At 36.9% G+C, this 65,268-nt stretch overlaps 1 protein-coding gene and 1 long non-coding RNA gene across 2 annotated transcripts in view; one reads left to right on the top strand and one right to left on the bottom strand.

Moving 5' to 3' along the window:
* The window catches only part of LOC145819744 (uncharacterized), a 1,844-nt gene extending 1,661 nt beyond the window's left edge, over positions 1-183 (bottom strand). The window contains exon 1 of the long non-coding RNA XR_014360514.1: positions 70-183. This is a non-coding gene — a long non-coding RNA (uncharacterized LOC145819744). The remainder of the gene's footprint in view (positions 1-69) is intronic.
* Positions 184-4,765: 4,582 nt separating this feature from the next.
* On the top strand, positions 4,766-25,184 carry LOC114274994 (protein neprosin-like). Its single transcript, XM_082913207.1, has 7 exons — positions 4,766-4,933; positions 5,072-5,158; positions 8,384-8,650; positions 17,990-18,154; positions 19,133-19,186; positions 19,317-19,463; positions 24,810-25,184. Exons 1-7 carry the CDS (start codon positions 4,766-4,768, stop codon positions 25,182-25,184), a joined length of 1,263 nt encoding a protein of 420 aa, XP_082769333.1.
* Positions 25,185-65,268: the final 40,084 nt, after the last annotated feature.

Genomic DNA, 65,268 nt, shown 5'->3' with positions numbered 1-65,268 from the left:
GAGAGATGAGAGATGAGAACACCGAGAGAGAGAGAGAGCAAGAGAGAGAGAGAGAGAGAGAGAGCTCACTGACGGAGAGAGAGCAGCAGCACACCGATCTGATCTGAGATAGATGAGAGTGAGAGAGAGAGAGAACTCAGTCAGAGATGGGAAAGAGAAGAGAGGGAGAGACACCATCGATATAGAATAGAGACCTGAGATGAGATGAGAGTGAGAGGCGTGAAGGTGAGGCTGCTGGATTAGGTTTACATTTTAGTTTTTATATCATATAAGAAATTATATGGTGTGGGAAGGTATATAGTATAAAAATATAGATTATTTCTAGATGGTCCGGATCGGTTCCAATCCGGAACCGTGAGGTTCAATCCGGAACCGATCCGTGGCCTACGGATTTTGAATTTTCCAATTCGGAACCGAACCACGGATTCAAAAAACCAATCCAAACCTATCGGATTGGACTGGACCGGATCGGATTACGGATTTTACGGATTCCTTGCTCAGCCCTAGTGGGTTGAAAGAAGTCAATAAATGCTAAAGTTGGGTTGGGAGAAGTCAATAAATGCTGAGGTTTTTTTTTTTAAAATCAAAAAATTAGAAAATTAGAATTCGGAGATTGGAGCTCCCACAAGTTTTGGGGTTAAAAACCCCATTTTGCTTAATATATAGTATAGATATAGATCGATAGATAGATATATCTTTTTATTTTTATTTTTATTTTTGTGTGGTTTCTATTCGGGTATTTTTTTTTTCAATTTATTTAAGATGGAGTTGTGGGTATCTTTTTTTTTTAAAATTTAATTTATCTGTGGTTTCCATTTGTTTTTAATTATTATTATTTAGATAAGTTATGATGTGAGTTAGATATGTGATAGACATGTGAGTTTTATTGATTTAAGATTTTTTTTTTTAGTTTTATAGTTTTTTTTTTTGTTATGTTATAATATAATATATAAAATATATGTAGATATCTACAAATTTAATAAAAAAATATTATCTGATTTTTTGGAGAAGAAAAAATGAATACAAGTTTTAATATTTTTTTTTGAAAATTTGTGAGAGAGATTAGGAGGGAGAGATTATAAAATATTTTTGTTATTAAATAAATAAATCTGTCAATTGTTTTTTTTAATCTATTTTGTAAATTAAAAATCAATAATTTTGAAAAATTGATTAATTTGTCTCATTAAGTGAGTTAAAATTTTGATAGATATACATAAAAAAAATACATAATTATATTATTAAATCATAATTCAAATTTAGATGTTATATCTTTTTAAGATCTATAGCTAAATTCTTTTATTTTTTATTTTTTATTTTTGTGTGTAATCATAGTGTATGGGAGAAATTGAAAAGGATGTTGCAATAATTATGAGAGAAGTCAAAAGAGATTGTGGGTTAGGAGAAGTCAATAAATGCCGATTTTTTTTTAAATCAAAAAATTAGAAAATTAGGATTAGGAGATTGGAGCTCCCACTAGCCTGTCACCCGTGCTATGCACGGGATAATTTTAGATATTTATATTTGTTTTAGATTTTTTTTAATATATAAATTATGTTTTTTAAGACTTTTTATAAAAATAATTTAACAATCTTGTCACTAACCATAGTGTATAGGAGAAGTTGAAAAGGGTACTGCAGTAATTATACACGGATTGTATCTATAATTATTTGTATGAGGTAATTTTAAATGCTGATCAGGAGTTTTTGACCAAATCAATAAATTCAGGCATGTGAAAAGACATGTGGATTGAAAAAAGTTAATAAATGCTGATCAGGGAATTTTGACTAAATTCATAAATGCTGAGTTTTTTTTTTAAATAAAAAATTTAAAAAATTCAGATTGGGATATTGAAGCTCCCACATGCCTTGGGATTTAAAAATCCCCTTTTGCTTAATATATAGTACAAACATATCACCCGTGCTATGCACGGATTGTGTTTACAATTATCTATATATGTGAATTGTAATTTTTAAATGTCTTTTTTTTTTAAATGCTTTCTTTTTTTCCTTTTTTATATTATATTAAAGTTTAATATTTTGATAATAATCATATGTGTTAGACTTTTCAAGGAATTAAATGTCTTTTTTTTATTATATTATATTAAAGTTTAATATTTTGATTATAATCATATGTGTTGGACTTTTCAAGAATTTTTTTTTATGCTTGTTCTTAATGCATTAAAGTGTTATTATGGGGGATAATAATCATATGTATTGGGACTTTTCAAGAAATTCATATGTGTTGGATTTCAAAGAATTTTTTTTATGTTTGTTTTTAATACATTAAAGTGTTATTATGAGGGTAGGACTTGGGAGTTGGAAGAATTTAATAAATGCTAATTTTTTTTCTTAAATCAAAAAATCAGAAAAATTAGATTGGGAGATTAGAGCTCTCACAAGGCTTAGGGTTAAAAACCCTTTTTTGGTTAATATATAGTATAGATAATTATCAATATATGTGAATTGCGATTTTTAAATGTCTTTTTTTTTTTTTTAAATGTCTTCTTTTTTTCCTTTTTTATATTATATTAAAGTTTAATATTTTGATAATAATCATATGTGTTGGACTTTTCAAGGAATTAAATGTCTTTTTTTTTATTATATTATATTAATGTTTAATATTTTGATAATAATCATATCTGTTAGGACTTTTCAAGGAATTCATATGTGTTGGATTTCAAAGAATTTTTTTTACTCTTGTTCTTAATGTATTAAAGTGTTATTATGAGGATAAGACTTGGGGGTTGGGAGAAGTTAATAAATGCTAATGTTTTTTTTTTAAATTAAAAAATCAGGAAATTTAGATTGGAAAATTGGAGCTCCCACAAGACTTGGGGTTAAAAACTCTTTTTACTTAATATATACTATAGATATATAGATATACATATGAGAGAAAGTGTTGCCTTAGATATACACGTCACTGATTTAAAAGTGAGTATAATTTTAAATTAGTTGAACCTCATAATTATATAATTGCATTTCTATTTAAATCAATCTTTATCAAGTTAGAGCATCATATATAGTTACTTTAGTAGTACCTAATTTTTTTTATAGATAAATTACATTAATCTTCGTTACAATTTGAGAAAATTACAATTGGTCCCATATTTTTGACATAATTACATTAATCTCTTTTTAAGTATGGTTAAAGTGATCAAAACCAATGCTAATAGTGAGTAGACACTAAACAAACATGATATATATATATATATATATATATATATATATATATATATATATTAATTATTTTAATAGGAAATAGATGATAATATTATTATTTTTGTTCATACAATTAACTAATTATTAATGAAAAAATGATTTAAGTGTTATATGAAAACATTGATGAAGGTCAATATAATTATATTAAAAGTGTGGGGGTTAACTATGTATTTTTCAAATACCTGGGAAGGTGAATGTAATCTACCCTAATTTTTTTTAGGCTTCTTTTGGCTTGCTAAACATAATTGTAGGCCATTTGAAATGCTTGTTTTCTGTCAAAAAAAGAAAATTTTAGTCACTCTAAAAAGTTATTTAACAAGTCAAAGAAATTAGAAACATTCAAAAATATTAAGATTAGTTTAGTTTGATTTTTCAAAAATTATTTTTAGACATGTTTTTTTGTTTATGTTTAGTATTTTTTTTTCTTGTAAAATTTCATCTCTAGTGGTTACTCTTTAATTTGTACTCTCTTGTTCTAAAAAAAAAAAAGATGTGCTATGTTTTTTTTTTTTCCCGCTGATTTTTTGTTCAATAATGACAATAAAATTTTATTTTGGTAGTGTGTTTTTGAGTTATTTCTTTTGTTATACAAACTTTATTGTGAATCAGGGTAAAATTTTACTGTAAAATAAAGTAAAATTTTATTGTAAATCATAGTAACATTTTGCTATGAACCAGAGTAACATGTTATTATCAAATAGAGTAACATATTACTGTTTACATCAATGTTGACGGTAATAATATATATATATATATATATATATATATATATATATATATATATATATTTAAAAATTTCATAGTCAACATAGATCTTGTTTGATAGAATTTAATAAGAGAATTCTAGAAATATTAATTTTATTAAAAAATGACATTTAGATCGAAAGTTATATTATTTTAAAGTTTAATATTTTGATAATAGTGATATTATTTTAAAGTTTAATATATTGGGGGTGTTTGTTTGGGCTATTTTGAGGAAACTTATAACTTTTAACTTTCAAAAAGTCATTTTGGACTGTTTGGTTAAACTTATTTCAAACAGTTTCTGATTCTAACAACTTATTTTAACTCAAAAAAACTGATTCTGAAAAGCTGCTCACCCCTTATTTCTGATTATCAACTTCTATTGTTGACATGTTAATTTACAGTTATACTCTTAGATTTTTTTATTTTTTATTTTTTTAAAAATAGAAAAAGACCCAAATAAACTATAGATTATTATTATTATTTTTATGAGAAATGTAGACAAGTAGTGAATAATAAAAAATAAAAGTTAATTGAATAAGTTACTTTACAGCTTATTTAACAAACACTACTCAGCAACTTGAATTTATAATCCAATAATTACACCGAACAGATTAACAGCTTCTGATTAAAGTCATAATTTATAATCTATTAAGGTATAATCTATAATTTGTTTTAATAGTTACACCAAATGGGGCCATTGTTGATTGCTATTTATAGAGGAATTCATGTTTGGGTACGAACTTGTAGGATAAGAAGTAGCAGAGTCAGTGTTGAGAGAGAGTTGTATTGTTTTCATCATCATGATCACTTATGGTGTTTTTGTGGTGGTGCGGCGGTGGTTATTGGTGCTTATAGTAGTGCTGCTGCCACTGTGTTATGGTGGCATAGTAAGCATTTCTGGTCATAAACTTGATGATGTTTACATGCAGTTGATGCAGTTGAACAAGCCTGCTCTTAAATCCATCAAGGTCCTCTCTCCAACACCCTTTTCTTCTCTCTCTCTCTCTCTCTCTCTCTCTCTTTCATGTTTTTGTATGTATGTATGTATGTATGTATGTACTGATTTTCCATTATTGTTTTGTTGTAAAAAAAAAAAAAAAAAACAGAGTCCAGATGGAGATATAATCGACTGTGTCCATATCTCTCATCAGCCAGCGTTTGACCATCCTTTACTCAAGAACCACACCATTCAGGTTACCTCTCTCCCTCACTGTGTGTGTGTTGGTTTCTAATGATGTATTAAAAAAAAAAAAAAAATTCACTTTACATCCTGTGGTATTGCTCCAGAACATTTTACCCTTCTGTTTTTTAAAAATATGCAAATGCCTTCAATGTGGTTTTAGACCAAAATGCATAATTAACACTGTTAACAAAAAATGCAAAAGGACTTCTTTATCCTCATTTCTGTAACAGTGTATTTCTCCTTTCTTCTTCTATTAACAAAAAAAAAAAAATACAATCACCACTTATGTATTCAACAGAAGCACCACCATCAATTTTAATGGAAATCTTATTGTACTTTTATATTTAATTGAATCAAAAATATTTCTGCATTGAATTTTAATGGAAGTAGCATCAAAATTTAAACAATAAATATATACATACATACATATAAATATATACATACATATATATCTATTTATGAAAAATAGCAGGGGAAAGATTTATTGTTGGTAGTGGTGAAGGTTTTATTTGTTATTGGGTATTTGTGAATTAATGAAGCTGCAAATCAGTGGAGGGGAGATCCTGTTTAATTGAATCTTTAAATCTGTCCAATCTCTTTCTAGAATATGTGCAATATTACTTCTCAATTACCACCATTACCTCAATATTGCAACTGCCCGCGTCTTCATTCTATTGATGCAAATAAACAAAAAATCGATATGAACAAATCATGGATTTGGGATGGAGATAGTTGGCAGTGATTAGTGTGAGAAAATGGTTGGATGTGAGAGAGGGAGCGGGCTGGGGAAGAGGGAAGTGGATGGAGGAATTGAGGGCATGTTTGATTGGATGGATTAAAGTATGAGATTGAGATTATTAATTATCCTATATTTGTTTTAACATTTTGGTTTAGGATTATTAATCCAATGGATAATTAATCCAACAAATTTGTAGGATTATTAGTAATGGGGTAGGGGTAGAATTATTAATCCAATGGATAATTTATCCTATTAATTCAATTGGATAATGAATACCACACTAATTTTGATAGTATTATTAATACCTCATTATTAGTCTTGTGGATCAAACATAACCTGAGTGTATTAGGGTTTGGGTTTGAGTTTTGAAGTAGGGAGAAGATGAAGAAAATGAAGAAAGGACAAATTTGAACTTTTATAATAGAATTTGACATTGCTTTTTGTATCCGCTCTCAAAGTTGGCACGCGTTCTGTAAATTATGTCAAGTTTGATAGAATAAATAATGGTAGGGAAGTTAATTGGAAGATGATCAAAGTCACATGGGTCTTTCCATCTATTTTTAAATGATAGGGGGTGTGCTTTGAAGTCAAACGGGTAAAATGAATTTTGGCTAAAAACAAAAAACTTACGGCTGTGGTAAAGTCGGTTGTTAAGTACAAGCAATAGTACTACATTTATCATTTTTTTTTATCAATAATATAAGGAATTTAAAAAAAATATATATTAGGTAGAAAAGCACATCTATAAATCATAATATTTCAAATATGACATCTCACCAATTTTAAATTTATACCATTCATCTCATATTCAAGATAAAATTCAAAACACAATTTCATGGTGCATAACATTTTTCCCTTAATACCACGTTTAGTGTATCATGTCATATGTAAACAGTGTATTAGAGAAAATTATGAGTAGTGGGACTCATTACATCAATAATAATAAGTTGACATACTCAAGGGCGGAGCTACACTCAGACTTCCAAAAAGGCTTAGTAATACATGTATTTGGATTATAAAAATTGAATCCAGTGAAACAAAAAAATTAATTTTGGGGTTTACATTAGAGGTAAAAATAGCAATCAAATTTATACAAATTTTTCAGTCTTTTAGAAAGAAAATATCATACCAACTAAGTAGATTTTATAAAAAAAAAAATTCTAATTTATGTGTCATGCAATAATGAATTTTAAAAACCGAAGCATAATCTAAATTAATTATATTATAAGTCCACATCGGTGAGTAAAAAATATATGAGTTTTATTGACTATTTTATTGAAGCTATGCTATTAATGTCCCAATATTTTGTTTTTGGTTGCAATTTGATTAGTTTGAATTAATTTTGTCAATATGATGGTAGATATATAAAATTTCGGAATTATAACAATGTACCCCTCTAAAAAAACGCACATCATAAAAAAAGTTAAAATTTTTGTGGTGAAAGGTGTATTTTTTGTGATAAAAGTTATATTTTTTTGTGAATAACAAAATGTTATAATTTTTGTATATAAGGTGCGTACCACATATGCACTACTTTTATATGCACAAAATAACCTTTCGTGTTAAATTTATATGGTCTCGTACAAATTTTAATGTTGGGTGCACGTGATAACTTGTGTGGAACTAAAAAATTGACATGATTTTAATAACATGCCAAATGACCCATTCATTCAAACTTGGGCATATGAGGAAATATAAAAAAGTGATACATAGCATAAGTGAAGGAGAAGATATATGTAACTTTTTTTTTTTTAATCAGTAAGATATGCACAATATTATCTATATTTGTGGAGAAATTATTTATTATGTGACTCGAATTTGCACTAGCAAGGCAGCTCAACTTATTGTGGTGGTATCAAGTGAAATTTTAAATGGAGGCAATCTGATATTTATTTAAATTTAAATGAAATTAATTAAATTTTCTAATAGTAAATTTTTTTATATAAACTTAATTTTTATTGTTTTTGAAAGATGCTAAATTACCAATAAAGTTTTTACAATAAAAGTTTTCTAACATATTTTTTCAATTGATAATATGTTTAGCCCACTTAATAAATAAGTTCTTACAATCAACTTTAGAGAGAGGATGTTAGGTTTCTAACACATGACAATTTTTGGGGCTAAAATATAAATTTCATTTTATCTACAATATTTTAGTACATATGTCTTTTATATATTTGATTTAAGTACAAATATGGAATGATTTGAGCACATGAGACCTTTTCAACTTTATTTTTAAACTCGAAGAAATAAAAAAAATATAAAAAGATTCGCTCATTAGACCTTTTGTTAAAAACTTGAGAACTTTTTAACTGCCTAATGGATGGACCACCTCACCAATTCAGACACTTACTACAAGTCTTACAATTAGAGTTAAAATTTACCCATTTTTAACATTTTTGTTTCTCAAATCTGTTCCAGATACTAACTACAAGAGCCTTACTGTTTGGGCTAAAGCTTACCCATTTCTAATGGAGTGTTTTGTGCCAATAATAGATGAGGCCAAGTTATCACCCAGAAGGGCTATTTGAAGAGAACAAGCAATCCATTCCAAACTCCAATGAAGGAATATCAAAGTCAATTACTCAGCTATGGCACTTAAATGGAAGGTGCCCAGAAGAAACTATTCCCATTAGAAGAACAAAAATGAAGGAAATACTCAGAGCAAGCTCTATCAAGAGTTTTGGAAAGAAGCAGCATGGAACCATCCCTAAACCAACAATGTTTACGGAACCTGAACCCATCAATCTAAGTGGTCACGAGGTACAACCACTACCATATACAGTCTTTGTGCATCCATATATGTATGCATGCAGTTAAATATGATAAACAAATGAGAGAATGAGTGAATATATATTAAATTAAATAATATACATATTAATATAAGGTCCTTTATATAGTGGGTAGTTCCTCCGAAATCCAGTGAACAACAATGATTACTTAGTATTAGCTTGCGAATTTGTGGCACCGTAGTAGAATCATTACCAATGCCATGCTGTGTGGTGATGGAGGGAGTAAGGTGCAAATCACTTATGGTGATTCACAAAAACAAATACAAGAGAGAGGATTTATAATCAAAGCAAATTTATTTCACTTATATATTTGAGAATACAATGGAGAGGAGATACATACTCTTACTCTCTAACTCTCTTCTTTTTCCCACACTCTGATCTCTACGATACATAGGCTATTTATAGATAAATTAAACAATGTAAAACCATTAAATGCAAATACAACTAAGACTATAAATTTCAAACAGTTGTAGCCATAGTTGAACCCTTGATTTCAGCTTCCGTGGTCCTACTCTTAGCTTGGCCGGTGGAATAAGAAAATTCTCATTTAGGTTGGCAGTGAATCAAGATTACCTCACAACATGTGGGACAAGCCGTAAGTATGGTAATACAAATAACTTATCTATAGTAATAGAATGGAATTGAATCTAACTAAATCAAATCCTCTATAAATGGAATTATATATATAATATAGTATACATATATTAATATCTAATATATATATATAGAATATATTCTAACATTCCCTTTCAAACTCAAGGTGGTTGAGTAGACAACAACTTGAGTTTGGAAAATAAAGCATGAAAACATCAAGGTGGATGCGTTTTGGTGAAGATATCAGCAGTTTAATCAATAGAAGAAGCAGAACGAAGGCAAATAGTACCACGAACAACATACTCACGAATAAAGTGACAATCGATCTGAATGTGTTTGGTACCATCATGAAACACATTATTGTGAGTAGGGCTGTTCATGGGTCAAGTCGAACCGGGTTTACAAAAAATGGTCACCCGACTCGACCATATCGGATAAAAAAAAGCTCACCCTTTATCAACTAATGTATGCGTCGAAATTGTAGAACTCAATTTGATTAGTTTCGTGGTCGGATCGGACGAAACCGAACTATATCAAACAAGCAAAAGAAAAAAAAAAAAAGAAGCAAAATACAATTGTAGATCTAACTTTGGCCACTATGTATTGTATGATCCCAAAATATTGGTTTTCCAGTTTTCCAGTTTTCCATTCCATTTTAAACCTTAGTATATACATACATCTATATATATATATATATATATATATTTACATACATAGATCTTTGAGAAGAGTAGAGGAAATAAACCATAAAAAAAAAAAAGAATGACAAAGACTTGTATTATATAGATTTGTGATCGATAATATTTACATACAATAGTTTCCATTACTTACTTCTTTTTTTCAGCGGCTACCACTGCTCCTTCTTGCAACAATATCTTTTTCCCTTGTGCCCAGTAGCCATAGATGTAGATTAGAATTACGATCTCCATGCGTAAGAGGGTATGAGACGGAGAGAGTAGAGAGAAATTTAGAGTTCTAGAGTTCAAATGTCATGATTCATTTGGGTATTTGAGAGAGAAATGGAAGAACAATTAGTGATAAATTGAATAGATAAATAAAGAGAGAGAGAGAGAGAGAGAGAGAGAGAGAGAGAGAGAGAGAGAGAGGTGCAATTGGGTTTTTGAGAGGGATAGTGGAAGAATCAATGATGAATTGAATAGAAGGAGACAGTGTGTAAGCGGTGTATTGAATTGAATAGAGAAAGAGAAAAGAAATGAGATGGTAATGTTGAATACGGAGAGCATAACACTAACATAATGAGTTAGTGTAATCAATTTCTTGGGAAGATAAAGGTTAAAGTCTTGAAAAGATAAGAGTCCTCATACTAACCTATCAAATGGGAACACACAGATAGATATAAATATAAAATATAAACAAATTACGATCCTATCGGGTTAACCAATTTCGATTTTGCTAAAATCGGCACTCGACCAAATCTCAACAACATTTGAAAAGTCCAAACTGCAGTTCAAGGACTCGAAATCGTCTGTTCTATGTTCTGATTGGTCGATTTGGTTCAAATTGGTTGGCTAATCTTTTATTTGAACACCCCTAGTTGTGAGCAATTTGAATCGCACCTCGGTTATCACAACAAAAGACAGTAGTGAAGGAATGAATAATTCCCAAATCGTTAAGTAACCAGCGAAGCCGTAATAATTCTTGCGTAGTATCCTCAAGGATATGATATTCTGCCTTAATATTATATCTAGAAACAACTGTTTGCTTCTTGCTGCGCTCGAAAATAAAGGAATTACCAAGAAAGAAACAATATCCAGTGGTAGAGCAACGATTAATAAGATCACCTGTCCAATCGATATCAAAATATAGGCATGTAGCCCCAAGATAGAATGAGTAGAATAATGAAGTCCACGAAATAAAGTACCTTTTACGTATCAAAGGATACGAAGGACAATAGCATAATGAGTGAAGTGTGAAAATGCCAAAAACTAACTGACAAGAGTGACAACTAAATGCCGATAAAGTGTAGCATTAGAGAAAGGAATGTTGTCTAGATGAGTGAAACAAGCATTTGTCTCAAGAGTTATGTAGGTAATCTTGCTATCAGTGTGACCAGCATGGGGGTGTAGATTAGAGACATACTTTGCTTGAAAGACATAATAGCCACTAGAGTCAAAAGAGATTTCAAGACCTAAAAAATAGCTGAGAGGCCTTAGATCATTCATCTTAAAATGACTTACGAGAGAGTCCTTTAACTCAACTACACCATCAACATAAATAATAAGAAGAGTGGTGCCATGATCAGTCTTGCGAATGAAAATAGTAGAATCATATGGACTAGAAGCAAAGCCACTGTGCAATAGTGCTACTAAACTTGGAAAACCAAGTGCGATGAGCTTTCTTGAGACCATAGAGTGTACGCCAAAGTTTACAGACCTTTTGAGAAGGATGATGGCTGGGAGGAGGTTGCAAATATACTTCTTTAATGAGATCCCCTTTGAGAAAGGCATTTTTGGCATCCATTTGATATAGGCCCCACTTGTGGACAACACCAATGGCAATGAGACTACGAACAGAGGTAAGGTACGCAATAGGAGGAAATGTCTCCTCATAATCAATGCCATACTCTTGAGTGAAGCCTCGACCAACTAAGTGTGCTTTTGTACTGTTCAATAGTGCCATTAGAACGAGTTTTGATCTTATAGACTGTCGACATCCCATTTGTGACTGCCCTTAAGACTTGGGCGCTTCAGTCTAAGCACTCAATGATAAAACGTTACGCTGTTCAAATTCTTCAAATCTTTAGCAAAAGGAATTCACTTTTGAGCTTCAAAACCGGAACCTTATATCCCTTTTTGGACCAAAACCATTTTTCTTCTAGCCTGGCTAGCCAAAGAGTAGCAGGCCAACAGATGGCCGGTAGGCCACTTTCATAAGGCCGGCCAGACCTCCTTATGGTCGGCTAGCCATGTTCAGCGCAGCAGATATTTTATAACTGTCAGCTACGTCCATGCACAAGCTCCAAGCCAATTGTCATTTTTTAGATATTTTCGACGTAAAACTCCGAAATTCTATAAATACAACACCTGCCCTCAGTGTTTGGGATGAAGAAACTTAGTGAACAAACATTTTCCAAAGATATTTAAACCTTCTCTACCCTCTTGATATATAAACACCATAGATACACCATTGAAGGTTGAATTTGAAACTTTTGGTGGAGCTTTGAGATTGATTTCAGATTCTTGATAGTATTTGGATTGAAGTTTGTGAACCAAGAAACTCCTCCTCTTCTCTAAAGGTTGATCTTTCAACTCCTTTCATTACCTATTCTTTTTTTCTTTTTAATTTCTTGTTCTTCATTTTAATACTGATTTTCAGAGTATTTTAGGCTTAAGAATATGATTTAAACCTTGTTGAAGGTGGAAGGTTTAGCCACCCTTCCATAGGCTTATGCCCTAGTATTGCTCTCTTGTTGTTCTTCATGTTCTTGCTTCTTTTCTTTCAATTTCAGCACTGTTTTAGGTAGTTTTTGATTGAATATCAACTTTATATATGTGTTTAAAGCTTATATAGATAGTTTGACTCTTGTCTTATATCTCTGTTCTTTTAAGATGTTGTAAAGCTCTCTTCTAGTTCCATCTTTGTAGCATGGAAATGGATGTTCTATCCATATTCCATGAGTAGGAAGATGAGCTTACAACCATCTCTTTATGGATTTCATTTCATTTTGCTTAGTCTTGTTTTAATCTTGCTTTGAAGCTATATGAGTTCTCTTTCATCGGAGTCATTAGAGGCTCTCTTCTAGTTCCTTTTGAAGCATGGAAATGGATTTTAATCCATCTTCCATGAGTAGGAAGAAGAGCCTCTTTGTTTATTTCAATGATGTAATCTCTTGTATATAAGTTTCTTGTATATAAGCTTAGCTTTCAAAAATGGCTTTCTCGAAACCTATTCTCTCTAAACTTGAGTACTCACTTACTCTTGTTTGAGATTCAGTAGGTTTTAGCCATTTCTTTGATTGCTTTTTTCTTAGATTAGCCTTAGTTTTGTATCCATCAATGTCCGTCCCATTGCTTCACTAATTATCATCTAAATACCTTTGGGATATTTGATGATTTGTGAAGCAAACCTGCTCTCTCCTTGAGAATTTTCATGACAGGGGAGAGCAAGAAGGATGAACATCCCTTGGAAGCCTCTATTTTTGCTCTGTTTCAGTTCTGTTGCAGTAGGTCCTTCTTTAGAAGCAGTGGCCGGCCAGCCACTCCTTCATCCATAGCCATTTATTTTTTGTATTAATTAGTTCATTCATTTGATATTTTGTATTAACTAGTTCATTCATTTGTATTGTAATAATTAGTTAGTTTATATGGGTTTGAAATAATTAGTTAATTAGGGCATTCAGACCCTCTCGTAAGAGGGAAAATTTGTAACCTCTGATGTATGTCTTCCAACCCCTATTTCTTTCTCCTTTTTATTTACATGCTTACTGTGGTTGTCTAGCATCATGTTTTCCTTTATCATTTCCATGATCCAGTTTCGCATGCATAAAAGTTCAGCTCATCATACTTGACATCATCATTTCTTACTCGCTTATGTGCTCTACCGCATGCTTTTGAGTTGATCCACATGTCATGCTAATAGCCAAATCTATTAGTTGCATTTTTTATGCTTTGTATTAGTCTTAGGATCATGTATTTCCCTAACTATCTTCTTGTTCTTTGGCTTGACTTGGATATTTTGGGTGAGCAATTTTTGCTTTAGCATAACATGTACGTGTGTTTATGTTACCATGCCAAAACATAACTACCATGAGGCTACGTGCTTAAATGAAATAACTCTATGAATGCTTGTGGATGGAGGCTATTTTGCTTAAGTTAGAATAAACTTTGAACATTGTATATACAAACTCATTTTTCCTTTGAGTTGCGTATTTCAAGCTCTTTCAAAAGATTGCATGAAATCAAAGCATTCCAAAGTAAGTGACGTAGTCTATACTTGCTTGCCTCACGTAGTAATGTTAGCATATTAATAATCAGAACATGAGCATATAATGTTAATAAAAATCACATCATGATATAGTAAAGGCCATCTTTTATTGGGTGAATAGGGTGCTAAATTCATGACATTCCCCTCTAATACCTAAGTTCCCGAACCAAGATAACTTTGGTTATTACGGACAAGTGGCCTTTGGCACGAGTTACGGGTTTTCTAATTCTCCCAAAAAATATTAGGTAGCAACTCTAAAATCTGGCAATACAGTCCATTTTTGACATTTCTTGTGGATAGTAAATTTTTCTAGGATTGGCCAGATTTGAACTTTTGTTTTCTTTATTTCACATTGCACTTGTGAAACCAGGTTCAAGACCACGGGAGTCTGAACTGTAGGGAATCGCATCCGAGGAGGCTAAACCCGTCCAAGGAGCGCGAAAAATTAGCTATCGTTTCTGGCAACTTTGCTGGGGAGAAAAAGAGAACTTGACTTGAACTTTATGATGTGAGATTTCATTAACATATATATGTTCATTGCATTGCATTTGCATTGGTGCTTATAAGTCACAGTGTTTTTCATCTGCTATTCCTAGACGGCTTGCTGGAGGCTTGCCTAAAAAACTTGGCCGGTCGTGGTCTCTGCTATGTTGGAAACACAACCCTCGGATATGGATTATTGTCATACCGTTTGATCCTCCTTTCACTTCTCAGTGTTAGGTGTGAGAGGTATATTAGCTAATCTTGTTGAGGTACCCTTTTGACCAATCGGCCTAGTGCATATAGTTAGCCCTAGTGACTTCTCAAAAATAGGACATGATACTCTCTTATTTGTTAGGATGTTGTGATGCCGCTTGTTTGAAATAGTGAAACTCTAGATCATTCCCAAGCTAGGACAGAGTAGAGGCACGATTGGTGTAGACTATCATGGCAGAAGATGGGGGAACTATGTAAGCGCTCAGACCATATAAATGACGAACAAACAAGGACATCTTCCCGGATTGAGATTGGGTAAAAGTGGAAGGCAAGGAAATGCTACTGCCAGAGAAGTGAACCATAACCCTCATGCTTTCAGGTTGGGATACGAGCCGACTGAAGAGGATTGGAAGAAGAAAAGAGATAACGTGAGAGAGAGAATTAAGGTGAAAAGTGCCGGGAGGTGGTTTGAAGTAATCCATGAGCCAATTAGAGGGACTCTAAATGGATGCTTTTTCTATCAATGAGAAGACTTCCCCTTCTATAGATTCCCAGAGTCGTAGATCGAACAAGAAACAAGGAAGAGATACTCTGGGTTTGAGATTTTCTTCAATCACCAGTTCTCAGATGATGAGGATGAGTGGATCTATTTGAGTATTGATGTGGGGCAGGAAAGAAGTAGTAGTTCGGAGAGGAGTGAAGAGAAACTCTTGGGGATAACAGTGGTTGACTTCCTGGCAGATTCCAACGCCGGGGTTGAGCCTACTAACTTGGGAGATAATGTTGCCATTTCTGTGATCGAGGATGGACAAACAGTTGATTGCACCAATCTCATTTTGGACATAGCCGAGGCTCCACGATTGGTTTGGTAGTTCATAAGGGGCTCTATTAAAAGTTCTAAATCGGATAATGAGTCTGAGTCTGATTCCACTAAGTCTGTCGAGTCTTAATCGGATTCAAGTTAGTCTATTGAGTCAGAGTCTGGCACTTCTAGGGGTGGTAACTTGGGTGCCAAAGTCCTGTTCTGGTCGTCTTTCAGTTTTTCTTTTGAGTCAATTGTAACCGAGGACCCTGACATTATGAATGAAAGTGCAGTGGACTTTGCTTACTTTTCTGTGCCCTTAGTTTGCTGTACTGACAGTGATTTTCAAAACTTTGATGAAAACGAAAAGGAAGAAATTCCTTGGGCTTTAAAAACTTTATTTGATTGAGAGGAGGAAAGGTGTGCTAGACCCTTACTGGATGAGATTGTGTCAATTAATGTAGGTACTGAGAAAGATCCACCCTTAGTCTAGATTGGTTCCACATTGTCTTTGGAGGAGCGCAAGCGATTAATCACTTTATTAAAGAGATTTCAAAGATGTTTTTATGTGGTCCTACGAAGACATGCCTGGAATCAATCCTGAGATAGTACAGCATAGGATCCCTCTCAACCCCAAGGACCGACCAGTCAAGCAAAAACTCCGCAAGGTTCGTCCAAATTGGGCATTTAAAATCAAAGAGGAATAACCAAACAAATCAACGCAGGGTTCTTACTTGTATCTGAGTATCCGACTTGGTTAGCTAACATTGTTCCAATGCCTAAAAAGGATGGCAGAATTCGGGTTTGTGTTGGTCGGCCAGCCATTTTCTTGGTTGATCGGCCACTTTTTCTGGCCGAGGCATTTTCTTTGCCTTTTTCAGGCATTGTGCATGCCAGTTGTGCCAGCTGGTGAGCACAAACTCTACCCTCCATACACATGTATGGAGGGATTTCATCCATGCACTTAGCTTCCCTTGGAAGCTTGGAATTGGATTTCCTATAAGAGGAGAGCCTCCCCTCCCTTTCTAGAGGTTCAGCCAACTGATATAGAATATATATATCACTCTCTCTTTATATCTCCTCTCTTTATATAGTTGTGTGTGTAATAGTGTTCTAAAGGGTGTTTTGTTCATATTTTGGCACTAAAGCACCTAGTGGTACACTATCCCTTAGTTACTGAGGTGCTAAGGAGTTGTTTTCAGAGTTTTTGAGTTGGTTTTGATCAAAAGGAGGTGTTAGAATTGGTGTTCTTAAAGTGTTCTTCAAGGGTGAGTAACTACTCTTTTATTTTCCATTTTTTCTTAAGCTTTTAGCAATACTTGCATACTGTTTTAAGCTTAGTGTCCAACTGAAAAAAGTTCTGTTTTTATATGCTAAATATGTTTGTTTAAGGTTACTTTTGGGTTGGGGGTTGTCTATCCCCTCTTAGGCCTTGTTTGGCCTTTTTTTGTGACCTTCTTTTTGAGCTTTGAACCCTTTTGGTCTTGACCTTCTCACCACTGAAATCCAAAGGATTTTCAGTGGTAGAAAAGTGGTTTTGAAGTCTTGAATAGGGGAGGGACACCCCCTCCCTTTGTGTCTCATTTGCTTGCATTGTTGGCTCACCATAATAGCATGTTTGCTTAGCTTATGTTGACCTCATTTCAGTGGGTTTTTGGTGTTGTTTTAACATGCCATGACTCTTTTTTGGGTGGGTTTAGTCGGCTCTTACATGCTTCATATACTTGCTTTGCAATCCCCTCATTTGCCTTAACATACACCTTGTGTTTAGACCACCATGTTTACATGTTTTGGCTTAACTTTGAGAAGCTTTTAACTTTGTTTTACCATGCTTGAGGTCTGATTTTGGTTGCTTGGGTCACATATGCCATGCTTTGTATAGCCACCATGCAATCTAGCTTGTTAGTTTTGAGTATTCAAGCCATTAGCATGCTTTATTTCGACCATTTCAGTGATTTGGCATCACTTGTCATGTTATTGTAATTATAATTATAATTGGATTACTGCCATTTTTTGTTTTTTTGTTGAGAAAAGACCGTTAAGTTTTTTGATGACTATATGATCTATCCATGGGACTACAATTTTCCTATTAATATGATTTTCTACATAAGTGATCTATTTGGAGAACTTCACAAGATAAACAGTTTAGATTATTGAGATGAGTTTGTGATTAGTTAAGAAAGTCAACTAGAGAGAATCCCAACCCTTGTGCTTTTTTTTTTTTTTTTTTTTCTATTTATGATTTTTATTTATGTTATTTTGGAGTTGTTTTAGCATGCAATAGGTTTTGTTCAAGGAGACGAGTATTATGGAACAAAGGCAACCATGAATGTTTGGAAACCCATACTCCAGCAATCCAAGGAATTTAGCTTGTCCCAGCTCTGGATCATAGCAGGTTCTTATCCTTCAGATATCAACACTGTTGAAGCTGGTTGGCAGGTACACTTTCACATTAATTTGATTATATTGTAGATTTTCTTGTTATTCTTCCCTTTTGTTTCAATAATGAAAAATGCTACGCATAATCTAAATTATTACTGCATTTCCTCATTTGATTAGCATCCTTACTTTCATCAAAGTCTCATTTTGCACCATTCACTTTTACCAAAGTTCTACTTTTTAGTCTTTATGTTATTTTGGTCTTTATAATTTCAATTAGTTCGATTTTGATGTTACAATTTTGTCTAAATTTTGTCCAATTAATTAAAATTGTTAGTTTTTCTTTTTCTTTTTTTCTTTTTTCAAATGAAAAATCTATACATGAGTGGCACGTACAATGTTTTATAGGCAAAATTATAAATTTATTTAACTTAGTGAGCTAATCTTAACAAACTCAGTGATTATTTTCTTTTAAAAATATTAATTGTCATTATCAATTGAACCAAATTGATACAAAATTTAAAATTAAAGATCAAAATTGACCTAATTGAAATGATAGTGTCCTAAATGACACAAAAGGTAAAATGTAAAAATTATTAATGTAATTTGTCATTTTATTTATGCCCTTAAATAAATGTCAAATGTGACACACATGCCAATTTTCATTCAATGTTTTTTTTGGGTGAATATTTTCATTCAATGTCATTTATATCAAACAGACGAAATGGTTACATTATCATTTGACAGAAAGTGTAAAAACCTAACTATTATAGATAACAGTAATGCCAGATTGACATGTTAATAATGCTAAATATAATTTATCATTTATCATCTTTGCTGCGAGTGATGATCCCTACACACACTGCACACACACACAAAAAATAAAAATAGAATAAAATAAATAAAAAATTTAAAATATTAGTCATACACTTTATTTTTCTTTCCACATTTTTTGTTTTAGTATATTTTCCCTTTGTGTTTCACTTCATCTCATTTATGTCTTCTCTCTATGAAAATAAATAAATAAAAAATAAACAGGTTTTTCCAGATATGTATGGAGATGACAAGCCGAGACTTTTCACATATTGGACTGTGAGTCTTTAATTATTTTAATTTTTTCCCAGTAATGTTTCTTTTTGAGTTTATCTTTTTTCTCCAGGGTAGTGTTAATATATATAAATACACGTGTTTAATGGTGAAATTGGTTAATGTTAAATGACAGAGAGATACATATCAAACCACAGGGTGCTACAACCTGCACTGCTCAGGCTTTATTCAAACCAGCAATAAAATTGCATTGGGGGCCGCCATCTACCCTATTTCTGCTTATGATGCTTCCCAATATCAATGCAACTTACTAGCTTGGAAGGTAACATTTTATACATTAAGACAATGGACTTTCACATTACCTACTTCTTTTTTAGGATAAATTAGTTGGATTTAATTTTCATCAAATCTTATTAAAAATAAGTTTTAGCACAATTGTCGCAAAAAATAATTTTCATGACGACTTTTTACGTATGTTGCTAAAAATTGGCAATTAATGACTTTTTTTAATCACGATTTTTAAAAATTATCGCTAAAACTTACAATTATTGATGTTTTCTATGGTAAAATTTTCAAATTGTCGCTAAAAATTGAAAATAACTAATGTTTTTTGTGACAATTTTTTTAAACTGTCGTTAAAACTTATAACTGATGACTTTTTTGTGACAATTTTCATATTGTCGCTATAAATTAACAATTAGTGACGTTTTTTAAGAATATATAATAAAAAATATCATTAATTATCATAAGACCTATTTGATAATAAATTAATTTAATAAGACTTACACGTAAGTCTATTTTTTTAATTGCTTAAATATTTAAAGTACTCTTATATAAAATAGAGTAAAAACAAATATTCTAATGTTGTTCCACTATAATGATAGCTAAATTTCAAAATAGTAGATTATAGAAAGATTACCACCGTGCTGGTGGCCTCGTGGGGAAAGCATCTCTCCCCATAGGTGTGACCCAGGTTCGATTTCCAGGAGGGGCAAATTCTACTATTTCGTAGTTGGCTCTCTTTAGAGACCCCGCCTGTACTCCCGTCGAAACTGAGGCTCGTCTGTGGTGTGTGGTTGAGTTCTACCCCTTCCTTTGAGTTGGGTTAAATCAGATTGACAATTAGTTACCTCGAGACCTGAATTCATGGATGTAGTGATAACACCTTAAAACATCTTTTTTTTTTTTAGTTTAAAAAAAATAAAATAAAAATAAAATTAAAACAAGAAAAGATTATAGAAAAATTCACAGAATCTTTGACATCACATATGCTCATACCTTCATGATTTATTTTTTATTTTTTTATTTTATTTTTTTACTTTTACTTTTAGGGGGGGATGTTTAAAGTGGTATTATATGAAAATTAAATAAGTCTGGTCACTTGTGTATGAAGCACAGGTGTGAGTGCATTGATATGGTAAATTTAAAAAAAAAAAAAAAAATGTAGCGTATGGGTACGATTTAGTACGTTTGTAAAAAAATATTTATTTTTTATTTGAAGTAAAACAAAAATTAATTAAATGATTTAATTTGCTAAGACCTAACCTACAATTAAGATTTAATGCCTCGGGAAACATTATGGTGCACAACCTTTGATGACTAAAAAGAAAAACGGAGCAGATTAGGAGCTCTAAAAATACAGCACTAATATATCGAATCAGCTGAAAATGTTAAGAAAAAAAAAAAAAAAAACCAACAACAACAGAGACACCCATCACATCATGGAGGGAGCCAACTCATTAATGCTCCCCTAGTGCTCCCGTTTTAGTGCTCCTATGCATTTTTGAAAGAAAAATGAAATAATTTCAATTTTTTGAGTCATAACTAAAAACATGATGTCATAACTAAAAACAATATGAGACGTAGTTAAAGAACTCATGAATCATAACTAAAAAACAAAATTTGTCATAACTAAAGAAGAAAATGACATAATTAGAAGTGCATATGGTGTATCCTTTTTAAAGGATGTAAATTAGAATTTTTCAAAAGTAAAGGTATAAATTAAAATTAAATGTCATTATATTAAATAACTTACAAATCATAGCTTAATTTTAAAATCATGCTAAGCATTAAACTACAAATAAAAAAGAAATCTAATAAAAGGAATTTTATTTCTATAGTAGAAGAAAATATTATTTTGACTGAGGTACGATACGGCTTGAGTATTTATTAGGTACGTCTGTGTACATCAAAAATTAATAACAAAAAATTTTGAGTGCGTGTTTCCTATACCGGGTACGTATGCAAAAGTACCATACTAAGTACACCATACGCCGAGAAGTACCCAATACGGATACAATATGTTTGTCGAAATACCCATATTTCATAGTTTGTGTTGCCTCTAGCTTTGAGTGTTATTTAATTTAAAATACAATTAGGGGCTACATAAAGAAAATAAAATCGCCACGTTGCATATGTTGGCCATCATATTTGTTCATTATTTGCTTCTTACTAGTAGTGTTTAATCTGGTTAAGCCTAACTTCTTCGTGTGGAATATGCAATTAAGGATATTGTTGATGAGTCTATGATGAGTATTATTGTTGTTATTTAGAAGGTCCACAATGGGACTAACAATCACTTTTAATTCGATGCTGCTCAAGTTAAGGTTGACTGTCATGACAAGCCCATCTTGTAAGGCCCAAAATTCAACATGTTTGCTAATGGAAGGACCAATGCATCTGAAAAGCCATCAACACCAAAATCCATTAGGCTGTGTTTAGTTGGAACAATTGAGAGCGAATTTAGAACTGGAACTTGTTGACCAAGCACCACTAGCCCAACTCGGATTTCCCTCTGCAGCCTAATCAATGTTAAGTTTGAGGTGCCTCAATGCTGGTGGTTCTCAACCTACAAGCATGGGGGGAAAAAAGAGGCTTCACCATAGAAAAGCACTCAAAAGGCTTTGGAAATGATGAGGAGGGGAAGTTTCGGTATTTAGGGATTGTTTAGGATGAGAGTTTGGAGTTAAAATAATCAATAAAGACAAAATTAGCTATTTTAGCTAATAAGACAAAATGTCAAATTCAAACTATAATCATTTTTTTTCTCTCTCACAACTATTAAATCAATTTTAAAAAAAGTCCATCATCATTCCAAAAATAACTTTTTAAGTCAGGTTAAAATAGTTAAATAGTCAAAAAGTTAGATTAAAAAAGTTCATTCTAAACGAAGACTTATTAGGGAGGGAAGCCAAATATAGCAATATGTCATCATCGGTGAAATTATCTTTTTGTCGACTAAAATTTTAGTCGTAAAAAGGCTGTTTTAATTGGCAAAGCATTTTGTAACAAAAAATTTTGGTGGTCACTTTAGTCGTTAATACATGGTCAGGGAAAGTAATCTGTGGCTGAAAAAAATTATTAGTTGGCAAAAACAAGTATTTGGCGATTAAACTTTTGGTCATTGGACATATAACTACCGCGACTAAATCATTTAGTAGTTAAAACATTATTATTGAAATGTGAGTAGCAATGTTTTGAATACTGGACCGAACAAGCTAGTTCAAGCTAAATCATTGACCGGCCTAGGATCCTCCATTTTGCCAAATGGCATGTAAATTTGCGAAACTATATTGCTTGGGAAAGTTGAACATAGAACCACGTGGAAGTATGACTAACCACCATGTCACATTCAACTTTTGTTTATATTTGGTATATGCACATATTTTTATTACATTTTCTTTCAAACATTACATATAATTAATATATTTTACAAATAATAAAGATAAATATATTTATTGAATTATAAATTTATCTTAAAATTTAAAAATAATTTAAATAAATGTATCTTAATTCTTATGTTATTATTAAATATTTTTTTGATATATTTATAAAATAATTGTGATGTTACAATTTGATTCCAGTTCGGCTTGACGGTTAAACCAGTGACTCATTTATCCGATCCCTTTTCTAGTTCGCTTACCAGTCTGATTTTTAAAACATTGGTGAGTAGTGAAACATTGACTAGCAAATTTAGTCGCCAAAAGTATTAATTGTTTTTTCTGACCAATCACTTGGTTGCCACATAATACAATAGATATGCGAACCATCAAAACGACGTCATTTTGATATCCGGGACAAAATTCATTAGTTGCTAAAATTATTTTGGTTCCTGCTCTCTTTTGTTTTTTTGTTTTTTTTTTTCACCTTGCCGCTTTTAGTTTTCACGACCCATATTTCAAATTAGTCGCAGAACTCAATATTTCTATGACTAAATCATATTAGTGGTGGAAAATAAAAACTTTTGGCTACTATGTTGTTTTTGGTCGGCAAATATGTGTTTTCCCTACAACAGGTGTTAGTCAGCTATTTGTCCCAGCATGCATCCAACAAACAAAATGATGTTGTTTTGCTAACTGCAACTAAATTTCATTGGTGGCTACAAGTTTAACGTCCCCCGCCCATTTTTTCAACCTCTAGCATCTATTTTTGGGGACTAATATTTCAAATTAGTCGTGGAAAACAACACGTCTGCGACTAAATTACGTTAGTTGGCAAAAGTATAAACTTTTGGTTACTAAATTTTTTTTAGTCGGCAAATGTGATATTATTGCGACTAAAATTTATTTAGTTGGCCAAAGTAGTTGGCAAAAGTATAATTTCTTATAAAAAAAAAATTCAATTAAAATAGTTACTTTCTAAACACTCTCAAAATCTTTGGTAGGTGGAGGGTTGGGTGTAGGGAGGGAAAGGAACCCGCCCCTCTACCTATTTTTTGAGGGTGTTTGGAAAGTGATTATTTTCATTAATTTTTTAATTTTTTTATTATAAAAAATGTATAAAAAAATAGAAACAGTAATTTAATTTAATATTTTAAAATTTTAACGATTTTAACTAAAAAGTCAACACCAAAGGGCCTTTTTTTTATGTCTCTATCTTTGTTTACTATCTTATACACAAGTATATATATTTAGTAGTAGTGATGCACAAAATAACTGCAATAATTACATAAATAGTTGATTTTAAATGTTTGATTTTATTATTTTATTCTTCAAGTTTAAACAAATGATTTTTTTTTTTTTAGACAATTAAAAAGTGATTTTTGTTGAAAAATTTTAAAAATTAAAAAAGCATTACATAATTTCAAAGAAGTGTCAATGCCAAACTAACTTATTCATTTTATAACTCCACTTTTACTTTTTGAAATGTTTTAGGGTAAATTATCAATAGGTTCTAATAATTAGGCTTAATTCCTATCAAATCTTATTGAAAATAAGTCATACCAGAATTGTCACTAAAACTAATGTTTTGTGACTTTTTTTACATGTCACTTAATGTTAACAATTAGTGACTTTTTTTCTGTTATGATTTTTATAAATTGTTGCAAAAATTTACAATTAGTGACATTTTTCTGTGATGAATTTTTCAAACTATTGCTGAAAGTTGAAAATTTGTGACCTTTTTTGTGACGATTTTTTTAAACTATCGCTAAAACTTATAATTCGTGACATTTTTCGTGATATTTTTCAAACTGTTGCTGAAAATTAACAATTAGTGATATATTTTAATAGTGTATAATGAAAAATGTCATTAATGACCTATTGGACAATAAGTCCACATAATAGGACTTACACGTAAGTCTCCTAATATTTTATCGGACTCTATTTTTTTTTTCTCTCTCTTGAACATCGTTTTGATTTTGTTTATAATGGGTGTTGTAATTTGCTAGGACCCAAGAAGTGGTGACTGGTGGTTGCAATATGGGAATGAGCTAGTGGGTTACTGGCCAACCTCCTTGTTTTCATACCTTGCAGACAGTGCTTCACAGATTCAGTGGGGAGGAGAGGTGCTGAACTTCGAGTCAGGTGGGCAACACACCACCACCCAAATGGGGAGTGGTCATTTCCCTGAAGAAGGGTTTGGAAAAGCAAGTTTCATGAAGAACATCCAGATAGTAGATGGTTCCAACCATCTAATAGCTCCTATAGGTGTTGGCACTTTTGCTGAGCAATCCAATTGCTACAATGTTCAAATGGGCAATGATGGTGATTGGGGCAACTACATTTACTATGGTGGTCCTGGTAGAAACCCTAGTTGCCCATGACCAAAGTGGAAAAAATGAAGGAAACTAGAATAGTATAAAGAGTAATTATAGTGACTAAATTTTAATATCATATTTGGAAAACACATGATTTGATGTTTTATATGACATTAATCACATGTCATTTGATTTGATAAGCTCTACTCATGTTGCAACTGATATTTAAATAGAATAAAATTGCAACTAATATAATGTCATTTAAAACGGTTATTTAGATGATATTTAAATATGGTATTCAAATGTGGTTACACTAACATTATTTTAAGGGTAAATTACACTTTTAAATATTGCAATTTGATCAAAATTTTATTTTGATCCTATTGTCTTAATTATAACAATTCGGTTTTTACACTTTAAATACAATTTTAATTTTGTCATTCAGCTCAAATTTGGCATTAAAATTAATGATTTTGTAACACGTTTCAAGCACCTGAGGTGTATAGATAGAAAAATGGGAAAATTACACTAGTAGTCCCTACATTTTACCTCTGATGTCATTTTAGTCCCTTTACTTTTAATTGGCTCAATTTTGACCATTAATTTTAGATTGTGTTAATTTGGTCCAATCGATAATATCATTAGTATTTTTGACAAAAAATAATTACTGAATTAATTGAGCTTAACTCACTAAGTTGAGCAAATCTATTATTTTGCCCTTAAAATCATGACACATGCTGCTTATGTACACATTTTTATTATAAAAACAAAATGCTAACGATTGTATTCAATTGGACTAAATTGAGTAATAAATTCAAGGACAAAATTGAGTCAATTGAAATTACAAGGATTAAAATGACATAAGTATCAAAATATAGAGACTACCAGTATAATTTGCAATAGAAAATTTGGACAGCAAAATTGAAATTAAACTTAAAATGTAGGGATCAAAGTGAAATTTAAGTCAAACTATAAGGGTGAAAATTTTAATTTATCCTTACTATAATATAAAAACATGTGAATGTGAATCTTGTTTGAAGTTTTCACTTTCTTTAGGCTCCCAATATGAGAAGTTGGATGTGGAGAAGTGCTCAAAATTTCTTCAAACTAAAAGAAACATTCACCGTTCGTGCTCTATATGTAATTTCTTTTATGCTTCTCACTTTGGAGTAATACATTCTGAATTAGAATAATTGTTAGGGAATAAGGAAACCCACAAGCGCACAATAATATTGGCTCAATCTATTAGGGAGAAATTTTAGAGTCCACAGACGCCACATCAAGGCCCAACATACATTGTTTAAAACTCATACCCACTTAAAAGTTTAAGCCTATAACTGAAGAGCCTATTTAATGTATATTAAGACCAATCTCTTTTAGTCTTTATCCGAAGTTGAACTCTACCTTCACACATGTTCCAAGAATCTTGCCCTCATGTGAACCAAATATCGACCTCTCCTTACTCTTCTTCGAGTCTTTATCTTTATCCGCAAGTTCATCATAGATAACACGTACTCTCCCTTAATCCTGACCTATAACTCTCCAACATCGAGTCGAACTGAACCTACCCAGTTGCACAAACTCCATCGTGAGCCACCATACTCCATTGAGAGAGCCACCTTGCCGTAGTCCAACCTCCATGTGCACTATAATGCCCCAAAGAAATTAATATAAACAACTCATTACTGTAGCAATCCCGGTTTTGACTCGTCTCTGTGTGGTATTCCGAGCTCGGGTTGGTATGGTTTTGAACAGTGTTACGTATCTTAGTTTACCTGTATTCCCCTTATTTTGGTTATCTGGTTATAGCAGTGTGTTTGGAATAGGTAATATCTCCAAACCTTTAGATGCGGATCCAACCCGAATTGTTCCTTGCAGAGTTGTATCAGAAGTTAATTCTTTCATGTTTTGCCACTTCACTAACTAGGTCGGGGATCGAGCTGCCCGGTCAGCTCGTAGGAGTCCAGGGATCCGTGCCCCTTGGTGGGTTCGGGGTAGTGCCCCGAAGCAAAAATGCAAAATGCATTCAAAGTTGCTTGTCCGCACGAGAGGCGGTTTATGCACTCGAGCGGAGAATGTTTGGTTCCAGAAGTTTGACCTGTCTACAAAAGTATTGGGAAAGTGTATTCAACTCTCGATCGGAGCTTTCCGTGCTTGAGTGGGAGGCTGTGTTTGACGCTCGAGCGGGGCTTTCCGTGCTCGAGCGAGGCTTCGTGAATCTGATATTTCAGATCACTTTTTCAGTTCTCTCTCTCTCTCTCCAAAACTCTCCAGAATTTCAGATCTACAGCTTCTGTCTCTAGAAGTCATCTTCTCTCTTTGATTTCTCCAAATCCATTGGGATTTAGACCTAAGTTCTTCATCAAAGTTGGTTATCATCTCAAAGGTTTCATTGTGTGCGGTGGAGATCAAGTTTAGGCATCGTTGATTTTAGGGTTTCATCTCAAATCTTCTTCAATACTTGAGGTAGGGATTTTCTTAGAGTTATATATATATATTTGCAAGATTTAGATGATTTTCGAAATCATCCTTCGATAGCTTCGAAAATTGATTGTTGATTCAAGAAGTTGATCTATTTTGAAAGTGGGTTTGTCTCTTGTTCTTTTAAAATGATCTTATAGGTTTTGATCTTTGTTGATTGAAGAAAAGATGATTTTTGGAAAGTTTTCATCCAAAATATTTGAGTTGTATAGCTTTGGTGAGAAAACCTAGAAATTGAGGATTTTTAAAAGAAATTGAAAATCCATGAATGATATTGTTATATTTATTTTGTGTTTCAAAATAAATGGATGTTTAGAAAATTTCTCATTTATATTTATATAAATGATGAATTTCAGGGAATAAGAGAATTGTTGTTCATTTTGGAAATTATTGTTCAAAACGTTGAAATAGTCTTAAAATGACTAATTGTTGAGGATACTTGAGAAGAAGGAATTGTGTTATTCCTTGGATGATGAATCTGAATAAAAATATTTATATTCATATTGTGAAATTGGCATATCAATTCATTTGATTATATTAAACTTTGAAAGTTAATTTGAAAACTTGCATTGAGAAAAGAATATTGAGAAATAAGTTTTCATGGAATGGTTTTGGGGTAAATACACTGGTAAGTCTTGATAGGTGGTGTAGATGATATTGAATAAGTTGGCTTGAAAGTCCGGGGTGAAAGACCGAAAACCAGCGCGGATTGGTGTCGAGCTTTCCGGTTAATACCAGTAAAAATGACAATTTGATAGTGTGGACGCACCCTTGAGGGCTTATGCTACCACAGTTCGGACTCATTTGTCACGGTTCTTAATCTGATCTTGCAAAGTGCAATGCAAGACTGATAAATCACCAAAGAGTCCAAATCCGGCAAATCGTTTTTGAAAAATAGATTTTTAAGAAAGAAGTGCCAAACATAGACTGCTTTGCCAGATACAGAGTCGCCACCTAAATATTTATTTTGGGAGAATTTAGGAAACCCTGACTCATTGCCTAAGGCCACGTGTCCGTCATCACCAAAGTTGTTTCGGCTCGGGAACTTGGGTACGATTGGGGAAGGTCATCTATGAGCACCCCCGCTCGCCCGATCCGAAGATCGACCTGTACTAAGCATGATATTTTGTTTTGAAAATATATATGTTCTTATTCCAGTTAATTAGCTAGAATTACTATATGATGCGCACAACACACAAGTATAGACTAGATCGCCTAATTCGGAACAAAGCATCGCATACCCGTTTGTTTGGAAAATGGTTTGAAGTTTGCTACTTGCAAGTAGGCTAAAACACGGATTTCAATGAATTATTCCAATTCAAGTAATCCAACCTTCACCCACAGGCATTCAGGCAGTTTATATCACATAAGCAATTAGCCTCATGGTAAGCTTGCTATCATGACAACACTTACACTCGTGCAAGATGCTAAAGCATAAAATCTTACCTAGTACATCGAGCCAAAACAATAGCTAGTTAGAAATCAATGCATGATCCTAGCTATGTTAAGATGCCTAATGCAACACATGCAAAATGCAACTAGAAATAGGCTCGGCTATTCTATGATGGCATATGAGATGCAACAATTGATACATGTATTCAAGTTGGAATTGAAATACTTATGCAATTAGTATAATGTGCCGAGCCCAGTGCGTGCAACACGAATGAATGATGCAAACATGTATAGCATAAGAATGCTAACTGAAATATGCCCTAAATCTAACCATCGTAAGCGGTTAAATAAAAGGAAGAAAGAAACAATTGGCTCACTCGAAGGAGAGAGTGAAAGAATAATACAAATTAACTAATTAACTAACTAACAAGCTAATTAATTATTACACAACACTTAACTAATTAAACAAATTAACTAAGCTACAAAAACAGTAAAGAGGCCTTGAGAAGAGGGACAAATGCATGCTCGGTCGGTTTTGCTCGGAAATCCGTTGCCATGCCACATGTTGCCTCTGTTTCCACTGTTTTCCTCCTTTGAAGACTGCACAAGTCCCAAGGATGATTCTGAATCACTTTCTAGGTGTTGTGGGATGTCATCGGCCAAGTGTTATAGTCATCGGCCAAGGTAATGGTGCCATCGACCAACAATAAGGCTCTCGGCCAAATATTTGTTGCCGACCGGAATTGAAGATGGTTGGTCAACCATCTTTTCCTGCAGAATGCTGTGTTGTTGCAGCAGAGGACAAACAGAGCATGGCAATGCATTTTCAAGACAATGTGTGCACGACTACCCTCTCTATCATGTCGTGAGCTCAAGGGAGTATAGTCCTCGACCCTCGGACTATCAATCACGCATTTCAATACATGATAGTCAAAGAAGCCAAGTGTGCAACTTCAATATCAAATGAAATGCACACAAAGCACATAAAGGGGCCCCCAACCTCTATCACGGTTTATCAAGAGGCAATGGATGCATGCACAAATGCTATGTAACCTAAGCATGCAAGCAAACTAATGCAACATGAGTATGCAAGCAACAATGCTATACAAGGCAATTAGCATATAACAATATGTAAAGACAAGCATGCAAACAAGCATGTAACTTAACAAGCATGCAAAATGTGACTTAAGCATGCAAATATGAAAGACATGTAACAACATTCAAGCATATAACAATATGTGAGGCAAACATGTAACAATGTGTTGAGCAAATTAAAAAGAGAGAATGCATGCCAAATGCATTACAACTTAAGCATGCAACGACATGTCATGGACCAAGTACACAACAAGGCACAATTAAACTAGCATGCTACAACATGCAATTTACCAAATATGCAACGAGCATGTGACAACATACAAGGCAAGCATGCAACAACATGCGGGGATGGTCTTAAACCAAAATGGACGACTCTCGAATAGGTCCAAATCAATGGCCAAAATGCTATGGAAATGAGGACAAGAACACATACAAACATGCATGCTAATTGGCCTAACACTCCTAACACATAAGCAGAGTGAAGCAACTCTTAAGCACACTTAAAAGAGGATAAACAATGGACATGTAACATACATTGTAAGCTCTGAAATCACGTTGGAAAAGGTGCAAAACCAACTAAACAAAGCAAGTAAAGCATGTAACAAAGCCCAAAACTTGAAATTAGCCAGGGGACTCAAACCAAGGCTACATGAGGCAAGCCCCAAAGGGCCAATGGGACCTGAAATAGCCCCAAGGCAGGTCTAAACAAGACCGAAAACACACTTAGATGGCACCTAAATGGCATAAGCATGGGGGCATACACAATGGCATATTTATGAGGCATAAAACACAAACCCTTTAAAGCATTAAAGGAGCGATAAGTGCAAGTATTCAAGCTTACTATATGGACTGAAATAACATTACAAGTGATGCCAAACCACTGAAATGAGCCAAGTAGAGCATGCTCGAGGATCCAACACTCGAAGCCTACAAGCTAGATTACATGGTAGCTATACAAAGCAAGTCATGGATGACCAAGACAACCAAAATCAGACCTCAAGCATACCAAAACATGGATAAAAGCTTCTTGAAGTCGAGCCAAAATCATGCTAAAAAGACATGTTACAACGTGATGCATGTTAGGCTATTTCATAGAATTACAAGATAAGTATACAAAGCATGCATGGCATGTCTAAACCAAGTCAAAACAGTGCTATATCATGGCAAGACAACCACAAATACCAGCTAAGACATGGTCAACATGAACTTAACAAAGGTGCTCACATATGAGGCAAATATAATAAGTATTGAAGATAACAAGGAGAGGGGATGACCCTCTCCTTCTTAGGACCTTAAAACACCATCCCCACCACTGAAATCCCTCTGGATTTCAGTGGTGGGAAGGCCAATACGAGGTGGTCCCAGAGCTCACAAAAAGGGCACAAACATGAGGCCAAACAAGGCCTAAGAGGGGGTAAACAACCCCAAACACCAAAGTAATCTTAAACAACTATTTTAAGCACTTAAAAATAGAACTTTTATCAGTTATAAGTTAAGCTTAAAAATAGATGCAAGATAGGCTAAAAGCTTAAGCAAGAAAGGGGTATCTAAAGGTAAGAAGCTCACCCTTGTAGAACCTCTTCAAGAACAAAGCTCCAACAGGTTTTCTGAGTTTAAACCAACCCAAGAACACTGAAATCAACCTCCTAGTACCTTAGCAACCAAGGATGGTGTTCTAGTGTGTGTTTGTGTACAATAGTAAGACAATATTACACTTTTGGACACAAAACAAAGCTAAAACAAGAAGAATAGATACAACACTATATCTATCCTCTCAAGAACCAATTTTTTGAACCCTGGAGGAGAGAGGAGGGGCTCCCTCTTTATAGAGGCTCAAATTCTAAAGCTTCCAAGAGAAGCTAAACGAGAGGCAAATCCCTTCATAGACGTGTATAGAGGGGGTTAATTGTGGGTGCCAACTGTGCCAACTGGCACAAAATATCTGCATAAAGCAGATGAACAGGGTTCGGCCAGCAAAAAGGCCGATCGACCAACACAATGGCCGACCGACTAAATATAGTGTCAATCGGCCAACACTCTTGGCCAAAGGAAAGAAAGAGGGGCCGATGGTTTTAAGCCTTAGCCGGTAGGGTGTAGGGATGGCCAAAGAGCCACTTTCTTCCCTTAGAAGCAAAAATACAAGTGTTTGGTCCACAACCAAGCACAAAACAATCAAGTTGAGAGATCTTGAGGCAAGGCGCGTAGCCATGACCTCCGAGAACTCAGAACGAACACGAACATGGATGATCACCGAGTGTTCAAACGATAACGTCCAAGTCTTGAGGACGGTCAAAAATGGGGTGTCTACAGATAGTACTTGTATAGTCTACTTGCAGACACCTACCTAGGGATTACCAGAGTCGTATTTACTGGCCTTGAGATAAAATGTTAAGTTTTGAACATTTGAAATTGCATGACATCATTGAGCATGATGGTTTTCAGAAGATGAAAATGTGATTTACTTTCAAAAAAGGACATAGCATGACACGTACATTTCATCTCTTGAAATTTGTATAAAATATATATACTTTGTTAAGGATTTTCCACTGGGCTTTATGTTCACCTTACGGGATTTTTGTGCAAGAAAAGATGTGGTGATCCCGCCTAACTAACGGCGAGGAAATATGTGTTGAGAGTACAAGGCTCTCATTTTGTTGTAACTCTATTTGTAAGCAAAGGGCTGTATTCGTGTGGGTTTGAATAACCATTTTGTGTAACCAGGCCTAAGCCTTGGAAACTTGTAAACCCTTGGGGGTATCTATTTGTTTATGTTATTTTGATTTGAAGTGAAAGTATTATCGCATGAAGACTGTTTGTATCATGTAATGCAAGTGTGGGGATTTATTTGCAGTTTTACTTTAAAGAACCATGGTTATCGTATTATTATTTGGGTATAAAAATTGGGGCGTTACAATTACCTTCAACAACATAATCTTGTGTTCCAATTTAATGACATCCGATGCTTAATATATACTGAAATAAGGTATCAACATTAACATCGTCATCAAATCTCCAACACTTGTACTCATTAAACAGCCAGAGATTTACAAAAAATCTATTCCACATGCAAGTGTATATTCAACATTTCTAGAATATGAATCTATAACATGTGGCAAAATAAGTCAAGTACAAATTAATGCCCTCAAGGGCTACAAATTCTAAGGCTTAAGCCCGGTTACACAAAAATAGCTTTTCGAACCCATACATGTAAAGCCCTTGGCTTGTCAAAAATAATTACAAACAAAAGGAAAGAGCCTTGTGCTCTCAAAAATATTCCACGCCTCTAACTCGGCGGGATCACCACATCCTTTCCTGCACAAAATTCCATTGGGTGAGCACAAAACTCAGTAAGAAAAATCTTAACAAAGTATATACAATTTATATAGTCTCCTGAGATAAATGTATGTGCCATGTCATGCTCAAAAACATATATCTCAATCTTTTGAAACTTTGTGCACAATGCAATTTGAAAATGTAACAATTTAATAACTTCAATGTAGTTCAAGGGGAGGTAAATAAGACTGAGGTAATCCATAGGTTAGTGTCTGCAAGTAGGCATAATAAGCACTACCAATCTCCATTTTACCGGTTGCTAACCGAAAGACACGTAGTACCTCCTCCGTGTGTTCTTTCACAATGGATACTCTGGCCAACTTAACCAATACCAACTACACCCCTTATCTAGACCTACCAATGTATTTACCCTAAAACATATCAAAATGATCTTGTTTCACAAAACAATTCCTTTCTCTAGGTAATAATTTTCCAATGCAAGGTTCAAAATCAATTTCAATAGCGATTCAATAGAATGACAATGCAAAATATACAAAGCATTTATATAGTTCCATTTTCAATTCCACCACACAATCCTCCATTGTGATTAAATTTTCATATCTTTCATCAATGTAATATCACAATACAATTCTAAGAGATAATATAACAATGTCAACATTCATGTATTCTCCACATGTTAAACATCATTTTCTAAACTTTGTTTCCAAGACAAACCAACAATAAATTTCAAAATCAATAATTCTCATTTCCTCCATGAAATTCCTCATTTGATACAATTATAGATCCCCAATTTTAGGGTTTCCACCAAAATAAGATTTTTTGTTCCATTTTTGAAAAGATTCTTCCTAAACAACACCCACACCACAGAACATAGCTCATATTCTCAAAAGCTTTGGAAAAAATTAGAGAAACTCCACTCATACAATCATCTAGGGTTCAATAACCCAAAATCACGATCAAAATATGAATAAATACTCCAAACAAGTATAAATTTGCAAAAACATATATATAACTCAAAGATTATCCCTACTTTAAGATTTGGAGAAGAAGAAAGAAGAAACCCCCAAATTTGACGGTGTTGAAATCTGATCTCTACTACACCAAATGTAGCCCTTGAAGAGTTCTCCAACTTTAATGAAAGAACTAGGGTCAAAGCTCTAATAGATTTGGAGAAATCAAAGGATTAATGTAATTTGGTGAGAGTAATTATAGAGAGAAGGAAGAGAAAAATGTTTTAGAGAGATAGAGAGATGAGGGAAAAGTGAGGTGGGTGTAGACACCCCATTTTTGACCATCCTCAAGACTTGGACGTCATCGTTTGAACACTCGGTGATCATCCATGTTTGTGTTCGTTTGGAGTTCCCGGAGGCCTCGGCTATGCGCCTTGCCTCAGGATCTCCGAACTCGACCGTTTAGTGTCTGGTTTTGCACCAAACACTGACATCTTGCCTTTGAGAGGCAGGGTAGGGCTTGTAGACCATCCCCACCCACCACCGGCAGTGGCTAGAGGCCACCGGCTGGTTTTTGCTTCCATCGGCACTATTTGTTGCCGGTCAGCACTATTTAGTGCCGGTCGGCACTCCTTTTGGCCAAGATGGCATTTTTGGCCGGCAGACTACTGTGCATCTGCTTTTGCAGATATTTTAAGACAGCTGTCTTGCTTTTTGCTCCCCTCCATACACGTGTATGGAGGGATCTCCCTCTTATGAAGCTTGTCTTGTAAGCTTTACAAGACAAGAAGTTCCATAAAGGGAGGGGCTCTCTCTGGTTGCTAAGGTTAGAGACTTGATATATTTTGAGAGCTTAGACAGCCATTGTTAGGGTTTGAGTTCTAGGGTTAGGGTTAGATATACATCATATCTCTCTTTCCCTCTCTTTTGTGCTCTAGGTGTTTTGTGTCTTACTATTGCACATAAACACCTAGTGTTTCACCTTTGTCTAGCTATTGAGGTTCTAAGGGACTGATTTTAGTACTTTGGTGTTGGATTCAAGCCAAGGAAGGCCATTGGAGTATCATTGTTGAAGAAGGCTTCAAGGGTAAGAATCTCACCCCTTTATTCCCCATTTTTGCACCTTATTTATACCTATCTTAAATTCGTTTTTGAGCTTGGTGTATAATACAAAAAAAGTTCTATTTTTAGACCGTCTTGATTGTTTATTAAGGGTGTTTTGTGATTTGAGGGTGTTTGACCCCTCTTAGGCCTTGAAAGGCCTTATTTTGTGCTATTTTGTGCTAGTTTCGGGACTTTGGTGTTTGGGCCTCTTCACCACTGAAATCTTGAGGGATTTCAGTGGTGGAGATGGTGCCTTGAAGTCTCTAAAGGGAGAGGGCCACCCCCTCTCCTTGTTGTCCTTGAAAAGGGCATGTTTTGGCCTCTAAAGGGAGCCTATGTTTGAGTGTGTGTTGAGCATGTATAGACTGTTTTTTCATGCTTATTTTTCCATAATATAACATGATTTTAAATTGGTTTTGGTACTCCATGCATGCTTAGCATAGTTGCCATGTAATGCCTTGTGATTCCTTAACATGTCTTAGGTCGCGTGCCTTTGTTTCTAGCATGTTTTAGGCTTACATTTGTGAAGATTTTGTGCTTATCTTGACATGTTTTAGGTCTGTCCATAAGTGTTTGGGTTGATTTTGGCATGCATCATATAGCCTCTTTGCATTTTGGCTTGTTGCCCTTAAGTATGTGCATGTATAGCATGACATCTTTGCATTGATTTGGTGTTTTGGAATCATCCACTATGTCATTTCAGTCCTATTTGCATGCCTATATGTTTACCTTGGATGCATCTTTAATGCCTCAAAAGCTTGTGTAGCAATGCTCCTTATTTTGGCACTTGTGCATGCCTCTAAATTCGAGCCACTTAGATGCCATCTAAGTAGTCCTTTAGCCTTGTTTTAACATGCTAAAAACCTGTTTTTAATTGTTTAATGCATGACATGATTGTTGTGATAAATGTGCTTCAAAGCTTCATGACTTGCCTCAAGTATTTGGACCATGCTTGCATGCGTTTGCTTGTCTTGTTTAATGTGATTGGGCATCATTTTATAGCATGATTTTAGAGCTCATGTTGCATGCTAATCGTCCATGAAATCTCTTGTCAAGTATGCTTGAATGTTGCTTGCTTAATGCTTGAGTTTTGGACCATAACATGTGTATGTGTGCATGTGTGTTTAGACTCCATTTTTGGGCATTTTGGCTACTGTTTTGGGCCTTATTAGAGCTGCCCAAATCTTGTATAAGTCCATCTTTACATCCATTTGCATGGTCCCATGTTTGCTTGTATGCTTGCATAAGCTTGTTGCCATGTGATGTTGCATCCTTAGCTTGCATGCTTAGGTTGCATTGCATCTTGCATGCATGCCTTGTTCCTTGACTTGATGATAGGAATTGGGCCTTAGTTTGTTTGATCGGTTTGCATACATTTGAAATCAAAGTTGCATACTTGGTTCTTTGGGCCATCATGCATGGAAATGCGTGATTGGTGGTCTGAGAATCGAGACACATGCCCCTTTGAGTCATTACCATGATAAGGGACATGGTTGGTGCATATATGCCTTGAAATGTGCTGCCATGCTTTGCCTTGCCCTCTGTTGCTGTCATTTGCAGATTCTGCAGGAACACTCTGCCGACCGGCAGTGTAAAGTGCCGACTGGTAATCATTTCCCTGCCGATAGCTTAACTTCGTGCCGGTGGCCACATCCCACTGCCGGTGGCAATTCCATGCAGCCGATGATGTCTCCCAGCATCCAAGGAAGCAGTCCTGAGGTTTTGGCAACCTCCAGAGGAGTGAAGGAAGGAAAACAGAGGCAGTTCATGCATGGCGGCGCATTTCCCGAGGCGATTTACTGTTTTCTTAGTTTAATTAAATTTGCTTAGTTGATTAGGCAATTTGTAATATTTAATTAGCTTGCGTAGTTAATTAATTTGTAATATTTATTTGATCCCTCCGAGTGAGGGCAAATCTGTAATAAGCGTGTGTGGGTGGTGTGTATGTCTTCCAATCCCCACTTCTTTCTTCCCTTTTATTTACCTGCTTATGATGGTAGATTAGGGCATCTTTAAAATTAGCATACCTTATGTTATGCATGCGTGCATCCATACATTTGTATTACATACATTAGGCTCGGTACATCACGCTAACTGCATCTGTACTTCAATTCACAAATTGAATATGTGGTAGTTGATCGCATTTCACATGCCATGTTTAGGGTTAGCTGAGCCTGCCTAGATTGCATTTTTGGATGTGATGCATTAGCCATTTTTAACATGAACTAGGATATGCATGTTTACTAACTAGTTTACTGTTTTGGCACGGAGTACGATGTAAGTATTTATGCTTTAGCATCCCGCATGTGTGTGAGTGTTGCCATAACAGTATGCCTGCCATGCGGCTAAGTGCTTATGTGTTAAAATATTTTAATGCCCGTGGGTGAAGGTTGGACTGCTCGAGTTGGAAAAACTCATTGAAATCCGTGTTTTAGCCTACTTACGAGTAGCAAATTCCAAAGCGTTTTTCAAAACCGAACGGATATGCAATGTTTATTTCCAAATTAGGCAATCTAGTCTATAGTTGTTTGCTGCGCGCATAACATAAGTAATTCTAGGCTAATAAATGGAATAAGAACACGTAATGTTTTCAAAATCGGATATCATGGTTAGTAGAGGCCGGTCTTCGAACCGGGCGAAAGGGGGTGCTCATAGCTGACCTTCCCCGATCGTACCCAAGCTCCCGAGCCGAGACAACTCCGGTGATGACGGACATGTGGCCTTCGGCACCGAGTCAGGGTTTCCTAAATTTCCCCATTAAAAAATATTTAGGTGGCGACTTTGTATCTGGCAAAGCAGTCCATGTTTGGCACTACTTTTTCAAAAAAATCTGTTTCTCAAAACGATTTGCCAGATTTGGACTCTTTGGTTCAGATTAAGAACCGCAACAACAAAATCGCGAGTCCGAACTGTAGTAGCATAAGGCCCCCCCCTCCGCGGGCGCGTCTACAGTTTCTGGCGACTCTGCTGGGGAATTTAGAGAGCTTGACTCGAACTCGTGATATCTGTTTTTGACTACACTTATATGTTTCTTTGCATTGCATGTGCATTGGTGCACCTAGGACACCGTGTTTGCCATCTGCCATTCCTGAACGGTTTGCCGGAGGCTTGTCTTGTCAAGGCATGACCATAAGGCTGATCGATTATGGGCTCTGACAGTATGGGAGCACAAACACCGGTTTTTACCGGGGCACCCTTTTGACCATTCGACCTAGTGCATATTCGGAATCCATAGTGACCATTCCAAACTAGGACAGGTTGTTTACCCGATAGGTTGTTTGAAACTGCTGTGTGCATAGTGAAACCCTAGTTCCTGACAAAATAGGACAGGGAAACCCTACCCCAACATAGGGGTGTTTTGGCTCTCTCTTACTTGCTATGTGCTTTTAGAGTGTATCTCTACAGGAATGCATATACCAGTTTACAAGTCTGGGCATCAGGCCTATGGACATTAGCATCAGTATTTGGGGAATCAGTTTTACCTGAGGGTATCAGTTTACAGGCAGATATTTGGGAAACAGTGATCAGTATTGGGTACATTCATCCTAGTATGCTCAAATCTGTTCTAGTGAAATTAGGCTGAGATGCTCTCTGTTTTCCCATTTTCAAGGTAGTCCTGGAACCATAGCTTCAGAAGGCTCCGATATCCCCTGAGGTTCATCGGACTTGTGCTGATAGACTTTGTTAGGTCAGAGATTCAGTTCAAGGGTAATCAGGGCTAGAGAAGGCTAGTCAGGCACAGACCACCAGTACAACAGCTACCAGATCAGTGATCTTTGAGCAGTCGGGCTGAGATTTCCGAACCTATTGCCGACACAGATATACCGGTTGCTTAGTTAGATTAGAACAGTATGTCAAGTCTGGAAGAGATGGTGTGCCAACTCCAGGATAGTATGAAAGCCATGCAGCAAGACACTGTCCGTCAAGCAGAATTCGCCAAGCAACAGGCTGTGGTCATAGCCCAACAGGCAGAGACAATTGCGAGATTGGAGCAGCAAACTGGAGTATCTACTTCGCACCAGGCTCCTCCCCTACCAAGAGTTCCCATACTCGGGGAGGCAACCCATGTCCAGGATGATACGGACATTCCAGTCGGGCCAGCTCCACCCCCGATTCTGCCTCAACTATCCAAGGCACCCACTCCTATCAACCAATCAGATTCTCCCTTCGAGCCTGAGGTGGAGCCCGTGGCATTAAAAATGCACAAGCTTGAAAAGCTATTCAAGAAATCTCAAGGTGTGAAGTCCATTCCGGACATTGGAGACGGATACACTGACGCAGCCGTGACGCTGCCAGATCAGTTTAAGATACCACAAATTGATTGTTTTGACGGGTCTGGGGATCCCATGGTGCACCTACGACTATTTTCAGACGTCCTAAGACCAATGGGCCTCACTAGACTGCAGAAGCTATCTTTGTTTGGCCGGACCCTGTCGGGTGTAGCGGCCGCATGGTATGCCAAATTGGAGAATGACGTCAAGAGAAGTTGGGACGAGATGGCTGAGGCCTTCGTCGCACAATATTCATACAATACACAAATCGAGATTACAACCCGTGATCTTGAGACGACGAGGCAGGAGCCTAAGGAGAGCTTCTCAGAACTCGTGGCCCGCTGGAGGGCCAAGGCCTCAATGATGACCATTAGGCCAACAGATAAGGATCAGATACGGATGGTTGTGCGCAACCTCCAGCCCAAACTAATGCAGAAAATGATCGTGCTCCCCTTCCCTACCTTTTCAGATTTGCATGAGATGGGAGTACAGATCGAGGATGCTATGAAGCAGGGCCTCATTGACCAAGAGAAGGAGCAGCCCAGGAGGGCGTTTACCCGCAGTTCGAATGCGACCACCAGTGGTGACGCAACTGCAAGATCTTCCGAGGTGGGCATGGTCGCCACCACCACACCAAGAGCAGCCACCCCATTTGTTGGTGCATCCACTTCAAACCCCCGAACTTCAGACTATCTACCCCGAGGCAAGAGGGTTTTCACCCCACTCTATATGTCTTTGTCTAAAGCCCTGGGGGTCCTACTTAGGAAAGGACATCTGAAACCGTTAGAGCAACGGCCTCTACCTGATCCTCTCCCTCCAAAACATGACCCGACTAAGTACTGTGCTTTTCATCAACAAACCGGTCGTGACACCGATAGTTGTGTCCGTCTCCGCCACGAGATACAAAATTTGATTGACAATGGGGTCATCCTCGCACCAGGTCCTGCAAAGTCTATCGGCACTTGATCAGTGAACTTGTAGGGGATAAGGTGATGTGATCGAGGGATGAATCACTTGCTGGCGGTGCTCAGTTTACTCCAGATGTGATGGATGGCATGCACTATTTTGAGCATTTGCGAATGCTAGTTTTGTATGTTCTGGCTTGGGTATTGAGTCAGCTCTGCTATCTTGTTTTGAGTCGGTCTTTTTGTTTTGAGTCAGTCTTTTCATGCTGAGTCAGTGGAGGTCTGTCTTGTCGTATCGAGTCAGTCCTGTTATGTAGGAGTCGGGTGATTCCGGAGGGTGTTACCTCGGACATCACTATCTTGTTTTGTGTTTGTCTTTTTACTTTCTTTTGAGTCTGTTTCTGCCTTGGAGCCAGTTATGTCAACAGATTTGAATGGAACATCAGTGATTTTCACACTCTTGTGTTTGCTTCTGCCGTGTGCCAGTTGTGCCAGAAGTTTGAATGAAATGACAGTGCTCTTCGCCTGCCCTTTCTGTGCCTTTGAAGTCATTGTAATGACCTAGGTTTTTTCAAAACTTTTTTTCAAAACATTGTGATAAAAACGAAGAGGATGGAATTCCTCAGGTTTTGTAAAACTTGATCAATTGAGAGAGAGAGAGGCATGCTAAGCCCTTAATGATTGAGATCATGCTTGTTAATGTGAGTACTGAGAAGGACCCTGGCTTGATCCAGATTGGTTCTACATTGTCTTCAGCGCGAGCGATTTGTCGCTTTCTCAAAAAAATTTCAAAAAATATTTTGCGCTGTCCTGCGAAGACTTGTGTGGGATCGCTCTTGAGATTGTGCAGCTTAGGATCGCTCTCAGCCTCGAGATTCGACCCCTCACTTTCAAACCTTGAACCTGAGTTCAGAACGTTCAGCGGTCAACCACAACGTGAGGCCTGTGTGGCCATTTTGAAGCAGCCCTCGAACAAGAGGCACCAAAGTCAGATCAAGAAGATCAGATCAAAGGAAGCTTGTAAAGCTAGATCAGAAGCCCCTCCTCAAACTAGGGGCAAAAATTTCAGATATGCTCGAAGAGCCGAAGATGGATCCTTCAGTAAATCAATACAACAGCCACTCTCCTGGATACGGATGGCTTCAAAACCCTAAAACCATTTGGCATGGACTTGTTACACTTTTACCCTTTGAGAGGCTCGCTGGGTCGAAAACCCGGAAGGGCGACCCAGGCAAAAGTTAGAGCAAGGAAAAAAGGAAAAGAACAAAAAAAGAAGAAGAAAAAAAAATACAAAAAAAAATGCAAAAGAAAAGAAAAAGAAGAAAAAAGAAAAAAATGCAAAAAAAAGAAGAGAAAAAGAAATGAAAAAAATTGAAAAGAAAAGAAGAACAAAGCTCGCAAGGTCGAAAACCCGCAACGGGCACCTTGGCAAAAGTTAGAGCCTAACAAGGAGAGGATAATACCCGAGTGTACCTTAAACCCGAACTATGTAAGGCTTGATTCCCATGTTTGGGATACGTAGGCAACTTCATTCTGAAGTCCAGCCACAAACACTTCCAAATCAATTGTGTCCATGTAATGGTTTTGATCATCTTTGCCTTCTCTATATCTGAGAGTTTGGTTGTGATCTTCACTGTGAAGACTGACTACAATGTGCTGCGGTGCCATTCAAACAAGGGGCAACTTTCCGTTGCCATTCAATGCGCTGCGGTGCCGTTCAAACAAGGGGCAACTTTCCGTTGCCACGCAGCTCTCTTCGAGCAAAGGGGGCAATTTTCCTCCAAATCTGAGGTTGTGCGTCTCAAGAGTAGGTTCCGTGCTTGTTAAGCATTGGCCGTTTGCAAAAACAATTTTTGAGAATTTTTACTGAGGTTGACTGATCCCTCGAAAATTATTCCATCTTTTCCAAAACTGGACCATTTCTTGGATCCAAAAAGGAAAATTTTCAGTGCTCATAACCTAACTTGCATGATTTTCAAATCAAAAATCAAACAAGTATGTTAATCTAACTCTCATATTGGTCAAGATTGTTTTAGTAGAAAGCAAAAACAAAAAATGGTCAAAATGATGAAATAGGGGCACAGTTGAGTCAGGTGTTCTGTCTTTCTCCCGTTGTCAACATACTTGCCAGAAAGGGCACTCTACTTGCCGAAAGGGCACCGTGTTCGCCAGAAAAAGGGCACCACTACAACTGACTACAAAAGGGCAGAAAGCCCTCACATCCTCCAAGCAACGAGGCATCAAGCCAAGTGTGAAGCACGAACCGGAATGGGACAAGATATCTCATTCCCTCATCTGGGTAGATCTAATCACGTCCAAACTCCCCAGCAGAGCATCGTCAATCGATGTCAGCTGCAGATTTGCTACACACCCAATTTTAGCGCAGCCCCTCTGTGGTAGAAACTCACTGTTGTGAACAAGAAGAAGAATCTAGCGAAATGCTAGGGGCAAGACCCCGCAACTTCCTGTTTATTCATCAACCACCCTGGGGAGGGATGAAAAATGAGAGATTAAAGAATAGAGAGATGTGCACTGAGAGAAAAAGTGAGGAAAAGGGCCTTTTCAGAAAAACAGAGCTTGAGGGCCGAGTGACGTGAGAATCACAAATGAGAAAGGGTGGGAAACAATACCCGAAGAAACAGGCTCCCTGTGCACGTCTGTGTGTCGTATCTTTTGTTTTGTTTGTCTCGATTCTTGCTTTGAGTCGTTCCGAGCATGTCTCGATGTGTTTAGGTTGTTTACCTTTTGTTTCTCGTTGTTGAGTCTTTTTCGCTGTGTTCAGTCGTAGGCTCAATACCTGGTCGAGAACTCATTTCTCAATTTCAATAAAATCACCTTGTGCTTAGAGTGCTGTGCCATTCTTCACGTTTGTGCAAAACAAGATTCGTTCTTTCTTAAAACCGCAGGGTTCAACCCAGGTCATACAAGAATAGTAAAACAAGGACCTATTTGAAGCTATATGGGTTCCAGACTACAAAACAAAAGCAAAAGAGGAAAAACCGAAGCATCTGAGTGTGTTTCACCTTCTTCAAACTCCGTGATTGTGCTCTGGATGTACCTCTTCAGGCCTTGTCAGTGCTCCGAAGAATGAGTGTGCCTCTACTCCAAGCTTAAGCCTGCTTCAAGTCAGAATGGCAATTAAAGCAGCAGCAAATGTTATCTCTCGCCAATGCAAACAGGGTGTCCCTTTTTCGAGCAGAGTTGTGTTGCCAAGTCCTCCGAAAGGTAAATCGGAGGCACCAGAGTACATGTTTGATGCCCTTCCATTGTATAGAATGTGAACTTTCATATAAACTTCGGTTGCATGCGTGCCGCACATCGTTATGATTCATGTATAGAATATGCTTGCTTTTGATTCTGCGTAGAATTTGCTTTCAATGTTGCATAGAAAATGCCCCCATACTTGCATAGAAATTGCATTTTATCGCACTATCTTGTGCACCTGCATTGCATTGTTATGCGCGCTCCTTTGTTTGGAAACACTGGGATACGTCCTTTTGTTTCTTATACCCTTTCGAAACACCGGGATACGTCCCTATGTTTCTCCCTTCTTTTGAAACGCTGGGATACGTCCCTATGTTTCTCCCTTCTTTCGAAACACCTGGATATGTCCCTATGTTTCTCTTTCTCCTTCTTTTTCCGAAACACCGGGACACGTCCCTATGTTTCTCTCTCTCTTTTCGAAACACCGGGATACGTCCCTATGTTTCTCTCTCTTTCCGAAACATCGAGATACGTCCCTATGTTTCTCCTCTCTTTTCCGAAGCACCGGGATACGTCCCTATGTTTCTCCTCCTTGTTCATAACCTTTGGGATACGTCCCTAACCCTTGGGATACGTCCCTAATCTTTGGGATACGTCCCTAACCTTTGGGATACGTCCCTAACCCTTGGGATACGTCCCTAATCCTTGGGATACGTCCCTAATCCTTGGGATACGTCCCTAACCTTTGGGATACGTCCCTTTGTTTCTCCCTCTTCAGTTAAAAGCGTTTGGAATACGTTCCAATGCTCACACCATTTCGAAACACCGGGATACGTCCCTATGTTTCTTTCTCTTTTTCCGAAACACCGAGATACGTCCCTATGTTTCTCTTTCCTTTCCGAAACTCCGGGATACGTCCCTATGTTTCTTTCTCTTTTTTCGAAACACTGGGATACGTCCCTATGTTTCTCTCTCCTTCCGAAACTCCGGGATACGTCCCTATGTTTCTTTCTTTTTTTCGAAACACCGGGATACGTCCCTATGTTTCTCTCTCCTTCCGAAACACCGGGATATGTCCCTATGTTTCTTTCTCTTTTTTCGAAACACCGGGATACGTCCCTATGTTTCTCTTTTTCCGAAACACCGGGATACGTCCCTACGTTTCTCTCTTCTTTTCGAAATACTGGGATACGTCCCTATGTTTCTTCTCCCTTCTTTCCGAAACACCGGGATACGTCCCTATGTTTCTCCTTCTTTTTCCGAAACACCGGGATATGTCCCTATGTTTCTCATTCGTTTCGAAACACCGAGATGTGTCCCTATGTTTCTCACCCTTTGGTTAAGAGCATTTGGAATACGTTTCAATGCTTATACATTTCCGAAACACCGGGATACGTCCCTATGTTTCTTGCATGATCATAAGTTATGCTCGGCTTCGTGCATTGTCTTGCATTTTGCCCCTGCCTTCGGGCGCATACCTTGATTGTCTTGCATGTCTGTCTAAGTCTTCGGCCTTGTCAAAAATGGGTCGTCTCTGGGCTTTGACATTCACTCCCGTCATTGTTATGACTTACAAGTTCTGTCAAAGAGGGGCAACTGTAGACACCCCATTTTTGACCGTCCTCAAGACTTGGACGTCACCGTTTGAACACTCGGTGATCATCCATGTTTGTGTTCGTTTGGAGTTTCCGGAGGCCTCGGCTACGCGGCTTGCCTCAGGATCTCCGAACTCGACCGTTTAGTGTCTGGTTTTGCACCAAACACTGACATCTTGCCTTTGAGAGGCAGGGTAGGGCTTGTAGACCATCCCTACCCACCACCGGTAGTGGCTAGAGGCCACTGGCTGGTTTTTGCTTCCATCGGCACTTTTTATTGCCGGTCGGCACTATTTGTTGCCGGTCAGCACTATTTAGTGCCGGTCGGCACTCCTTTTGGCCAAGATGGCATTTTTGGCCAGCCAACTACTGTGCATCTGCTTTTGTAGATATTTTAAGACAGCTGTCTTGCTTTTTGCTCCCCTCCATACACGTGTATGGAGGGATCTCCCTCTTATGAAGCTTGTCTTGTAAGCTTTACAAGACAAGAAGTTCCATAAAGGGAGGGGCTCTCTCTGGTTGCTAAGGTTAGAGACTTGATATATTTTGAGAGCTTAGACAGCCATTGTTAGGGTTTGAGTTCTAGGGTTAGGGTTAGATATACATCCTATCTCTCTTTCCCTCTCTTTTGTGCTCTAGGTGTTTTGTGTCTTACTATTGCACATAAACACCTAGTGTTTCACCTTTGTCTAGCTATTGAGGTTCTAAGGGACTGATTTTAGTACTTTGGTGTTGGATTCAAGCCAAGGAAGGCCATTGGAGCATCATTGTTGAAGAAGGCTTCAAGGGTAAGAATCTCACCCCTTTATTCCCCATTTTTGCACCTTATTTCTACCTATCTTAAATTCATTTTTGAGCTTGGTGTATAATACAAAAAAAAGTTCTGTTTTTAGACCCTCTTGATTGTTTATTAAGGGTGTTTTGTGATTTGAGGGTGTTTGACCCCTCTTAGGCCTTGAAAGGCCTTATTTTGTGCTATTTTGTGCTAGTTTCGGGACTTTGGTGTTTGGGCCTCTTCACCACTGAAATCTTGAGGGATTTCAGTGGTGGAGATGGTGCCTTGAAGTCTCTAAAGGGAGAGGGCCACCCTCTCTCCTTGTTGTCCTTGAAAAGGGCATGTTTTGGCCTCTAAAGGGAGCCTATGTTTGAGTGTGTGTTGAGCATGTATAGACTATTTTTTCATGCTTATTTTTCCATAATATAACATGATTTTAAATTGGTTTTGGTACTCCATGCATGCTTAGCATAGTTGCCATGTAATGCCTTGTGATTCCTTAACATGTCTTAGGTCGCGTGCCTTTGTTTCTAGCATGTTTTAGGCTTACATTTGTGAAGATTTTGTGCTTATCTTGACATGTTTTAGGTCTGTCCATAAGTGTTTGGGTTGATTTTGGCATGCATCATATAGCCTCTTTGCATTTTGGCTTGTTGGCCTTAAGTATGTGCATGTATAGCATGACATCTTTGCATTGATTTGCTGTTTTGGAATCATCCACCATGTCATTTCAGTCCTATTTGCATGCCTATATGTTTACCTTGGATGCATGTTTAATGCCTCATAAGCTTGTGTAGCAATGCTCCTTATTTTGGCACTTGTGCATGCCTCTAAATTCGAGCCACTTAGATGCCATCTAAGTAGTCCTTTAGCCTTGTTTTAACATGCTAAAAACCTGTTTTTAGTTGTTTAATGCATGACATGATTGTTGTGATAAATGTGCTTCAAAGCTTCATGACTTGCCTCAAGTATTTGGACCATGCTTGCATGCGTTTGCTTGTCTTGTTTAATGTGATTGGGCATCATTTTATAGCATGATTTTAGAGCTCATGTTGCATGCTAATCGTCCATGAAATCTCTTGTCAAGTATGCTTGAATGTTGCTTGCTTAATGCTTGAGTTTTGGACCATAACATGTGTATGTGTGCATGTGTGTTTAGACTCTATTTTTGGGCATTTTGGCTACTGTTTTGGGCCTTATTAGAGCTGCCCAAATCTTGTATAAGTCCATCTTTACATCCATTTGCATGGTCCCATGTTTGCTTGTATGCTTGCATAAGCTTGTTGCCATGTGATGTTGCATCCTTAGCTTGCATGCTTAGGTTGCATTGCATCTTGCATGCATGCCTTGTTCCTTGACTTGATGATAGGAATTGGGCCTTAGTTTGTTTGATCGGTTTGCATACATTTGAAATCAAAGTTGCATACTTGGTTCTTTGGGCCATCATGCATGGAAATGCGTGATTGGTGGTCTGAGAATCGAGACACATGCCCCTTTGAGTCATTACCATGATAAGGGACATGGTTGGTGCATATATGCCTTGAAATGTGCTGCCATGCTTTGCCTTGCCCTCTGTTGCTGTCATTTGCAGATTCTGCAGGAACACTCTGCCGACCGGCAGTGTAAAGTGCTGACCGGCAATCATTTCCCTGCCGACAGCTTAACTTCGTGCCGGTGGCCACATCCCACTGCCGGTGGCAATTCCATGCAGCCAGTGATGTCTTCCAGCATCCAAGGAAGCAGTCCTGAGGTTTTGGCAACCTCCAGAGGAGTGAAGGAAGGAAAACAGAGGCAGTTCATGCATGGCGGCGCATTTCCCGAGGCGATTTATTGTTTTCTTAGTTTAATTAAATTTGCTTAGTTGATTAGGCAATTTGTAATATTTAATTAGCTTGTGTAGTTAATTAATTTGTAATATTTATTTGATCCCTCCGAGTGAGGGCAAATCTGTGATAAGCGTGTGTGGGTGGTGTGTATGTCTTCCAATCCCCGTTTCTTTCTTCCCTTTTATTTACCTGCTTATGATGGTAGATTAGGGCATCTTTAAAATTAGCATACCTTATGTTATGCATGCGTGCATCCATACATTTGTATTACATACATTAGGCTCGGTACATCACGCTAACTGCATCTGTACTTCAATTCACAAATTGAATATGTGGTAGTTGATCGCATTTCACATGCCATGTTTAGGGTTAGCCGAGCCTGCCAAGATTGCATTTTTGCATGTGATGCATTAGCCATTTTTAACATGAACTAGGACATGCATGTTTGCTAACTAGTTTACTGTTTTGGCACGGAGTACGATGTAAGTATTTATGCTTTAGCATCCCGCATGTGTGTGAGTGTTGCCATAACAGTATGCCTGCCATGCGGCTAAGTGCTTATGGGTTAAAATGTTTTAATGCCCGTGGGTGAAGGTTGGACTGCTCGAGTTGGAAAAACTCATTGAAATCCGTGTTTTAGCCTACTTACGAGTAGCAAATTCCAAAGCGTTTTTCAAAACCGAACGGATATGCAATGTTTATTTCCAAATTAGGCAATCTAGTCTATAGTTGTTTGCTGCGCGCATAACATAAGTAATTCTAGGCTAATAAATGGAATAAGAACACGTAATGTTTTCAAAATCGGATATCATGGTTAGTAGAGGCCGGTCTTCGAACCGAGCGAAAGGGGGTGCTCATAGCTGACCTTCCCCGATCGTACCCAAGCTCCCGAGCTGAGACAACTCCGGTGATGACGGACATGTGGCCTTCGGCACCGAGTCAAGGTTTCCTAAATTTCCCCATTAAAAAATATTTAGGTGGCGACTCTGTATCTTGCAAAGCAGTCCATGTTTGGCACTACTTTTTCAAAAAAATCTGTTTCTCAAAACGATTTGCCAGATTTGGACTCTTTGGTTCAGATTAAGAACCGCGACAACAAAATCGCGAGTCCGAACTGTAGTAGCATAAGCCCCCCCCCTCCGCGGGCACGTCTACAGTGGGTGCTCAACCTATGGAAAGAAAAAGGAAAAAAAATCGGATACAGCGCGTTCCTGTACCTACGGTACCATTTTTGCAGGTGCGCCATTCATTCCCGCACGTGCGGCTCGCCTTCTGCATGTGCCCTCCACTCGTGCAATTAAAGCAGTCTCGAACCATCGAAGGCACCCTTTCACTGCACGTATGGCCACACCTCCTCGCACGTGCGGCCCAAGCCTCCGTACGTGCGATTTTGCTCTTCACCCAAAAACTGCACTTACAAGACTGCTTTCCATGACACCCCTGATGCCAACCCATGCTTTCCAAAACAAGCGAAAACTCAACTCCAAAAAAAATAAAGACGAGAATCCAAGAAAAGCTTCAAGAACGGTGAACCCAAATGGTCGACAAGACCTCAGATTAATTCCGGACACTCCCAACACGAGTAAGATAATCACAATTAAAGGAAAACAAGACGGGCTATATACTTGGGCATCACATGCACTACGAATTTTGCTTGATCAAGAATCCATGGATTTTTTTTCTTACTTCATCAAGAGTTTTCTGTGCAAGCCCAAGTCCACCAACATCAAATGCTCCAGGAGAGTCCGCCCATAAATCGTCTGCTATCAACTCTAATATCAATTGTTAGGGAATAAAGGAGCCCACAAGTGCACAACAATTCCAGTCCAATCCATTAGAGAGAAACTCTAGAGTTCACAAATGCCACATCAATCAATGCCCAACATACATTGTTTGAAACTCATACCCACTTAAAACTTAAGCCTATAAGTGGATAGTCCATCTAATATATATATATATATATATATATATATTAATTTATTCTTTATTCAATGTGAAACTCTATCTTTACACATGCTCTAAGAATAATCTTATGTTAATCATAGCAACATAGTGTGATATGTTCTTGTTTAGAAAATTCATTATCTCTAACTTTTTAGTCAAGTTGATGGCTTTTATATTGATTATCATTTTGGGAGAGAGAGATAGAGAGAGAGAGTTGAATTCCATCAACCTCTGATCAAATAAGATCTATAAATTTTGTGTTTAATGAATATAAAATCTGGTGAAATATATTACACATAAGTGGTGCTAGAATTTGATCCTTTTTGGCTCGTTTGGTGCAACTTATTATTAAATAAAGAATTGATAATAAAAAATTAAAAACCAAATGTGTATCTCTTTTAGCTTTCAGTTAATCAACTTTTTTTTTTTAAAGTTTATTTAAATTATATATGTTTAATAAGTTACAAATAAAAATCACACCAAACAATTTAGTATAAACTCCTAAAACAACTTTGTTTCTTAAAAACCAAGAATTGTCAACAACTCATTAATTTCACTAAGCAATACCCTTGTTATTGTTGGTATTTTTCCATGATAATAATAGAAAAATAAATAAAATAAAATAAAATAGGAATAACAAAGCAACTTTTTTTTTAAAAAAAAATTAAAGAACAAATTATAGAATAGACTATGACAAAATGAATAGATTACATAATGGATTCGAATAAACCAAAATCACTAGAACAAATTAGTAACATGGGTAAATAACTATTAGGACTTGTCGAAATCAATTAATCTTCAAAAAATAAAGAACAAACGATAAGGAAAGCAAACCGAGTCTTGTGTTTCACACAGTTTCCTTAAAACAAATTCGTTTTCTCACCAATAGTGCTAGATGTAATGCCCAATGAGAAAACTTCCAAGCCCAGTTCCCCTATTACATTCAGTATAAATACAAACAAAAGGAAAAGAAGTAATAGTAGTATTACAATTCATCAACTCTTCTTTCCCATTGAACTATTCTTGAGAATTACAACGCTTTTGGCTTACATACATATTTAAGAACAAAAAGGAACAATGCAATAGGTAAGAAGTTATACAAAAGAGAAAAGCCCAAAAGTAACTACATTCTGTTATGAAGTATTCATGATTCACAAAATAAAACCCTTTATATTTACGCCACAAAAACCAAGACTTCAGCACAAAACGTCAAACGTGAGAACATTCATGCTTCATCCAATTTGCTTTCCAAAGTAATTCACTTAGGTGGCTCATCGATTTCATTTCCTGAAAATGGTTAGCTTTGGGGTGAGCAAAATGCTCAATAGGTAGTAAATTTAATAGGTTATATAATTAATTGAAAAACACATGATCATGCAATGCAAATATTGGGATAATTGCAATATATATATATATATGAGTATGAAATATGCAATGCATGAATTTTGATCAACGTTTCCAAGGTAAACATGGGTGGTAAATACACTATGACATCCCAAGTGAAAGCCACAAACTCAAATTGCATATATATATATATATATATAGAAAATAGTCTCACATTTGCCGACTCCAGAAATGGCGGGGCGATGGGCATCCAAAACGTTTTTCCCTTCCACATTTGTCATAAACGGCGGGGACATGGACACCCAAAAACCATGTTTTTTCACATTTGCTGACCCGAAAAACTGCAGGCTCCTGGACACCCAAAAACATTTTGCCACATTCGTCTGGCAATATGCGCAGACAAGGCAATTGGGCACCTTGGTTCCCCGTGCAGGTACCAATTGCATTACACAACTCAAATAAAACCCGACTCACTACCCGAACTCATAGACTATTTACCCCCTTTCAATACTTTCAATTATTCACACAAATGTAGTACCATAGAAGAAATTTAATAATGCAATTGATGCATGAATTTGAAATTCTCATTTTCCCTAGGATGATTTCAATTCAGCACGATTCAATAATTCACACTTCAATAATAAAAGACTCTTCAATTCACCACCATCATCATCACAAAGTTTTATATAGAACAAGTCTTAGAGTCTTATATTCTAACATCAAAGTCAAGAAACCCACTAAACTTCAGATTCAAAAGAATAATTAAGCAAAACCCCTATTTACTGAACAATTTGAAAACCAGGGTTTATAGAAAATTTAGTGGTTATAGCCCCTTTTTCTTCCAGTCATTCACAACCCAACACAATCCATATATATATATATATAGATATAGAAAGATAACTATCTAATGAAAATACCACATATGAATTCCAATCTAAAGATATAACAAGTTAAAGATACCTATAGACACTCCATTTTGACCGTCCCTAAGACTTGGGCACTTTATTCCAAACACCCGATGATGAAAGTTACACTGTGCATTCTTTTAAATTCTCAACGATGAAATTTGGATTCAAGATCTAATCTTAAACCTTACACCCCATTTCGGCCAAACTATTTTAGACCTTGAAATCTCTTTTCAAAATATTTTTCCAAATATTTCTACGATGTTCTGAGGCTCGCATTTCAATTAAAATGTTGCACTTTTCAATAAAATAAGTAAGGACAAAGTGGAAATAAATGAAACGGAGGTGAACTCTTTGAAAAATCTTTAAAACATCTTATTTATAGGTTTGGCGTTGAAGGAAATATGAGGGGATGGAAGAAAACTAGTTTAGGAAAAGGTTGAGCATCAAACCGTTAAGAAAGAAATGAACAGACTTCACTAAATTAGTCATATCTCTTTGTACAAATACAATTTAGATGTGAGGCCACCACCATTGGAAATTAGACTTTTGGGGCTTCAATTTAGACTCAAGAATCACCTAAAACCGAGTCTGGATGAGGGAGATATGCCTATTTGAAGTCGGGCTTGAAAATAGTTTTTTGGACACAGCCGGTTTTGTTTAGATTAGGCTGTGCCTTGTTTAAACCGGCCAGGTTTGAATGAAAAATAGTCCATAGTGCCTTTTATACTTTGCTTTTCATTTTTGGGCCCAGCCTTGTGTTTTGTGGCCTGGCCGAGTTTCATTAGCAATAAGTAGGATAGCTGGCGGGAATTCGCCATCTGTTTTTTTTTTTTGAAGATATTTTTGACCAAAACATCTCAAATTCTTTAAATAGAACCCCTGCCTTCCGAATTGACAGTTAGAAGAGTTTCCTAAAGGCTTTGAAGGATATTGAGAGTTAAAACCATCCTCCTTCTTCCCCTGACTTCCATATCATCCTTTGACTTTACATACACAATACATACACCATTAGAGCTTGTTCTTGAAGCTTTTGTTTGAAGTTTCAAACCATATTTCATAAACTTGAGGATGTTTGGAATCAAGTTTGTCAATTAAGTGCTTATTTCTCTTTTCAAGAGGTATAACTTTGCATTTCATTTTTACTTTTCTTTCATTCTTTTCCTATCTTTTTCTTGCCTACACACTGTTTTTCAAATGTTTTGAGGGGCTGAAATATGTGATTTAAGGTTATAAAAAAGTGGAAGGATTAGCCACCTTTCCTTAGGCTTGCTTACTAGATTTATTCTCCTACATTTTTGTTAATATTTTCTACCTTTTAAAATTGATTTTTAGCATAGCTTTGTGTTGTTCTTGGGGCTATTTAATGTCTTTTAAATTTATGTTTTGAACATTATGACTGTATTTTTGTAAGTCCTCATGGGTTTGGTGTGTTTAGGACATAGCTGCCAATCCGTTTGAGTTGATAGTCTTTTTCTTTCATTTTTCTTATAGCTTTCATGTTAATATTCAAGTACTCATGTCATTGTAATCCTCCACTTTCGATTCATGTCTGCAACCTCCCTCCTTTCCTTGTTTTTTATTTTTTTATTATTAAGATTTGTATCAAACAAAAGAACTCCGCTTAAGGCATAAGAAAGAGACCCCTCATGCTAAATGGTTTAATCTCTTCGGAGGTTCATTACTAGGGCATTACATCTCTTTTATGCTAAGCATGATCCCATGTTTAATATTTTCCTTAATCGCCGATGCATTACTTCTAAGGGACTAACTTTCCATTTTAGACCCTTGGAAATCATAAAGGAAGGTTTCATTATAGCTTGTTATTGGGTTTGAATTTAGAGTCATTATCGCCCATTTCAAAATTGACTCCAAATTCATTATCGCTCGTAAATGGGTTTGATTCCTCATTTGTAATTTCCCTCGAAGAAAAGGACTCAAAGGGTTCATTTCTCAGGTCAAGCCATGCTTGCTAATCATTATTTCTTTGGACATTAGTGGACTTAAACATCACCATTGGACAAAAAGGAAGAAAAGATAAGAAATGGAAAGGCAAAGTAAAAAAGGGTAATAAAACTGGAATAAAATTGAAGTAAAAGGATAATAAAATTGGCTAGATTCAGTTGGACGTTATACTGAATCTATCGCTTCTAGAATCATCGCACATTAAATTAGTGATGTTTGATGGTTCAAGAAGCACGTCTACCCCCTTTCTTGAATTAACTTCATGATAGGAAGGAGGTAATTTTTGTCTTTTCGTTTCGTTTATTAACTTCTTATCCTATTGCTTCTAAAGATCATCATGCAACAAATTTGCATTGGTTGATAATTTGGAAGTGAATTTACTCCTCCCTTGAATATCTTCATGATAGGGAAGGGCAAAGAGGACAAACATCTCTTAGAAACATTTTGTCTGCACTGTTTTCACCTCAGTGCACAAAACAGTCTTTTTACCAAACAATAGGGCACGACCGGATTTCTTTGGACCCGACCGAGCCCCTTTGTGGGGCGGTCGGGCTCCAAAGTATGGTACATAGTGCAGTTTACTGAAAACATGGAGCAGTGGCTGAGGGTGAAATAGATCAGTTTTCCAAAGGCAAACAGAGCAGCTTCTGAGGATTGTCTTTGTCAACAAGCATGTGATACTTGTTCGTAATATTATTGTTGTAATAAATCAGGTAATTATTCATTCGAATTTGTAATAAATTAGAACATTCAGACATTTAGACCCTCTTGTACGTGGGCAAATTTGTAATAATTGATGTATGTCTCCCAACCCAATTTATTTCTCTCTTTTATTTGCATGCTTACCATGGTTGTATAGCATCATATTTTCTTTTTCATTTCCATGACTTGTATCCATTTTTGCATATATAAGGATTTGGCTCACCATATCTTGACATCGTTATCATTTCTTATTCGCTTATGTGCGCTACCGTATGGTTTGAGTTGATTCACATGTCATATGAATAACTGAATCTATTAGTTGCATTTTGTATGTATTGCATTAGTCATGCACATATTTTAGGACCATGCATATTTCTTAACTATCTTTTTTTTCTTTGGTTTGCTTCATATATTTGGGGTAAGCATTTTTTTGCTTTAGCATATCATGTATTTATGTTTGTGTTACCAAGTCGAGCATAACTACCATGAGACTACGTGCTTAATTGAAATAATTCTATGAATGCTTGTGGATGGAGGCTATTTTGCTTAAATTGGAATAGCTTTGATTGTTGTACATATGAGCATTTTTTTCCTCAAAAATTGCACATATTCGAAAGTATTTTCAAAAAATCGCATGAAATTAAAGCATTCCAAAGTGAGCGACGTAGTCTATACTTGTTTGCCTCACGTAGTAATGTTAGCATATTAAATAATCAGAACATGAGCGTATAATGTTAATAAAAATCACAACATGATTAGTAGAGGCCAATCTTTGATCGGGTGAGTGGGGTGCTCAATTCATGACCTTCCCCTCTCATATCTTAGTTCCCAAACTAAGACAAACTTTGGTTATGACAAACAAGTGGCCATTGGCACGAGTCATGGGTTTCCTAATTTTTCGAAAACTATTAGGTGGCGACTCTGAAATCTGGCAATGCAGTCCATTTTTGGCATTTCTTTTGAATAGTTGATTTTTTTAGGATTTGTCAGATTTGGACTCTCATTTATGTTTCACATTGCACTTGTAAAACCAGGTTTGGGACCACGGGAGTTCGAACTGGAACGCGATCACGTCCGAGGAGGCTAAGCCCCTCGGAGGAGCACAAAAAACTAGCTACAATAGCCCTACCTCAAGATTTGAGAGATATAATGCAAACTTAACTCCTACTTGATCAACTAGCAAAGCAATTGGTAGAACACTTGACCCGAGCTTTCCTTGCAACTTTCTGGGAAGATCTTGGGTAGATTTAAGATAAAAGTTTGACAAATCTTGTGTTTGGAGTGTTAGGGTTTCAGAATGGATGATGGAGAGAGAAAATAGTTAGAAAAATGAAAAAGAAATGAGTTAGATTGACTTTTAAGTAAGCTGACCCGAACAAACCGTTCAAGTGAACTTTCCATCGCTTAAGCGAACAACACAATTTTGAAGAGACCGCTCGAGCGATCCTTTCAGCGCTTGAGTGGTAAACAAGTGGTCGCAGAAGTTTTGCAGAGCTACAGTGAAAATACTAGGACCCTGAAATCTACGCTCAAGCAACCACTTTACCGCTCGAGCGATCTCGCCTATAAAATGACAACTGCTGAGAACCATGCATCTTCGCTCAAGCGACCAAATGACCGCTCGAGCGGTCTGCCAAAATCAATTGTCATAGTTTACCCTCTTTAAAGAATTTTGTCCCCAAAATTTCCATAATCCCTGTCAAAACAACTCCAACAACTCTCAAGAAAGAGGAATGCTAATCTTACAATAATCCCAATCATCAAAATGTCATCCCTTGGAAAGTAAAATCAATTTAACATTCACATTACAACGTATTGCTTCAAGTCTTTAGGTAATGATGGCAAATTCATTGTTCCACTAACTAAGATGCAAGATATTAATACAATAAAAGGTAACAAAATTACACAACATCAAACAAATTAGGATATTTCTCACGAACTTCGGCTTCCCTGTCCCAAGTGGTTTCTTCTACCTCATGATGGTGCCACAATACCTTGACTAGAGGAATGGTTTTACCTCCTAAGACCGCTCTCGGGAGTCTAGAATCCTTACGGGTCTTTCCTCGTAGGAAGCGTTTTCATCTACTTCCAAGTTCGTCCAATCTAAGACATGTGAAGGGTCTGGCTCATACTTATGAAGAATTAAGATATGAAACACGTCGTGTATCCCAGATAGTTGTGGTGATAAGGCAAGACGATAGGAGACTTTTCCCACTCGTTCAATAACATCAAACGGACCAATGAATCTTGGTGATAGCTTTCCACTCTGTCCAAACTTCATTAAGCCCATCCTAAGTGCTATCTTCAAAAACGCATGATCACCTACCTCAAAGGATAAGGGTCGTTTTCTTTAATCTGCATAACTTTTCTGCCGACTTTGGGTGTGGTTAACCTTTTCCGAATGAGAGTTACTTTTTCAGTGGCCTCTCAAACTAAGTATAGCCCAATCATGGGTGAATCTCCTAACTTAGCCCAACACACGAGCGACTTGCAAGGATGCCCATACAGGGCATCAGAAGGTGCTATCCTAATGCTAGCTTGGAAGCTATTGTTGTAGACAAACTTTGCTAAAGGAAAATATTTCTCTCATGAACCTTTGAAATCTAGTACACAAGCTCTCAACATATCTTTGAAAATTTGAATTGCGCGCTTAGACTAACCATCAATTTGAGGGTGGTAGGCTGTGCTAAAATTCAATTGAGTACCTATGACGGTTTGTAAACTCTGCCACAATCGTGCGATAAAGCGAGGATCTCTATCCGAGACAATGCTTACCGGAACCCCATGAAGCTGAACGATCTCCCTAATATAAAGTTCTGCTAAATAATCAATTGAGTCACCCATACACATTGCAAGGAAATGTACCGACTTAGTTAGTTGATCTACTACAACCCAAATCGCATCACTACCCTTCTGAGTTCTGGGAAGACCTGAAACAAAATCCATTGTGATTTGCTCCCATTTCCATTCAGGTACAGGTAAGGGTTGTAATAACCCCGTCGATTTTTGATGTTCTGCCTTGACTTGTTGACAAGTTAAACATTTGGATACAAACAAAGCTACATCTCGTTTGATGCCTCTCCACAAAAATTGACGGCTCAAATCATGATGCATTTTTGTGCCTCCCGGATGGATTGCGAGACATGAGTGATGAAACTCTTGAAGTACTTTATCTTTATGACTTTGGTATAAGGAGGCGATCTACATATCGGACACTTGAATCAGAATGCACCGTCAACCCTTTTATTCTTTCTCTTGGAAAATTGTCTCTCTAATTGCTTTTATTTCTGGATCACTTTGTTGCACCTCTAAAACTCGTGTGACTAGTGAAGGTTAAGCAAGAATTAAAAATAAGGCGGTTTGTCTAGGAGACTCACCGAGCTTCACATTGCATTCACCCAAGTCACCCAACATCTTCCACTCTCTCATGGCAAGGCTAACAACCGTACTCATAGAATTTCTGCTGAAGGTGCTAGCCACTACATTTTCCTTTCTCGGGTGGCAGTGCAATTCAAAATCATAGTCCTCAATGTAATCCAAAGTTTTAGAGCAAAAATCACTGCGGCTAATTCAAAGTCATGAGTTGGGTAGTTCCACTGATGAGTCTTTAGTTGACATGAACCATATGCCACAAGTTTACTTCTTGCATCAAAACGCATCCCAAACCCTTTCTAAAAGCATCACAGTAAACTATATAACCCAGTCCTCTCTCCAGAATAATCAAGATGGATGCTGAAGTTAATGTAGTCTTTAATTCTAAGAAGGATTTCTTACAAGATTCATTCCAAGAAAATTTTACTCCTTTCCTAGTTAGTCTAGTCAATGGTGCCGCAAGAATGGAAAAGTCTTTCACAAATCGTCTACAATATTTGGCAAGACCTAAAAACTTACTAATCTCGAAAACATTTTTAGGTCATTCCCATTTCTGCATTGCTTCAATTTTTGATGAATCGATAGTGACTCCCTTCCTTGAGACAACGTGACCAAATAACGTCACCTCTAAAAGCCAAAAATCACGCTTTTCATACTTATCATAGATCCGATGTTCCTTAAGCAACTGCAAGACAATACGAAGGTGTTTTTCATGCTCTTCTTCAAAAGGTGAATAAATGAGAATATCATCCACAAAACCACCATGAATTTATCAAGATAATCTCAGAAGACTCGATTCATTAAGTCTATAAAGGTGGTAGGAGCGCTGGTTAAACCAAACGGCATTACAAGAAATTCGTAGTGGCCATATCGAGTATGAAAGGCTGTCTTAGGAATATCCTTGTCTTTCACTCGCAACTAATAATAAGCCGATCTTAGGTCTATCTTTGAGAAACAATAGGAACCCTTAAGTTGGTCAAAATGATCATCTATTCGAGGCAGAGAGTATTTGTTTTTAACTGTGACCTTATTCAATCTACGGTAGTCGATACATAGCCTCAACGAACCATCTTTCTTTTTAGCAAAGAGAGCCGGTGCTCTCCAAGGCGAGGTACTTGGACGTATAAAACCCTTATCTAACAACTCTTGTAGTTGCTCATTTAGAACAAGCAGCAACATAGGGTGTTGTACCAGGCACCAGGTCTATAGAAAACTCTACCTCATAATGAGGTAGCAATTCAATGAGATCCTCAGGAAAAATGTCTAGAAACTCACAAACTACCTTAGGAAACAACCCCCGAGTCACACTATTCCCACCATCTACAATAGTTATAAGAAGAAAACTAAGTTTACCTCAACTTTGCTGGTCATACAATTGCGACAACCCTTCATCGGCCCTATCTCCGAGAAAGTAAAAGCAGTCCCCACTTGCAGTACACATAGTGACTCTTCCATGGTAACAATCTATGACAAAACGGTAAGACGACAACCAATCCATACCAAGAATGACATCAAAACCCAACATCTCTAACAGCACTAGATTAAAAGGAAGTTAACATTTAGTCACCTCGATTACACACCCACGACACCCCCGATTCAGAACAGCCTGACCCCCAACTGATGACTCAACCATAAGTAAAGACTCTAGTTGCTCTATCTTCAAGCCCAATGTGGATGCAAATTGTAGACACCTCATTTTTGACAGCCCTTATGACTTGGACGTCCTTGCATGCACACCCGATGATGAGTCTGTTTGCTCACCAAGTGCTCGAAGTCCTCAACGGAATGCCACAACTTTGAGCCTTTCAAACCCTACACCCTTTTTGTCTCATTTTTGGACCATGCCTTGGTCTTTCCAGCCTGCAATCTCTGGTGGCCTGCCGGCCATCCCTAGAGGCTGTCGGCCATCATTTTTGGGCTGCTGACCACTGATATGGCTTGCCGGCCACCAGTGTATTTTGCAGATATTTTATGCTAGTTGTGCCAGCTGTTTGCACAGATGCATGCATTTATCCCCACGTGTAGGGCTGGATCTCCTTGAGGGAATTTTGTGTTTTCTATATATAGGGACCCCTCTTCTCTTGTAGCAATGTTAGAAAATTTTGAACACAAATTTTTTTCTCTCTCTAAAATTCTCTCTCTCTCTCTCTCTCTCTCTCTCTCTACAAATTATCTACACTTTTGACTACAATTCCTTAACCTTTGCCTATACGCCCTTAACCAAATCTTAGCATCATTGAGTTGAGGTACTTTTAAGCTTGGTTTGAGCTCTAGAGGGTGTTGTTTGCTTACTTTTGTTGCTTGGAGTTGCTCTTTTCTTCAAATGTATAAAACTTTGTTTGTAACTTTGTTTTATTTGCTTCTATTCCTACTGTTTTTCCATTGTTTTGGGCTGTCAAAACTTTATGTTTTTTGGGATGAAGTTTGGGTTTAAGGCCATTAAAGGTTGAGGGGTTGATAGCCCTTATTGCTACCTTGATTTGGAGGCCTTTGCCCTTGTGTTTTTCACCATTTTTCTATCTTTTTCCAAGCTTTTAAACACTGATTTTAAGAGCTTTTTCAGTGGCCAAAATCATGTTTTGAACTCCAAATTTAGAGGGGTTAGCCTCCCCTCCTTGTGTCTTACTTATTAGCCTAGGTTGTGCCATGTTTTAGAATGTTAATCTAGACTTTTTTTTATCTCAATTCCAGCATGTTCTAGGACTTGTTTAGACTATTTTGCCTCTGTTTTGGGCTGGTTGTTGCATTTAAGCTTTGTTTTGCATGCTTCAAGTGTAAGTGTCCTCACAAGCTTGGTGTTTTAGGTCTTTAGACACCACTTGTTTGAGTTGATTGCATTGTTTTAGTGTTTTTCTCACTTAATTTCAGCAAGCATAATCTTTGCAACCTCCCTCATTTCTTCACTCTTTGTTTGCTTTGAGGGTTGTTTCAACCTTGGGATTGTTTAAACTTGAGATTAAGGTCCATGCTTAATGGTTTAATCCTCTTTTGGGGGTTCATTATCAATGGCATGACACCTCTCTCTTGCCTTAAACTATCCCTTGTTTGACACTTCCTTCCCTTTTAGAGGACTCAACTCACCAATGGACTTAATTGGTTAAAGAATGGTTGGTAAGTCAAAATGAGTAACAACAAACTTGGGACTAAAAGTTAGAAAGATAATATTTGGTTGTGTTCAATTGGACGTTAATTGAACACGGGGAAGCTTGAACCATTTCATACTTGCTAGTGATGAAATGATTTAAAGTCTCCAAAGGCAACTTCTTCTCTTGATCATTCATGAAAGGGAGGAGGCTTGCATCTTGTTTTGCATTTATTGAACTTGTGTAGTTGGTTTCACAAGCCATCATGTAATGAAATTGCATGCATTGATGGTTTGTGAACCAAAGCTCGTTACTCCTTTGATTTTCTTGTGCATCAATGGCCGACAGGCCACTTTCCATGGCCGACAGACCACCATCCGTGGCTGGCAAATTTCAACCATGGTCGGCTGATAGTTGGTAACCTTTACCAGTGGTCGGCCAACCACTGATTCAAAATTCAGCAGAGTATTGGTATGGCAGAATAGAGTGAGCAGCAGTGCTAGTGTTCAACTGTGCAAACAGAGGCATTCGGAAGCAAAATGGTGGTCTTTTCAGGTGGAAACTAAGCATGCGCATGCACATCCCTCGTTTCCCGAGGTAGAGCAGTTAGTTGTTTAGTTTAATTACTTTTTTTCATTGCACTTGTGTTGCAATTATTTAATTAGTTAAAGTAGTTAGCTTGTTATGTTGAATTAATTGATTAACTAGTTAGTTAATTCAAATGTTGTAATAATTAGTTAAGTAGTTTAACTAGTTATTCATTTAGTTTTGTAATAGTTAGCTTAATTAGCTAGTTAATTAGCTAGTCAGTTCATTCGGACTCTCCTTCGTGAGAGCGCAATGTAATAATGTATATATCTTCCAACCCCACGTCTTTCTCCATTTTATTTAACTGCTTACAATGGTTAGTTTAGGGACATCATGTTTTGTTTAGCATACTTCATGTTTGCATTCACTTGTATTGCATGCACCGAGGCTCGGTTCATCATTCTAACTGCATTATTGTTTCAATATTTCATTGAATGCGTGCTTAAACCGCATGTTATCAAATCGATTCATATGTCATGTTTACTAGCCGAGCCTATTAATTGCATATTGCAGTTGCCCCTCTTTGACAGAACTCGAAAGTCATGAGATGACGAGAGTGAATGTCAAAGCCCAGAGATGACCCATTTTTGACAAGGTCGAAGACTTAGACAAATATACAAAATAACAATATAGAGATGCGCCCACAGGCTGGGGCAAAATGCAAATGACATGCACAATGCAGAACATAACTTATGATTATGCAAAGAGGGCTGTAAAGAAATATCATGCAATTGTTATGCAAAGAAATACTACAGCAAACTCGTACATAAGCAAGTAAGTGAACACGCCATGCGCGGGAATTATAGGTCGAACTACATTTCATGCAGGAAGGATGTAAGAAAATTATGCAATCTTCACTGCGCTCACGCAGAAAAGACTAGAAGGGACTATCGGGAACACCCAAAGTCTCAAACAAAACAACTCAAACGCGTACCAAATGCAAAAGGAAAAGGACATCCAAACACGTATCAAATGTGAGAAGAGAAAGGTGACCAAACGCGTGTCAAACGCGAAAGGAGAAAGATATGTCCAAACGCAAGAGGAGAAAGATACGTCCAAACGCATGTCAAACGCGAGAGGAGAAAGGTATGTCCAAACGCATGTTAAACGCAAGAGGAGAAAGGTACATCCAAATGCATGTCAAACGCGAGAGGAGAAAGGTGACCAAACGCGAAAGGAGAAAGATACGTCCAAACGCATGTCCAACGTGAGATGAGAAAGATATGTCCAAACGCATGTCAAACGCGAGAGGAGAAAGGTATGTCCAAACGCATGTCAAACGCGAGAGGAGAAAGGTACTTCCAAATGCATGTCAAAAGTGAGAGGAGAAAGGTACGTCCAAACGCATGTCAAACGCGAGAGGAGAAAGGTGACCAAACGCGTGTCAAACGTGAAAGGAGAAAGATACATCCAAACGCATGTCAAACGCGAGAGGATAAAGGTGCGTCCAAACGCATGTCAAACACGAGAGGAAAAAGGTGACCAAACACATGTCAAACGGGAAAAGAGAAAGGTACGTCCAAACGCATGTTCAACGCGAGAGGAGAAAAATACGTCCAAACGAATGTCAAACGCGAGAGGAGAAAGGTACGTCCTAACGTATGTCAAACGTGAGAGGAGAAAGGTGCGTCCAAACGCATGTCAAATGTGAGAGGAGAAAGGTAAATCCAAATGCATGTCAAACACGAGAGGAGAAAGGTAGCCAAAAAAGTTCGAGGGAACATGAATGATCTCACCCGGAGTTCCTATGACTGAAACACATACAACATCGTCTGGTTGTGCCAGCTTCAAATGAACCGTACATACAATATCATGCCTGCACAAAAAGAAACTTTGACAGGTACGATATAGTAGAAACACATGTTTGACGTTACATCAAGATATAGTTTCAATACAAGATAAACACGTGCATATATGATACAAACAAAAAGGTGCATAACAACGCAAGGGAGAGGTGCATAACAATGCAAGTGAAAAGTGCATAACAATGCAAATAAAACGGTGCATAACAAGTGAAAAGGTGCATAACAATGCAAGTGGAACGTGCATAACAATGCAAGTGAAATGGTGCATAACAATGCCAACCTTACATACATGACAAAATGCACTAACATAGCATATTCAAAGGCGATTCATCGATCTTGTGGTATACAAAAGGATACGAAAAAAGATACACTTTGTTCGTACTGAGTGCCACGCACTGGAAACACAGTTCGGAGCTTCCACGAAAGCTGTTTGAGCTCAAAGGTATAGTTTCTTGAACTTTCTTGAGAGATGAGGATACAAATCAACGGAACAACCCCCAACAAGGGCATTGGAGGTCCATTGGCCACAATAGGGAGCCATCGGCCACCAGATAAGATAATCGGCCAACAATATGGTCGGCCGGCCAACAATTTGGCCGATCAGCCAAACATGGCAGATTCGGGACAGTTTGGTCCATTTGCCTTGGGTCTTTAAGTATGGGGTTTGGAACCTCATTTCTTCACTTCCTCAAAGGCGAAAAACATTTCTCCTCTTATTCTAGACCATTTCCCCATTTCGATCCGTGCTTTCTACGCGTTTCTAAACCTTCCACAAACATTCGAATCGCAAAACCCTCGTTTTTCTCAACATTTTGGACCGATTGAAAAGTGGTTTCGGTGCCTCTTTCTTGATTTCCTCATTTGGGGTTTGTTTCCTCTGAGTCACCCTTGATTTCCGTGCCCTCTTCTGAGTTTTGACCTTTTCTTCCATTTTTCACCCCTCGGAGTTGACTTTTTGATGACTTTTGGCTTTCTCACCTATTTTCCACATCTTCGACTATTTTCTCATCCTTCTCGAGATGGCAGATGACATTTCACATGATGGGGCTCCTCCGGGGATGGAGATGGATCCCGAGTTTGAGCCTTTGCCGCTCGGCATTCGACCCTTCGATCCAGCATCTTATGACCCTGACGTACACGTGTTGCCCCCCGATAGCATCTGCCAGTTTAGGGGATTCGCGCGAGGTGCACCAGAGGACCTCCTGCTACGCGAGCCGGAGTTACACTTATCCTATGGCGCCGCTAAGGTATGCTCTTCCTCTTTACTTTCTGCAATGTAGGTATGTCTTGGATAGCCAATATTTCTCTTCATCTAATTAATCCAAACACAATTGTACATCACATGCCTAGTTCATTCTGAGCACATTCATACATGATACTTCTGTCAACTCGAACATATGTACACACTGCATTTCTATCAATTCAGAACACATGCATACAATGTATTCCTAACACTACTTTGCATCTGTTTATCTTGGACACAGGGAGATTTTCATGCCTTCTGGGGTTATGGGAACACGATTGCACAAGACTGGTACATGGAGCTACCT

Source organism: Camellia sinensis, chromosome 2 (genome assembly GCF_055761805.1).
Source record: "Camellia sinensis isolate YWXY chromosome 2, ASM5576180v1, whole genome shotgun sequence".
NCBI classification, from domain to species: Eukaryota; Viridiplantae; Streptophyta; class Magnoliopsida; order Ericales; family Theaceae; genus Camellia; species Camellia sinensis.
This window is presented reverse-complemented; position numbering and strand designations above follow the sequence as displayed.

Bases quoted from the DNA above. Each gene is read 5' to 3' on its own strand.
- LOC114274994 (XM_082913207.1), top strand. From the start codon at position 4,766: ATGATCACTTATGGTGTTTTTGTGGTGGTGCGGCGGTGGTTATTGGTG. The intron at 4,934-5,071 runs GTCCTCTCTCCA...AAAAAAAAACAG, and splicing joins CTGCTCTTAAATCCATCAAG to AGTCCAGATGGAGATATAAT. The intron at 5,159-8,383 runs GTTACCTCTCTC...TGCCAATAATAG, and splicing joins TCAAGAACCACACCATTCAG to ATGAGGCCAAGTTATCACCC.